Source organism: Bidens hawaiensis, unplaced genomic scaffold (genome assembly GCF_021521415.1).
Source record: "Bidens hawaiensis isolate Kalapana, Puna unplaced genomic scaffold, B.hawaiensis_p1.1 tig00022145_1, whole genome shotgun sequence".
Taxonomy (NCBI): Eukaryota; Viridiplantae; Streptophyta; class Magnoliopsida; order Asterales; family Asteraceae; genus Bidens; species Bidens hawaiensis.
The window spans coordinates 18,579-90,667 of record NW_027493427.1 but is presented as its reverse complement, the minus strand read 5'-3'; the positions used below and the strand labels follow the sequence as shown (position 1 = coordinate 90,667).

At 34.3% G+C, this 72,089-nt stretch overlaps 2 protein-coding genes and 3 pseudogenes across 5 annotated transcripts; 1 reads left to right on the top strand and 4 right to left on the bottom strand.

Annotated features, from left to right (window-relative positions):
• Positions 1 to 487: 487 nt before the first annotated feature.
• Positions 488 to 2,999, bottom strand: LOC143564650 (uncharacterized; annotated as a pseudogene). Its single transcript, XR_013140912.1, has 2 exons — positions 2,683 to 2,999; positions 488 to 1,860 (listed from the first exon to the last, which is right to left on the bottom strand). The product of XR_013140912.1 is annotated as an uncharacterized LOC143564650 (transcript).
• Positions 3,000 to 13,632: 10,633 nt separating this feature from the next.
• Positions 13,633 to 20,821, bottom strand: LOC143564659 (protein CROWDED NUCLEI 1-like; annotated as a pseudogene). Its single transcript, XR_013140913.1, has 8 exons — positions 20,582 to 20,821; positions 18,197 to 18,220; positions 17,867 to 18,120; positions 17,503 to 17,773; positions 17,341 to 17,424; positions 15,391 to 17,260; positions 13,986 to 14,232; positions 13,633 to 13,902 (listed from the first exon to the last, which is right to left on the bottom strand). The product of XR_013140913.1 is annotated as a protein CROWDED NUCLEI 1-like (transcript).
• A 3,347-nt stretch (positions 20,822 to 24,168) lies between these two features.
• LOC143564649 (protein decapping 5-like) lies at positions 24,169 to 28,690 on the top strand (annotated as a pseudogene). Its single transcript, XR_013140911.1, has 7 exons — positions 24,169 to 24,414; positions 25,866 to 25,966; positions 26,044 to 26,124; positions 26,229 to 27,014; positions 27,755 to 27,820; positions 27,927 to 28,277; positions 28,498 to 28,690. The product of XR_013140911.1 is annotated as a protein decapping 5-like (transcript).
• A 4,695-nt stretch (positions 28,691 to 33,385) lies between these two features.
• LOC143564658 (uncharacterized) lies at positions 33,386 to 33,931 on the bottom strand. Its single transcript, XM_077051867.1, has one exon. The coding sequence runs from the start codon at positions 33,929 to 33,931 to the stop codon at positions 33,386 to 33,388; it is 546 nt and encodes a 181-aa protein (XP_076907982.1).
• Positions 33,932 to 47,712: 13,781 nt separating this feature from the next.
• On the bottom strand, positions 47,713 to 51,276 carry LOC143564653 (uncharacterized). The gene is given in 2 exon segments (XM_077051863.1): positions 47,713 to 48,502; positions 50,951 to 51,276. Coding segments are annotated over 2 exon segments (1,101 nt in total). The 5' UTR covers positions 51,262 to 51,276.
• Positions 51,277 to 72,089: the final 20,813 nt, after the last annotated feature.

Below are 72,089 nucleotides of genomic sequence, written 5' to 3'. Positions count from 1 at the left end.
GAGTGGAGTTTGGGGTGAGCCGGGAGGAAAAACCATCCCGTGTTTCTCCCGGGTAGTTTTTCATCAGATTCCAAGGATTACCCTTAAGTTTTATCCTGAATTGCAAAGCAAAACGTGAAGAAAAAAGAGAGCCGGGAGGACTCCGTAAACTCTTATCGGTTTATGATAATTTATAATACTTTTTTTTAACGGAAAATAAAAAATAATTAAATCCATTCATTCAAAATTGGTTATGAAAAATAAACTATCAGAATTAATAAGATTTAGATGTTATACTCTAAAGATTGCAGTAAGTTCTATTATAGTAAATATCAAAAGATTGCAAGCCAGTTGTTCCTACAACAAACAAGCCCTCCAATCCCACAAGGTCCACACCTAACCTAACCGAATGGTCCGTGGTCAGGACTCAGGACCAGACCACTGTCAGCATATTCAACAACCACATGCACCTTGTAGTCCCAAGTATCATTTATCACCCATAAACAAAAAATTAACACTAAAAACAACACTTACTAAAATGCATTTCAAGATTCACCTATTCATTCATTCTAAAGGGTCATTTTGCTTACAAGAGTATTACCTTAGCCTAACCTAAATAATATTTTACCTAAAACAGCCCCGTGATTCCATTCCCGGGTATGAAACTCAGGAATGGAATCACAACTGTTTTTCACGAGTTCACGACATAAGTTTACTCCAGACGGACGAACACCAGCCGATAGTTTAGCAATCCGAAAATAGTATTTTATCCAAAATAACCTGAGTGATTCCGTTCTTGAGTACAGAACAAAGGAATGGAATCACAACTTTTCTTCACGGCATAACTTTACTCCAAATGGACGAACGCTAGCCGGCAGTTTAGCAACCGGAAAACACAAATTCGAGTTATTCCACGCCCCGAACCGCCTTCCCATTTTCTGATAAAATTCTCTAGGAAACTTTAGGTCGCCCGTGAGGTTGTTTCCATTAACATAAAATGCCGTCAAATTTCCCAATTCCGCTAGCTTCGATGAGACACTTCCCGACAACTTATTATCGTTTAAACCCAAAAACCGAAGGTTTTTCAAACCAGTAATCGACTCGGGAATCTCACCCGTCAAACCCGTGTTTGAAAGATCCAAAACCATGAGTTTGTAAACATTTTGCCAATTGAACTTCACAAGATCACCATTTATAGGATTGTTTGACAAAACCAACTCTTCCAAAGAACTCATTTCTTGATTTGTAAAATTCAACCCACCAGATATCTTATTATTACTAAGATCCAAAAGTGTTAAATTCTTCAAACTACTAATCCCACTTGGAATATCACCTTCTAATTGATTCTTACTCAAGTCAAACTTCAAAACAGAAGTCAACCCTCCAAAAGTCAAAGGTAGACTTCCAGTCAAACAGTTTCTACTTAAATCCATAATCAACAGTTGACTCAAACCACCATAATTTTCAGGTATCTTGCCAGTAAACAAATTACCAGACAAAACCAACCTCTTTAACCGAGTCAAACCGCCAATGCTGTCCGGCAACCCACCCGATAACCGGTTATCTATCAACACAAGGGATTGAAGCTTCAAGGTTACCAATAGCGGCCGGGATTTGATCGGTCAAACCCGGGTTTCCACGAAACTCTAAGGACTCTAAAGTGCTCGAAAACGAGTCCCAGTTAGCGGTTTGGATCGAAAATGATGCTTGATTAGGTGAGATGATACAGTTGGAGAATGACAGTGATTTCAAATGTTGTAGTTGAAAAAATTGTGGGCTAAATTCAAGATTTGGAGCACATGGAAGAGAGTTATCATAAACTTGACCAATGTTTAGGTCTGTGACATACCAGAATCCATCAAAAACATCACATGAAACACCCTGTAAAAATTAAATTAGTAAGATTTGTAAAGAAAATGAACTAAACGAACCGAACAAGGACTGGTTCATGTTTGTTCGTTAAGGTTTTGGCGGACAAATGAGCAGTTCACGAACACCTAACCGAACGAAATTTCTTGTTCGTGTTCGTGCATCAAGGAAATGAACTTGTTCGTGAATCGTAAACGGTTTACAAACACAAACGAAGACACAAACAATGTTTTATTTGATTTGGCTAACCGAGACAGACTATCTAGTTTGTGTTTGTTTTTCTTTAACATTCATATACATATTTAAATATTACATATAATTAATCACATAATACTGATATGATTTGTTTAAATCTATCTGATAAGATTAGAAAAGCCATTTAAAAAGTTTGAAAAACATTTATTGAACTAACATAAAAACATTAACGAGCGTAAATAAGCGCATTATGGAACGTTTACGAACACAATTAATCGAACTTCAACTTGATGAACATAAGTTTTAAAAATGTTTAATGAACTAACATAAACAAACAAATATTAACGAACATAATTATTATTTAATACTAACATCATTATCTCTACTAATTAAATCAAACTAAATAACTCCAAACATTCAAAAAAAAGCTAATAAATTAAACTTGCCACTTTTAACCACTTTAACCACTTCAACTTTCTTTAAACTCGTTTCAAGATTAACTTTCAACATGAACACGCAGTGTTCATTCATTTAATAAACAAACTTCTCCCCTAACAGTTCACGAAAAGTTAACCGAGCGTTCGGTTCATTTACAACTGTAAAAAAATCTAATAATATTAACTTGAATTAGCAACTCACCTGAATGGGTGTCCAGCCACAAGGATCAGGATAAAGATCTGACCCATTCCACCACTTGCCCACAAATCCTTGAATAGCATAATACAAAGCTTCTTGTTCTAGTTTCACCATTGGAGCACCAACTACATCTCCATTAATATTATTATTATTAATAACATCATCATCTCCATTAATACAACTTCCAACCAAACCAACCATGACCACAACCACAACAACAAAACACCTACCCATCACAACTTTCATGTAACACTCACAACACAACATGTGACATGTGATGATGAATTAATAATGAGATGAATCTAGTTAGAATTGAACTAGGAAAAAGGAAGAAGAAGAGCATATAAGGAACCAACCCATGCTGTGTTTATAGCAAGGCTAAGGTTGTAGAGTTGCAGAAAGATAGAGCCAATTGTACACAAAATTAAACTGCTAGAAAGATGATAATAAGAGGTGTCTAGGGGTCTAGATGAAGTGGGTCAGTTGGGCTTTAAATAGATGCTAAGGTTTAACTAGGAAATAGAGTGATTATGGGGTTTCAGTGTTTTAGATTATGGTGATGTGAGTGTTTGGAAGAGGTTAAGGTGGGATATATGTTTGGTCATAGGGAGAAAGGAGGGGACCATATATGTTTTAGCCATGTATGTTGTTATATGGTGGATGCATATGTGTATGTGTATTTGGATGCATTATTTATATTCTTTTTTTTTTTTTAAGATATTGGATTTTAATAATTCAAACTTTGGGCAATTTGTCGGTATTAATCTTAACTTAAGAAGTTCCCTATGTTAATCCTAACTTTCTTACTATTGGTCTCCACCGAGCCTTTTCCTAATGGAGACTAACCCGGTTAGTTTTAGGGCGAAAAATGTCGTTTCTCCAATTTGAGACGAACAAATGAAAAGGATAAATAAACTTGAAAACCCACCACCACCGTCAACACCGCCTCAAACCGCCCGCCGCTACCGCAGCCGCCACCGCCACGACCACTGCCACCATCGCCACCTCCACCGCCACTATCGCCACCGTCACCTATGCAGCCAATGCCACCACCATCGCCACCTCCACCGCCACCACCACCACCTTCGCCGCCATCGTCACCTCTGTCGCTGCAGCCCGCCTCTGCTGCCGCCACCACTGTCGTCATCATCACCTTTGCTACCACTAGCAAACAAAAGTTTTTTACCCTATCAACTTGAAGAAATGACATATTTGCCCAAAAACTAACTGGGTTTATCTCCATTAGGAAAAGGCTCAGTGTAGGCCAATATGATGAAAATTAGGATTAACATAATAATTTCTTAAGTTGAATTAATGATGGCCAAAAAGCCAAAGTTTGAATTATTAAAATCCAATATTTCTTTGTTTAAGTTGTGACATTAGTAATTAGTCCATTAAAAGTTTTATGAGTTTTTGTAATGAGTAGCTTAATTATTTTGATATAATAAGTTAAACTAATGATGTTTTAAGGTCATGTTTAATACCTAACTGAATTTAGTTAAAGTGTTATAGAACGTAATAAAAGCTTTTAGGTATTGACAGATATAATGAAAGGGTGGAAGAAAAATAAGGGTTATACTTTACACCGTCTCTACATTTTTAACGAATACTCGATTGAAGCCTTAAAAACTAGCAGGGTTAACTTTTAGTTTAGCTTTCAATTATCAAGGCCTACATTTCTAATGAATACTTGACTTGCAATAAGAGACGCGTTGCCACATAAGCAATCCACATCATCAAGAAAAGTAACTGGGTTAACGTCTGGTTAGTATAGAATCACTAGAGAAAAATGCATTCGAAGTTAGGACTGTCCGTAAAAATTCCTAAGTTCGGATTAATCTTGACACATTAAAAAAAAACAATTTCTCTACTTTAATTAACAACTTTAACTTAAAAGTTGCTCATAGTTTTTGCATTAGCATTCACAAACGTGTGACTCAACTCACACATTATATTTTCATTCATCTTTCATGAATGCTATATCATTCATAAATCTCATTACATTTCCGTCATCCCTCCTTTTTTTTGGATAGGAACCTCACCTCGATCGATTAGGGTTTATATTTATTTTTCATATCTAACTTATTTATGTATAATAAACTATTTTTACATTTTGTATTGTTTAAAATAAGGTAAATTGGCTTCATAAAATCCAAACTATGCCCGATTGGTAAATATAAGTTCCAACTATTGAAATGGCAAAATATAATCCCAACTAGTGGTTGGCAAATAAACCTGTTAACCAAACCGACCCGAAAACTGAACTGAAACCGATTATGTAAAAGTCGGTTTGGAAACGATTGAAACCGTAGGTTTGGAACCGGTTTGTAATTTTCTCCACCAAAACCGGTTCCAAACCGGTTACCCGAACCGAAACCGGTCAAAACCCGAACCGAAACAGATCAAAACCCGAACCAAACCGATCGTAACATTGTAAGAAACCGGTTTCAACCCAAACCGAACCGATCATAAACTGGTTTTGACTTTTGTTGACCAAACCGAACCGGTTTGTGCACCTCTAATCCCAACTACGCATGTGAGTGCAAAATTAACGGAAACTTAACCAACCGTTAGTTTTGTGTGACGTGGCAGCTGAGTTGTCTCTTGACCTGCTGACGGGGACGATGACAGGGCCACTGAGTTGTCTCTTAAGTCTTAACCAAAAGTTTTCTTTCATCTCTTAAGTTTCTGTTAATTTTGCACTCACATGCGTAGTTGGGATTATATAATGTCATTTCAATAGTTGGGACTTATATTTGCTAATCGGGCATAGTTTGAATTATATGAAGCAAATTTACCTTAAATTAATAACATGAATTTAAAAAAAAACTGCAAATTAATATATTCAATGACGCTTGATGATGTATACGGGGGCTGACAAAAATTGTCACTATACGACCCTTATAGACCTATAAAAGTCGTATACGTGGCACATGGTGTTCGAATACATTGCTTGGTGTCCCAATATCGGAAACCTTTGTTTATTTACTTCATAACTCAATATCGGATGCATTGCTTGATGTCCCAATATCAGATACATTGCATGGTGTTTGAATACATTGCTTGGTGCTCCAATATCAGATACATTTGTTTATTTACTTCATAAACCTTGGATACCATTATTATAAACTATTTTTACTTATTGTATTATTTAAATTAATAATGTATTTTTTTTAAATAGACTGCAAATTAATTATTCATTCAATATTCAATGATGCTTGACGATGTATATGAACCGAATCTAAAGATGTCTAATAAAAATTATCACTATACGACCCTTATAGACATATAAAAGTCATATACATGACACATGGGTGTTCGAATACTGATGGTTGGGTAAAAGTTAGTTAGTTTTATATATTAATTAGTTAATTTTAGTTAAATAAATGAATGAGCATTGATACTTCAAACATTGTTATGTGTTTTCAGGGACTTGGAAGCTATGGAGTTTATCGAGGATATTTACGAGATTGGAAGTGCACGCTTTACGAGGAGTCAAAAGATTAAAATAATAATTCTGGTGAAATTGCATCTTCGCGATACGCGAAGATGCAGGAGGAACAACTTCGCGATACGCGAAGTTGCAGGATTCAGGGCCCGACTATTTTGTCATTCGCGATGCGCGAAGAAGCAGGGTGTAACATCTTCGTGATACGCGAAGATGCCTAAAGTCGGCAAAAATTAGGGTTTGCCTTATATAAACCCATTAACCTCCCCATTCGGTAGAGATCGACTTCCAGAGGCAAAAGAGGTGTTCCAGGGCGACTTTCATCCATCCCGAAGCTTCCGGTTCCTTCATTGATCATATGTTCATCAAGATAAGTACTTTAACGATTATATCGATGTTCGGCTAATCGTGTGTGTTCGTTCTAGGCTAAGGTTTTGTTTGAAATACTGTAATGAACAGATTCTTATGCTTAATGAATATAGCTTGATTGATTTTATATGAATTTGTCTTGCTTAATTAGTTATTTGGTTGATTAAAGTTTGTGTTTGTGATTATTGATTAGTGTAACGTTTGTTTGGTTGTTCATCAACATTTAGGGTTTAAGCTCTTGTATCATTGAACTAGAATCATCAAACCTTATCATTGAATTAGTTGTCCTAGACATAAAATTGGTAATTTAGAGTCCGGGTTTATTTGTGTCAACAATTCGGTTGAGTTATCGCTTGTCATCGTAAATCAAACCATAGGACTAGTAATTATTATAAAACCAAAGACGAGAGAATCTGTGATTAACGTATGGAACACCTAACCCAAACCTAGAATGAATACTTTTTAATTAATATTGTTTACAAATCTTTTTAAGTAATCGTTTAGTTTAAGTAATCTTTTCTAAAAACCGTCTGACATCGTCTGTCCACTTTAGTTAATAATTAATTAGTTAAAAATATAAAAATATAAACTTGCACTTTCCTTGAGTCCCTGTGGAGACGACCTTATTTACCCGTACTTGTTATAGGTATTTAAGTCTTTTTAATTGATTGTTTGAGTAGACCGCAAAAACCTACGTCAAATACATTGCTTGGTGTCCCAATATCGGATACCTTTTTTTATTTACTTCATAACTCAATATCGGATACATTGCTTGGTGTCTCAATATCGTTTACATTTGTTTATTTACTGCATAAACCTTGGATACCTTTATTATAAATTATTTTTACTTATTGTATTATTTAAATTAATAATGTACTTATTTTTAAATAGACTACAAATTAGTTATTCATTCAATGATGCTTGACGATGTATATGAACCGAATCTAACGATGTCTAGCAAAAGTTGTCACTGTACGACCCTTGTAGACCAATAACAGTCGTATACATGACGCATGGTCTCCCAATATCGCGTACCTTTGTTTATTTACTTCATAACTCAAAAAATTATATATAGGACAATGGGTGGATTGGAAGTTTTCTGTTCTCATTTAATGGTTCTGCCAAAGAAGAACTTTGCGTAACAAGACCCTTCCATCAAATCATATTTTTCTTTTGTTTTACACTTTTATTGTTTGATTCTATCACAACTTTGTGTCCATTGACTGTTGTACCATGTACTAAGACAGTTGTACCATAGGGTTCTTAGGAATACTTATGAACACAAGTAACTAAACCTGCAATCAAACAGTAGGAATCAATAAATAGGTTGCAAAGGTCACTGACACTTGTGAGGAACCCTAATGTAACCAAAAGTACATTTTTTTTAATGATGTGGTTATTCACACACTCTTGACCGATCCACACCCCCTTTAACATGGGGTTTCATACGATAGTATAGCCCCTATACGATCGTATGTAGGGTGTGTGGATAACCAAATGGTGTACGAAAACATATCCCTTTTTTAATTTTTTTAAACAACGACTTTCTTATGTGTTAGGTCATCACAGTATTTAAATTTAGAGAGTCTCATCGCCCAACTCTGGTCAAACTATGCTGTTTTAACCGAGCCCACACTGGCTTCAGAGTTTGGCTCTGGCGTTCCCTGGGAAGCCATATCGTCGGCTGCCACTTGACAGTCGTTGTGTCACCACAATTGTAGAACTCTCTAGCGTAACACATGGTGAGACGAAAACCGAGTGGGCTCGAAATTCAAACTGGCTGAATCACAAGGCCTAGCTCAAATCCTTCATTGTCATAATCCATCAAAGTAACACAACTGAGGATCCATCTAAAAGTGAGGGTTATAAACAAAAGTACATTCTTTCATCTTAATGGGTCAATTAAATCTTTTTAGAAAACTAACACTTTATGAAAATAATAATATAAATTAAGAAAACAATATGTAAGATTAACATTTTTAAGTTCACAATTGTTTCAATCAAAATATGAATATGTCTATTAAGGACCACATGTAGACTGTAGTACATACATAACTTACCAAGTATAATGGTGCTACAGGACCACATGAATAATACACATTAAACTACAAAACTTATTGTCCCTATTTAAAGCTTTTATTATAATAATTTTGTGAGTTAACGACCATCGTTGCCTGCAACGGGTGACCACCAACTTCGTTCACATCATCATCAACACGTTTGGATATTGATGTACTTGATTAGGGCTTGATTTTGATAGCCACGAAGGCTTTTAAGCGGAGGTAAGTTCGATGGAAGCTTCGACTAGCCATAAATTCCATTGAGTTAAAATATAATAGATACCATTTCTAGGTTTGAGGTTAAACAACTTTTTATACAAAAAATAGGACTAACAATAATCATAGACATCACACAAAATTCAAAACAATAAATCAACATAGGTAACGTTAAAATATATGCATGTGCATTAACCATTGTTTTTAATGTACAAAAGTACAAAAGCTTCTATAGGCTTCCAATATTTATCACTTCACTTACCCTTATAATTAAATATTAATATATGTTAAAAATAAATAAATAAAAATCCTAGGCATGTATGTCGTGTTGCATGCTTGTTTAGGTTTGACAGGTTGTATTGTTTAAATGTTTAATCGAATCTAATCACGACCCATATTTTTATTCAAGTAAAGAACATCAATCATAACTTATATATACTTATCAAATCGTGTAACTAGAATACATTCCGTATAGCCAATTAATTTAATCATTTTAACCAATTGGGTTAAACATGTTAGTTCTGTTTGATAAATAAACGGTTAAACTGAACAACCGAAGCACATAATCATTTAATTAAGGCAAGTTGAATTTTAATAATCCAAACTTTAATGCAGTTGGCCAATAATAATCACAACTTAGAAAATAGTTGTCACTGGTCTCAACTTTCACACTGTTTGTTTTCACTAGACCCCGTTAAAAAAATTTAACAACGTTAAGTTTTTTCCAAATTTCAAATTGATGTTAATAGTCTTTCGTTCGGAATGAGGATACGAGTCAATTGATGTAAATTAAACTTACCTCAAGACGGTGGTCCAAACGACTAAAGGATGCTTCAATTGATCAATTCCGATGTGTAAACTTTTAATGAACAAAAATCAAACTTTTGGAGCACCGTTTCAAGGTAAGTTTTACATCAATCGATTCATGTCATCATTTCGATTGAAAGCCCTAAAACATCAATTTGAAATTTGAAAAAAACTTAACGTCGTTAAGATTTTTTTAACAGAGGTCCAATGAAAATAAATTGTGTGAAAGTTTAAGACCGGTGACAACTATTTTTAAAGTTGTGATTATTATCAGCCAATTGCATTAAGTTGGAATTATTAAAATCCAATTCGTCTTTAATTAAACTAGAAAATTCAAATACAATATGTTTATCAAACATGATATGAAAGCCTAAATCATGGTTGTACATGTTTCTTGCTATCCCTAAAATCCATCTTCCATTTTACCCCACCCCCACACATTGAAAGCTTAGTTTATTTCACACAATCATTTGGGGTCTTGTTGGACCCTTTCAATATTGTCGGTTAGATATTTGGACTTACAAATGAAAAAACACATAAGCATGTCAATATGTTTATCAACACAAAACACAACAATTTGGACGTTGGGGTACCATCTCTCTTTAGTCCTCCAACATCCAACAAATATATTGAATTATATATCATCTTAACCCATTTGAGATTTTAGATTAAGATTTTATAAACTACAAATTAATCACATTCTTGATAACTCATAGTTGTAGCCTGATTATAGAATACTTAATGCTAGTTATATACAAAAGACATTAATTTAGTTTTATGAGACCCTACAATTTACAAAAAAGCAAACATAGATGGATGGACATAAGACTAGGATAGTGAGATATCATACAAGTAGCCCACCCTACTTCATTGCTATCTTCATACCACAATTAATTTCCAATGAAACTCATCAATCATCTTTAAAAGCTTTACATTTTATGTTCAACATGGCAATCTAACTATAGATTTTATTTTGTAGGGGTTTTCTATGGACACCAAACATCCCATATACGCTCTATATAGAGTTATACCGGGGGCTATACCCCGCCCGTATAGGCCCCCGTATAACCTTATACAAAGCGTATAGAAGGATATCACTAGTATGACCCATTTTATATTCATACTATACATATATAAAGTATAACCAGCTCGGTCTTTTATTCTCTCTAGCCCGCATTGCATATAAATTATAAAGTTTGTTATGATTAGAAAATAACCCATATAAAAAATATGAAAAGACCTCTCATATGATGAGTCGTTTTCTTAACATCTTGTATTGTGTTATTTTCTTGTTTTTACTTTATGTCATGTATTAAACTATTAGTTAAAACACACAATAAGTGTATTTTTGTGAAATGCTTAGAGTTTAAATAAAAATTTCAAAATTTTTATATTCGGTAATAATGATAATTTAACTTTCATTCCTTTTATTTTAATTATTAAACCTATTTATTTATCTATTTATGTTTTTTTATAGAACATCCGTTTAATAATTAGTTAAAATTTTGTTTTTTTTTTCCTATCAGACAACATAAAGTTAAGTATTGCAATTTACAAACACATGGTGTAAATTTCTTCTTGCTAAGATTAAGTTGACAATTGAAATAATGTACAAAGGGGCACGTTTATTCCACAGTCATTATGTTTCAACATAAAAACTGTATAAGTGCAAGTACGTCGAGTTTTAATAAAATAGTAAAGTTATATATGTGTGCACATACGTCAATACTTGTGCATTAATCTTCCCTTGATTTTGTTTTAAGTGTATACAATGTGCATATATGCATATACTTGTGCATTTGTACAAAACACGATGAATTTCATTAATTTTAAAATTTATTTCACATATTTGAAATTATACACAAATTTTAGTCAATTTATATGTGTTTGATAAGAGGGAACTATAGGCATCTCTTGTAAGCTTTCAATACAATGAAATAAAATTGCACATTATAAATGGTTAAAAGATAATACGAATTCTAGCTTTTATCACAGCAAAACCAAGGGCGTGCCAACTACATCTATTTTAACAACCAAAGCACGGTCGTGTTAAGAGGTCAACTGGCGCTTATACCTTCGGAATTTGCTATTAAAAAGTGAATTTTTTTTATTAAAACGCGGGTTCGCTTCTCAAGATTCACGGGTTAAGATTTAAGAGGAAAACCGAAAATTTTTGTAATATTTAAACTTTTCATAATGAAAGAATATGATGTTTTAGATGAAACATGAATTTGTGCACTAGGTAAGTAAAACGTAGTTCAACCTTTTGTGTATTGGCTGATAATAATTTCATCTTTAAAAATCTCCGCAAACAGTCCAACCTTTCGACTATTTTTCTCTTAGTGTACCTCCGTTAAAAGACACTTAACGCCATTAACTGTTTTTTCGAATTCAAGCCGATTTTGATCAACAGAAAGATATGAGTCGACTGATATAAAACTTATCTCGAAATGGTGATTCAAATTGCTTGAATTTTGTTAATTGGAAATTCAAAAACTCGAATTGAAACATTGTTTCGTCATTCACCGTTTCGAGATAAGTATTACATCATTCGACTCGTATCCTTCTTCCGATCAAAAGCCCTAAAGCGAGGTAAAACAACGTTAAATGTTTTTTTTAAAAGATGTCTAGTGAAAGATAAATAGTTGAAAGGTTGGACCGTTGTACGAAGATTTTTAAAGATGGAATTATTATTGGCCAATACATAAAGTATGAGATTATTTATTTCTAATTTATGAAAACAAAAGTCTTCTGCATATATAATTGATTGCAACACAATAAACGTGCAGAAAAGTATGCATGATATTGATATTCATAGTATTTATCAATTGTGCAGTATGAATATGATCAATGGAGAACTTAAAAGAGGACCACAAAACAAAGGATGGAACCCAAAATCTTCTATGAATTTATGAATTTATGATTGTCACATATTAGCTTAACTAATGCATGACTTTGTATATGAAATATCAACCAAGCCCGTAATAAATAGTAAGCTATTTTTTAACCTGCCAAAAGATTTATTAGGAAAAGATTTAGCTTAACCCAATGGGTTTGGACCGCTAACTCTTCGGGGGAGTTTTCGGTGGCGTTTATGAAAAAGGTTTTGTTTAATACTTTTGGTTTAAATGCTTCGTTTGTAATGGGTTGGAACAACTAGGTCTCAAAAAAAAATAAATATTTTTATGTGGAAAGCTGAGATAGACCGGATACTAACTCAGGAAGTTCTTGCTTTTCAAAGCATTCCGGTCAATACGACCATCTGTTCATTCTGTGAGGAAGGCCCGGAAAACGCAAATCACTTGCTTCTCTTGTGTCAAAGGCCAAATTGGCAGTGTATTAGCTCTTGGTGCAAGATCCCTCCCATTTTCGCATTCCTGGTTCATGATCTTCTTATAATTCGTAAAACAGTTCCACTTTGCAACAAAAAGAAAAAGGTTCTATAAGGTATTATTATGAATACATGTTGGTGCATATGGAAAGCAAGGAACCAAACTATCTTTGAAAATAAGGAGAGCTCGGTTGATAAGGTGATTGATGACGTTAAATCTTTGGCGTTTCTTTGGATAAAGAGAATATCGTCGTTTAAAAACTTATCTTGGAAAGAATTGTGTAGTTTTTCTTTCTAAATGTAATTTAGCCATAGATAATAGCGAAGTTAAACCGAAAATTTTTTTAAAAAATAATTAAAAAAATTACACAAGCTCCATGTTTAACCTCGTAACATGCTTGAAAACTAACCACCAGTCTCATGTTTGAATCAAGCTTTCCATTAATTTCTTACTTTAACTCGAAGGCTACACATCGAACACAATATGTTTTACCTCGCAATATTGTTAAGAGCCCATAAGTTTTCATCAATGGTAAAAAAAATATATATTCTTGATGTAAATCTTATACAATACACCAGAATAATAGACAACACAGACCTTAATAAAGTGTGACACAACATACTAACATACTTGATATGAATTGAACATTTGAACATGTTTTCTGCCTAAAAAGCATTGATATCACACTACACAAAGACTTGGTAAACAAAATGATATTTGATCATGTTGTAAAAAATTTCCATATTTTCCTAGTAACCGACACTTCACCAGCAAGTTGCTCGGAACCGTCATCATCGTCATCGTCATTTTCTTCATCATCATCATCATCTTCATTGTCGTCATCATGATCATCGTCATCTTTGACATCATCTTCATTACCATCCAAGTTTTGGAACTCGTGTGCAACGTTAACTTCCTCAACAATTTCCGTATTTTTAACGATTTTGATAACACCGCTGCTGCCTGCAACATCTCCTCCTGGTGTTTTAAACTGCAGCATACCATATGTTCATACCAAGTTACCATAAAAGGATCATTTTTACATGGTGATTAATAATAACTGCATATACTTACAGTGGCGTCTAATAGCTCTGTGTCAGTTCTTTTGCTGACTGTGACATGCACCAACGGCACACTGGCATCACTAGCAACTTCCCTATCCACAGCAGCCAAAGTTTCATGCTTTTTTGTTTCAGAAACGTCCAAAGTTTCGTGCTTTTTCGTTTCAGAAACATCCACAGTTTCGTGCTTTTTTGTTCCAGAAACTTCCTTCTTTTTTCTATTATTGGTAGAATCTTTAGCTTGAGGGGCAGTATCTTCACTGATCATATCATCAATTGAAGAACAAAAACACAAATTTAAACATGTAAAATGCGACTGTATATTCATTAACTTCCTAATATTGTAGAACTGGACCACACTCCAAATTTGGAAATCCAAACTCAATACTTAAAAATTCAAAATCAAAATTGCTTCTATTGAGAAACCAAAATTACTGCTATTGAAACTGCAAGTTTGAAATGTCCAATAAAAAATGCAGCATTGTTCTCAAAATTAATATAATTATATTGTCATTGTCATCGGTACGCCCTGCTTGCGGTGCGCACATATAATGTATATATGTGTGAACCCTTGGGTGGGCAAAAGTAAAATTGCACTAATTTTGACGTTATTTTACTAATCACGTGAAAATAACGTTAAAAGTGGCGGAAGGTTAATCAGGCATCATGTGGTGGCGTTGATAGCCGAAAGACAAGGGCACATGCACCAATCAGCCGGTGTCCCGATGATTAAGTGTTATGTGTCTTATGTCCAAGGCTTGATTCAAAACTACTATCGAGCCGGGGGTCTCACCGGAAGCAGCCTCTCTATCCCTATGGGATAGAGGTAAGGCTGTCTACATCTTACCCTCCTCAGACCCTACCATAGCATTGCTATTGGTGGGATATACTGAGTACGATGATGATGATGATGATGATGATGATGATGATGATGATGTCATTGTCATCGGTATAACATTAATAGAATTATTGGCATTGTCACAATAATTTCCTTGCTTTTGATGTATCACTAAAGGTTGCAAACTGTTTTAAAATATTGTTTTGTTACTAGAAAACTTGTTTTGTTAAAAACCGTCCAATGTGTCGCATTTAAAGCAAAGCAATAGTTATGAGCGTTTATACGGATCTCGCAGTTCTCTACTTAAATTTGGTTATGTATAGAAGAATGTGACAATCAGATAATCGTTTGTAGGATAAACGCATTCTCGTGTATGAAACTTATAATTAACTTGAAAACATCTCACTCTGATTTGTAACTTATTAAGTTCAAAACAAAGTAAAAACATTGGTTTGTAACTTATTAACTTCGAAACAAAGAAAAAGCATCGGTTTGTAACTTATTAACTTCAAAAGTCAAAACAAAGAAAAAACAAATAACAACCGGCTTTAACGCTTTCAAAATGTTTAGATCAACTTACGTCTTGTGTCGCCTGAGATTATATCGACCTTCTCCGGGAGTCGTTGGTGGTTGAGCTGCCACCGTTTGCCGCCTCTTCCTCCGCCCACGGCCGCCACCACCAGTGGTTACACTTTCAGAATGAACTTCACTCTCACCACCATCCATTTCACTTCCACTCACAAAACTCGTTTCAGCATAAGCCCGTTTTCTTGTAGAGGGCCCCACGGTTTTCTCAGAACTTTCTTCAGCCACAGGCTCGACAGTCGGTGTTTTACGGGGCCTACCTTTTGGTTTCCTCACAGGTTTTTTCCTCCCGCTTTTCATCTCGGATTGCTCAGAAGCTTCTGGAACTTCAAGATTCTTGCTTCCCATGTAACTCTGATCGTCATCGTGTGAATCGTTTGGAATATTATCAGCGTCAACGCCAGCTGGCGTGTTCGAGTGGTCAACTTTAGCATCTAGATCAGTCAACGTCTCTGGTAGGGCGATTTGGAGATTTCATCATTTTGGTTTTTGATTTCCCTGTGAGGGGACATTTTAAACACAGTTGACTGTACCCAAGACTTTAACTTGTTTGCAGCATTACCCTCGAACTTTTCACTATTCTCATTTATAGTCCTTGGAGTTTGAAGATTATCTTTAACTTCAGGAACTTGAATATCAGAAAACTCATAACTTTTAATAATATCGCCACAATTCTCGCAGTTCTTTAGCTTCTCAACAAATTCTATAAACCGATTCTTTCCTTTACAAAATCCTCCCTTTGATCTTTTACCTTCTTGTTAAGAACGCCAAGGTCACTAATGTCATTCTGCAGTTCGAGCTGGTCTTCTTTAAGCTTTTGACTGTTAGATGCGATCTCGTTTCTTTCTTTATCAATTCTCTCTCTTTCAGACTTCAGTTCTTCAAAATCTTTTCTTACAACTTCCTTCAAGTAATTAATATTATCTAATTCTTTTTCCCGTAGCTCTTCAAAAGCTTTCTCCTTTTCCTGCATATTTCTCTCCATTTCTATTATTTGACTCTGCAAGTTCGCCTCAAATTCTTGCTTTCTTTTCTCAAAATCATGAAGAAACTGTCGGTGCTCGTTTTCATACTTTTTAACTAAAAGGGATTCTTCATGCTTCATTGTCGCCTCAAATGTTTCCTTCTCGAGCCTCACAGCTTCCATTTGCTGCTTTATATACTCTCTTGTCGAAATTTTCTCTTGTTCCAACCTCTCTTCTTCCGATTTCACTTTCGTTTCAAAATTCGCTTTTTTCTTCATTAAACTCCAATATTTCTTTGCTTACAACTGATTTTTTCTCATCCAATGCTTCCCATTCCTGTTCAAATTTCAACTTGTCTTTCTTTAAATCATCATATTCCTTCATAATCAACTCCTTTTGAAGCCTGCATTTTTCTATCTCTTCTTTTAGCTCTGACTGTAAACGAGTAAAGTTTGTTCTTTCATCTTCTGTGATTCTAAGTTTTTCAAGTTCTTCTTGAACACGTATCTCCTGTTGAGTGATCTCATCCTTAATTTTGTCAGTATTAGCTTTCAAAACTTCTAGTCTTTCCACCTCAACAAGTAACTGTTTCTTGTCAACTTCAAACTTCTTTTCTTCTGCTTTGATAGATTTCTCCGTTTCTTTCATTAACTTTGACTTTAAGTCAATCTCCTTCTCTTTCTCGTTTAATCTTGTTGACTTCTTTTCAAGATTTTGCTCTAGCTTTCTTAACTTTTCCTCCTTATGATTCAACTCATCTATTTTCTGCTCAACGGCTTCCAGTTTGCTTCTCATATCAGCCTCGACTGATCTCCTCTTTTCATCCATTTCTAAATCGAATTTCCGCCTTTCAGAATCGAGAGCGTCTTTATGAGCATCTAGAAGCTTCTGGAGCTCCACCTGCAGCAAAACAAACATCATTATCGATGCAACTTTCAACCCAAATTACTTGCATATGTGTCAATTAAGTATAAACTCACCTTTTCTTTTGCAGTAAGTTTCTCTGTCAAATCGAGCAGTTCCTTTTCCTTAATCTCAAGGTTCTTTCTAATCAACTCGGCTTGCTGCAACCAAATAAAAAAAATAAAATTTGATCATCAACTTGTAAATAATATGGCCAACAGAAAAGATCAGAAACATACTTCCTCTTTAGCAACTAAATTCAATAACAGGTTGTTAATATTGTCTTCTTTCTTCTTTGACTCCAAAAGGCTGGAAGCAATCTTATTATGTGCATCCTCGAGTTCCTTTTCTTTTAGTTTGATCGTACTCTCGAATTCATTGACTTTTTCCTCCCTTGAATTAATAATTCTCCTACCTTCACATAACCTCTCTTCACCCTCTTGCAATTTCATTTCCCATTCCCGTAAATCCTCTTTCTGTTTTGAATATGTATTTTCCCATGCTTCCCGCCTGTTAAAATAATATCATTACCGTATATTCATATCAAACACATCAAAAACATATAATCATTCCAAATGTCATAATAACTTTAGAAAAATATACGCTGTGATAAACGATTGGCGCTCACTCCCGCAACACACTTTCCTTGGTCTCCAGCTCTTGCAATCTTCTGTCTAAATCCGAATTTTTCCTGTTGACATCATCAAGCTTTGCATCAGCTTGCTGCATCTTTTCTTCCACAGTCTAGCTTTATCTCCAATTTCAGCTACTATATTGCTTGCGTCAGCCAAACTAGTCTGAGATTTAAGTTTAATATGCCTATTCTCTTCACCAATTTCACGTAACGCCTTCTCAAGCTGCAAAAAAGCACATATGTTAAAATACACAATAACTATAAAAAAAGGTACATTATAAAGAGAGAAATGTTCTTACATCAGCACGACATCGTTTCTCAAACTCAACAATGCGTTAGACATAGCATTCTAATATTTTCAACAGATAAGTATCGATAAAGTTCTGGTAAAAGGGAAAAAAAAAGCCGCTAGAATTTGTCGATTAACTATGTGAGAAATTGTTAACAAGAAACTCCAAAGTCCAAACTATGATAAATTTTCAACTATGCGGAAATGTTTACAACAAAGGGGCATTATACTTCCACATAAGAAATATAAACAAAATCAACATGCAATAAACGTACACGCATATGCCTCAAATGTCACAGAGAAAACACTTACAAAAGTTCTAACTAAAATCACGATTAACAACTTTACAGGCTACTAAACATGCTAACATATAAAAAAATCCACCTTAGGGCTTAGAAACATTTAAAGACCGTTGTTAGAACATTGGTCAAAACCTATACATGTAGCTTTTTATCAAAGCAGCTCAAAATCTAGCAGCTTTGTAACTGGCATCTTTCGGACGATAGTCGGTTAATGTTGATACACAATCAATAGAAAAAGTAATCAACTTCAAGGTATATCATGAAGGTATATCATAGTAACTTTCATGCTAACACAATACAAAACTCGTCATTTGGAGAAAACATGCATGTTTTAACTGAAAGGTATATCATAGTAACTTTCATAACTGTTGTTGATTCTAAAGCTTCTCATCCATAGATCAGAAATAACATTACTGCATTGTATACACTACACCAAAAAAGAATCCATCTTACAACTCAAAATCACTTTAAAGTTGTTTGGGATTCCTTATTTTTACCTCCTTATAACTTTTGGGAATAAGCAAGTCACAATATTGTGACTTATCAACTTATCCCCTCACACAATAAGCAATCCCAAACACCTTTTAACCTTTTCAAAAGTTTAATAAGAAATCCCAAACACCCCCTAAAAACCCTTGTTGGAACACTTATCACATATATATGCAGCTTCTTTTCATAAAAGTTCAGGATTTGGCCATTTTAAAACTCAATAGTTGGCTAACAATAATACCTACAGGGCTGTAAACGAACCGAACCTTCAACAAACAGTTCATAAACAGTTTCGCAGGAACTTCTTTATGTTCTTTCGTTTAATAAATGATCGAACATGAACAATGAAATTCGTTCGTTAACGCTCGTTTGTTTATGTTTGTTCATTAAAGATTTTTAATACTTTTAAACAGCTTCTCTAATCTTACCACATACATTTAACCAAAACTATTAACCATCAAACAAAAGTATATATACGAGTATTAAGCGATCAATTTATACATAAAATTAACATAACAAATACAAACGCTTAGAAAACACCAACACGAACTTGGTAGCCAGAGTAAACCCTTAGCACCAATTATAACTCGATTAATCAAATAAAACATTAAAACATTGTTCGTGTTCGTTCGTTTGCATTCTTGAACCGTTCACTAACAAGTTCATTTCCTTCATAAACAAACACGACCAAGAAACTTCATTCGCTTAGCCATTCATTTATCTGATAAAAACTTATCAAACAAGCCCTTTTTTTGGTTCAGTTCCGACCACAACCCTCGATACATAACACCAAGAAACCCATAAAAAATACCTCTTTTTCAAGTCTTTTAGTCTTCGCAATAGTTGGTTAACAATGATACATATAGGGCTGTAAGCGAACATGATGTCCATTATTGTTTGTTCATTAAAGGTTTTTAACACTTTTAAACGACTTCTCTAATCTTATCATATAGATTTAAGAAAATACTAATAACCATGAACTATGTAATTAATCTAACTTAAGTCAAATCAAATAAAGCATTGTTTGTATTCGTGAACCGATCCGTATTCATTTCCTTAATAAACGAACACGAACAAGAAATCTCATTCCGTTAGCCATTCATAAACCATTCATTTATCCAATAAAAACTATTAGGCGGTGTTTAGATGAGCTTCTAAAACGTGCTTATTTGCTTTTTGAAAAGCAAAAGCACTTTTGAAAACCTTCAATTTGATTGAAGCTTTTCAAGGAGCTTTTCCAAATACGCAAATAAGCACGTTTTAGAAGCTCACCCAAACATCCCCTAATAGTTTTTATCGGATAAACGAATGGTTTATGAATAGCTAACGGAACGAGATTTCTTCTTCGTGTTCGTTTATTAAGGAAATGAACACGGACCGGTTCACGAATTCAAACAATGTTTTATTTGATTTGACTTAAATTAAATTAATTACGTAATTCATAGCTAACGGAAAGAGATTTCTTGTTCGTGTACGAACAAACACAAACAACAAACAAAGCCTTGTACGGTTCGGTTTCGATTAAACGATAAAAAAAAGCACCTCTTTTTCAAGCCTTTCGGCTTTCTCAACCAACGCCTCACGATCTTTCATCTCCATAACACCTTCATCCAGCAACCCAGCTTCTTTAAACTAATCCAATCCTCCAAACCCTCACGTTCACCTGATACATTCACATTCTCATTCAACAACCCTACCGGCGGCGGCGGCGGTGTGGCGTCGACGAACGCCACCGCCTTGCCCTTGCCGGACACGTGTCGGCTAGGGTTTCCGAACGAGTTGCCGTCCGGCCGTGGGGTTATGTATAGCGGGGAGCGTGTTACTCTCTGCTGTGTGGTGTACATTTGTTGAATTGAAGATTGGTGGGGTTGGATTTGAGAATTTGGTGTGATTTGGTGGCTAGGGTTTTGAAACCCTAGGATTTGGGGATTTTGAGTTTGAGGTGAATTGAATGGTGATGAAGAAGAGAGGCTCCCGTTGTTGCTTATGATTTACTAACTGAATGCTATGAAGAAGAAAAGGAATATGGAAAAGAATATATATTTAAAACTGGGTTAAAAATAAAAAATTATTATATGTAATAATTAAATTCAGTTATTTCATATATTAATTTTTATTTATGATTTTCTTAATAAGTTTTGATATATTATGTAGTATACTTTTAAGTTGAAAATAAAACGTTGGTGTTAGATTTATTTTAAAAATAAAATGTTATTTAAATATTGTGTGTATAAAGTTGTTATTTATAACAAAATGTTATCATGTATTTAAAAACTAAATTTACAAGGACCAAGGTTTGGTTGTAAAAGAAAATAAATAAAAATATATTACATTTTAAAATGAAAAGAGAAATGATGAACAATCTTAAATGGTTTTGCCAAAAAGATATGAGAAGACAATGTGATATTGTGAATTGTGGAAATGTTAACAATTAAGTATAATTTTGGTTTTATACCTGAAGGGAAATTGCGTTTATATATGTTAACTCAAAAATTATAACACAATTACTACTTTAGTAGGGTTGATAAACACATTTTGTTTGAAATATGAGGTCTTGGGTTCGAAACCCGTATCACACAATAATTTATTTTTCAAAAATTTATAAAACCTTTGGGGTTATGTGCCATGATATAATAGGAAGGGGTGACATGGCATCCTATGTAGAGTGCTTAGTTAAATGACATGTGGACAACTTGTTTTGCTTTAATGGTATAGTTAGATTAGATCATATTAGATTTTTTGAGTTTTGGGTTTGGGTAGAGGTGCACAAATCGAGTTTGTCTAATACTTTATTTTGAGTACGAAATGTGGTTCAAGTAAGATCGAGAATTGTAAAATCGGGGTCAAGTTTGGGTCGGAGGATTGTCTTTAAAAACCATACCCTATGTGCCCCGGGGTTAGGTGGGTATAAACTGGGTATTTGAATACACTATTTTCGAGTATTGAAAAAAAAATCATATTTCGGGTTTTCTTTTGGGTCTTTATCTGGATATAGATTGGGTTTTTTAAAAGGTTGTACCTTTTTTGAAGTATTTTTTAGGTAATTTCGGGTATTTGAACAACCAGATTTCGGGTATTGGAAAAACTCGGAATGGGTATGGAACCTATTCCGGTTTTCGGGTATTACAATGTACAAATCGGGACAAGTTTCGGTGGGTTTTGGCACTGAAATACGTATTGTATCTGTACCTTACGGGTAGGGTCGGGTACGGGTTAGGGTTGTAAAAGCCCGGTTCCGGTTTGGGTCTTTTGTGTGCCTCTAAGTTTGGGTTTTTCGGATTTCAAAATATTAAATGTATACCCAAAATCCAACCCAGATCTCTCACGTAGGGCTATGCAACGGGTAAGAATTGGAATCGGACCCTATTATAGTAAACAGGTTCGGTTCCAAAACCATGTCCTATATTTCCAACAATGGAAGTAAGTACGCATAAGCTATGTTTCTTTATGCTTAGATCGTCTTCGACAAATATTTGACATCAAACCAACCCACGATGGACCAATGTCCGAGGATGTACATCTCAGTTGTACCCCTTATCTTTTGTAAAACCAACAACAAAATAACAAACCGAATTATGATCTGGCCAAAGTAACAGACCAAATCACGAAGATAAAGATTGGCAACCGGGTTAAAAAACGAGTTTGAAAACATTGTGAAAACAACATTACGCCAGCCTTCAACACTTTATGGGTTATGGGCATCCACACTATCCTCCCGTAACTCTTGCCTAATATATGATGTAAAGAAAGCTTCAATATCTACAAGATTAATATAGGCTAAGGCGCATTCTATTGCAAATAAGTCAACCAAACGAATGACACACTTCTTGTATGCCCAATTCTTAGCTGGGCCTTAAGCAAACAAACATTGGAGAATATGATTTTTGACTTTTTGTGTAATCATGTCTTTGTGGTTTCCTACAATCCCCGTGAAAAGTGGAATAAAACACATTCCGATTATATGAAGATCACTCTTTAAAAACTAAATAGAGTCCACCATCAAATCTCAAATGGGAACTTGATAACAATGGTCATGCGAAAATGGATCTCAACTTATTGCTAAAAATGTCACCTATCAAAATAATTTGTTTTATGTGGCATTTACAAATTGTGTATCTTGAAAACCATTGCGGCAAAACATCTAAACATATTATGGTTAGTTGTGAAGTGGTAAAAATGATCTACGCCTTGGTGTGGCAATGGGTCAAAATTCTAGGCCCATTAGACAACTCCTCAGTGACGAAACTGCTAAATATATTCCAATGAAGCGGGGATTCACAAAAAGAAAAGGGGGAGTTGATACAAGCAGTTTTATCGGTCACTTTAACAAGAAACCGTATTCAATTGACAAATTGATATCAGAAATAAAGACAACTTCATTCATTTGTGGATCATCCATAGAGACAAAACGTTTGAAGATTGACTAGGAGAGTTGGTTGGGTTTTGATGCTGCGAAAGCATTATCGTAATAAGTCGGGGAAATTGTTTAAAGCCCCGACTATACTTTTATTTTTCTTGATGTACTGTGGGGGCCCTTGTTACTTACTTTGTTTCCCGATTACCCATCTTTTTTATATAAATTGGCTTTTAAAATAATAATAATAAAATAAAATAAAAAAACTTCGGGTGTAAACTTAGTTACTTGTGAGCTATATGCACTGACTTGCTAAAACCTTAAATCGAACCTAATTAGATGAACTCAAGTTCCCTAAAACAAAGCTATCAAACTCCGTCTGCAATCACGGACGTATAAGGTTGAATAACCGGACTTTATTCATTGTTCGTTTTTTTAAAAAAAAGGAAGAAAAACAAAAAAAACCCAACAATTCTTGTGACTATGTTTTTTCCTAATTTACACCAATATCAGTTTTATAAAAAAAAGAAAAAAACCTGGGGTGTAAACTTAGTTACTCGTAAGCTAATATGCACTGACTTGCTAAAGCCTTAAATCGAACCTAGTTAGATGAACTTAAGTTCCCTAAAACCGGAGATAACGGGTTTAACCTATCAACCTCTGTATGCAATCACAAACGTATAAGGTTGAGTAACCAGACTTTATTCATTGTTCGTTAAAAAAAAAAAAAAAATCCTGTGATTATGTTTTTTCCTAATTTACACCAAAAGCAGTTTTATAAAAAGACCACAACCCTAAAATAAAACCAACCGATCATTATCTCTCGAACACAAACACAAACACAAAACACACAAGTCAACATCTTCTGGTTCTTGTTCCTTGTACTTCCCTGCTCGCAGGTACACAGTACCTTAATATCCACAAACATGTCCGCCGCCGATGTCTCAAGATCTTCTTCATCATCATCAGCCGCCGATTCATACATCGGAAGCCTTATTAGTTTAACATCCAAAAGTGAGATACGATATGAAGGCATATTGCATAACATCAATACCGAAGAATCATCCATTGGCTTGCGTAACGGTAGTTAATATTGTTATGTTATTATTGTTTTTTTTATTATTATTATATGATTTAATTTGTGGGTTTTTGTTGGTTGGTTAAATTATATATAGGGGTGTGCATAGCGTGTAATGAACCGAACCGAACCGATAGTTTAGTGAACTGTTTGTGTGGAAGTTTGTTTATGTAACAAAAAGTTTGTGTCTGTTTAATTAAATATATGAATATGAACACGTATTTGTGTTCGTTTATGCTAGTTTTGGTGAGTCATCTGCTTAATGTTTTTTTTATTTTTGTTTATTTAGTTGTTGTGAACCGTTTGGCTGGAAGTTTGTTTGCGTAACTAAAAGTTTGTGTCCGTTTAATTAAACTAAGGAACATGAACATGTGTTATGTTCGTTCATTTATGTTTGTGAACACTCGTTTATGTTTGTTCATTTTTGTTCGCTTATTTATGTTTGTTTATGTTCACTTTTGGATGAATCATCTACTTAATGTTTTATGTATGTTCATTTTTGTTCATTTAAGTGTGTTTGTTTATTTTTTGTTCATATATGTTTATTAATGTTAGTTTGTCTTTGCTTCACATGTGTTAATTTATGTTTGTTTATGTCCGTGAACTGTTCGTTTGGATTTTAAATGAACGAACATAAATGAACACGGACATGCTAGTTTTTAAACGAACGAGCATGAAGACGAATACTTGTTCGATTAAGTGTTCATGTTCGTGTTTGTTTAAGGTTAAATGAACGCAAATGGACATGCCATTGTTCGAGTTCGTTCGGTTTGTTTATAGGTCTATGTGTATAGTTCAGTTTTTGGCTAAAACCGAATTAATAACCGAAACTTTAGCTTTTGAAAAAGTTTAATTTTATACTAATTTAATGTAATTTTAATTTTTAAAATCATTGCGTTTTGCTAATTTTTAAATATTATTTTTTTTAAAAATCGTTCAGTAAATGAAATGATTTTAAAAAACGTAATGCTTTTAAAAGCTAAAATTAAATTAAGTTAGATTAGTAAGCATTATGTTTCTTATAAAAGAAATTAAATTTAGGTTAGGGTAGTATACCGTTGGATCCGCCCGTATTGGTAAAATATGGACACGTGACGGTTTTTAAGTGGTTTTAAATGCCGGTGTCTCCCCTTTATTATACATTTTTCCGACTGTAAATAAGGGGACATTTTTTGAAAAGAAAAGATTACACGGACAAAATTTTGAACTCGTTTTCTAAAATGGACATTTTGGGGATTTTCCCTTATTACATTCTTATGAATTACTTAATAAGTTAATATTAAAAATAAAAATATACAATTTCGGTTTTGTTGCATTCGAAACCTAAACCAAACCCTAAGTTCGGGTTTTCTAGATCTTCTGCACTTGTTATGGAAAATTGAAAGTATGTTAAGATATTGTGGTTACTGGTTAGATAATAAGATGTTAACTTTATTGCTTGTGTGACTATTTACAGTAAGATCATTTGGAAGCGAAGGACGGAAAAAGGATGGCACGCAAGTCTTGTCTAGTGACAAGGTTTATGAATACATTTTATTCCGCGGAAGCGACATCAAGGTACATTATTATTATTATTATATTCAAATAATTTAGTTTAACTTATTAATGGAGGCTATTTTGTTATACTATTGCAGGATCTTCAGGTGAAAACTTCTACAACCGCTCCGCCTGTTCAACCTGCACAACCTATAAATAACGATCCTGCAATTATACAAGTAAGAAACAAGTACACTTTAATTTATTTGCAATGGTGTTATGCTATTATTATTATTATTATTATTATTATGTGATGGATTTAAAAACTTTATATTATATGCAGTCTAATTATCCTCGGCCCGGTCCAACATCATCAAACTTACAAGTGGGACCCACGAGGCCCGGTTTTCAAGGTGGAATGCCTTTGTATCAATCGGATGTGAACACTAGCGGTCTTGCAATGCCGCCAATGTACTGGCCAGGATATTATGCCCCGCCAAACGGGCTGCCACATCAGCAACCTTTGTATCGACCGACACCTATGCAGTATCCTGGTTTTGCTTCTTCGTTGCCAGGGGGACCGCCCAGCTTGTCTGATTATCCTACAAGCACGTCCTCGTCCTTACTGGGGTCCACCTTGCCTTCCGGTCTTCCTCCTGTACCGGCTTTGTTGTCGTCTTCTGAACCACTGCCGAGTTTTATGCAGACTAAGGTTTCTAATTCTGTGGGTCCCACAGCTCTGCCACCTGTATCTTTGACTACTAGTATTGCTACTGCTAGTCTTGATCCAAGTGCCACCGTACCTCTCGTTTCTAACAAATCCAACGGGCTTTCTGGTGCACCGTCGCTAGTAACCCCTGACCAGCTGCTGCAGGCTGGGGCTCAAGCGGTCCATAAGGAGGTTGAACCGGCTGCACCAGCACCACCACAAGCACCAAAACCAGCACCATCATACGAACCGTCTGCACCAGCACCGGCACCAAAACCAGCACTATCATCTGAACCATCTGCACCAGCACCAGCACCGAAACCAGCATTGTCATCTGAACCGTCTGCACTTGTTGTGGGTCCTACAGAAACTAAGCCTCCAGTATTACCATTACCAACTCAAACCAGTGATCCTCCAAAGGTACGACACTTCACTCTTTTTGACGTTTTGTAGTGGTGTCAATGAGCCAAACTCAGCCTGACTAGGCTCGAGCTTGGCTTGTTTAAGTTATGACAGCTTAAGCTTGAGCTCGTCTTGTTTCGAGCTTTATTTCTAAAGCTCAAGCTCTGCTCGTAAGTAGTTTTTAAAGCTTGAGCTCGGCATGGTGCGCTTGTTTTCTATTAAGTAATTCATATACATTTTTAATTATAATATGTATATGTAACTTAATCTATATATTGTTTAGTTATTTTTGTTATTATTTTACTTAAAATAATAATAATTATATTAATATTTAATATATTAAATAAAAATTATTAATAAATCATAGGCTCGTTCGAGGCTCGACCTTATTAAACAAGATTATATTTAGGTTTGAGGTTGGGCCTGAACTCGCTTAAACTCGGTTGATTCGATCTTTTAGTGCTCGTTTACACCCCAATTACGCCAAAACTAGCCCATTATTGAGAAACATGGTTAACTTCAGAAAGTCAAATGTGTAGAAAGTGGAAACTTAATAGTTGAACAAGCTTATTTTTAGGCTCAAGCTCGACTTGATTCAAGTTTTTAGCGAGTCAATCTATAGTAGGCTAGTTCTCACGAGTGGCTTGGCTCGTTTACACCTCTAATGTTTTTTGGCTCTAAAGTTTTGGTCTTTAGTAATATTTATAATATGCGTGTCTTATCATATTATTTGTATTATCATTATTATTGATTGTTAGACAAATGGAGGTCAGTACCAGAATCGCAACAGTTACCGAGGGCGCGAAAGAGGCAGAGGATCAGGGGTACTTTTTATTTTTGGAACTCTTAATAATCTTTTTTATGTTTTCAAACTGTCGTAAGCTCGGAAGGGTATATTTGTCAACTAAGTTTTTACGGGTATTTTGGCAGGGGCCACGGTCAGTGATAAAATTCACCGAAGAATTTGATTTCACCGCAATGAACGAGAAGTTTAACAAGGATGACGTGTGGGGCACTTTAGGAAAAAGCAATAAGTTAACTTCAAATGGAAGTGATGAATATGATTTTGAAGATGAAAATGATGTCAAGGTAATGTTTCAACATGTTTTATAAGTTCTTGAACTTTTTTTTTAATTAAATAATTATAATTAATGCAAAATGTTTGATTTACAGGCTGTTTATAGCAAGGATGATTTTTTCGATACTTTATCGTGCACCAATGATACTCGATCGAATAACGGGAGGGCGAGATTCTCCGAGCAGATGAAACTGGATACAGAGGTAATGCTCATGTTAAACACTAGGGGTGTGCAGAAAACCAAAATAAATGATGCCCGTAAACAAATTGACCGATGAAACCGAACCGTACCAAAAGCCGTTGGGTCGGTTATGGTTATCTATTAACCAACATCTCGGTTATGGTTATTATTTTGGGCCAAAACCAACCCATGCACTTTAACAATGATTTATTGTTGTTGACCATGTTTCGTTGATGGTGCAGACATTTGGTGAATTCTCTAGATACAGAGGGGGTGGTAGGGGCGGACGTGGGCCCTACCAGGGAGGTCGATCTCGAGGAGGCGGTTATCATGGAAGGGGATACGGTTATGTTAATCGGGCCCGTGGTGGGAGAAACCCGGCCCGTGATTACTAAGGTTTTCATTGTGTGCTTGGGAAATCATTTTGAAAGTTTTATTTTTAATATTTTTGTTACTTTGCAAAGGATTTAGTGGTTTATGTGATTTATCAATGACAATGCATATGCTCATGAAAATAAAAATTGAAGTTAGCAGTGGTTAAAGGTTATGTGATTAAAATATGGTGGTGTTTGATTTGGCTAATTGCCAACAAATGTCAACATCTTAATATTGATTTTTGGTTCAAACAATATCAAACACAACAATGGAAGGTAATGACTAGAATTTGTCAACATGAATCAGGTTAGATTTGGTTTGGTATTTAGGATTTGTTAATATATGTAGGATTTGTTTTTGGTTATCAATAAGAAGGGGTATGAACAAGTTTTAATGATTTGTGAACCTCTTAAATGTTCGTACTATTTGCTTTTATATGTATATTGGATTTATGGATGGCAAAAAAGCCCAAGCCTGACAGATATACTCGAAACCTGATACAAATGAGACGGGTATACCCGATGGGTATGAGTCGGGTATGGGATTAAGATTTAAAATTTTTTCGGGTACGGGCCGGGTATGTGATTAGATGATACCCGGTCCGGTTACACGAAAACACATACCCGAATCATGTATCCGAAAAATTCTTTGTATGTCATAGGTTGTGAGCATATATATAAAAAATATTATTATTTATTTACTAGTTTTAGAGCCCGTGTCACACACGGGATAATTCAAATTATCGAATTATAAGTAAAACAAATAATTACATAGCGTATATGAAAAAAAATGTATTACATCTATGTTTGTATCTATACAACGTGTACATAAATTGATTTTTTTTATATCACAAAATGATTTTTTAAATGAACTTAATAAAAAAATACCCGTGCAAAAACGTATCCGAGAATGCTTCTTTCTATTGAAAAATTCATTCTCGGTGTCATATATGTATGAAAGAATTTTGGTTATGAACTAATTACGGAAATAAGACTTCTTATACGATAGTAGTTTTAACCATTCAGCCTAAATATAAAAGGAACGTTACCTTTATTGATATATTTATCAATTTACCACCCATAAAAGGAAAGTAAAACGTTAAATTGTAACAATGGATGTTCTTCAAGAACTATGTTTTTCTGAGCTTCTCGACTTTGTTATAATGACAACATAAAAAACAATATGTTAACCCATTCAGTTTTGTGAATATTTTGTTTCATTTGAGCATAGTTTAGCATGTCATGCTTCCCATACGATGTTCTAATCACCATTGAAAGAAAAATTAATGTTGATATAAATATTTCAAATTTGATAAAAGTTAAGCATTGATAGGCATGGGGGTGGCATGTCGAAAGTGTTCGCAATGTTTCTTAAATTTTAATAGTTGAGGGGAAAATTGTCAGTTTGCCAAATCCCGAATCATGTTTAAAATTTTAATTTTCATACTTTTGACATTTTAAAGTCAACACTTTGAACTCATAACAAATTTGACGATAAATCTATTTTGCATTCTCAAACTTTTAAAAATACTCAAAATTTTTCATTTTTGACCATAATAAATTTTTGATCAAAATGTAGTTAACTTGCGCCAAACAATATACTTACCAACTTTTGACCCATAAAATCAAATTTAAGTTCCACAAAAAAACCCGAAACAATTTTCATTTGAGAAACATGATTTGTTGTTGAGTTTTGGAATTCACCAAGTATTTTGAATACATAGTAAAATAATATGTTAATAATTATATTTATAAAAATATATAGATATTATATAAATATAGTGTAAAGGGAAAGTGAATAATTATTGATTTATTACATATATAAGGGTATATTAGTTTTGGAGGGAAAAAATTATGAGAATTAACCAAAACATGACAAGTATCCACATTTATTTTACTTTATTAGAATAGGTAGATATATTGGTTGCTGTCGGTCTCAACTAACGAATTGGTTGCTGAGGGTCTCGTTTTTAACGTATTTGTTCTCAACAATCCGCAACTAACAGAACTCTAACGTCGTTACTTGGAAAAATTGCTTCTGGCAAAAAAATAAGTCATATTTTTTGCAGGAAAACTCAACCTAAACACTGTCACCACAACCACAACCACCACCATTTGAGCATTACCAGGCACCAGCCGATTTCGACGATGGTTCTAGGGTTCTGGTGGCCTCAATAAGCCTTTAGCCCTATACTAGAAAAATGTTCCTAAATGTCCGATTAAAGGTTACAAAGACTTTGGGACGGAAAGGTTGAGTTTTCCGGGCAAAAACGTTTTTCCGGCGACCTACAACTACTGGCGTTAAAATTTTGTTAATCGTGAACCGTTGGGAACCAATATGATAAAATGTGTGATCGTTAACAGCCAATTTGTTTGTTGAGACCGACAATAAACAAAAGATATAATTGAGATTAATAAAAACCAATACACCCACATAAAACAATGGTATTTGTCAAGCTAAGTGTTAGTGTATTATGCATTTGTTTTTTTTTCTTTCTTTTTTTTCCTTTTTAATTTAGTTTTCTAATCACCTGTCCCTTAACTAGCTTTTGCTATTTATTATTGTAGGTATATTTTCTTATTTTGCATCAAATTTTTTACCACACTTTTTTATGTTTATTTTAGGCGTATCAATATCTCGCTCAGTTTTTCTTATGATAGTTATATTTTTTTATTAGGTCATCTCAGGAAATGATTTTAAAAGATCGTATGATGTTAGATGTTTTGACATCAGTTGAAGGTTCTTACCTTGACAGGACAACTATAAAAACGCCAACATGGATTCCTTTGTGTCCATGATGTTCTTACAACGGCTTGCTTGCCACACCCACAAAACATCGTCATCGATCAAATACCTCATTTAAAAGGAGATGGTTTGCAATATATCAATGATTAATTGAAGGCCCAGTTTTAACCGGGGGGGGGAGGTTTCGAGGGTTTCAAAAAGCTTAGATTAGAAAGACGAAGTCATGTATATTGAAATTATAATTTTACCCATCACACGTGTCACACATGATATAACTTAACTGGAGTTTTGGATGGAAGTTAAAGATAATAACTAATTAAACCGTGGAAAAATGTCACAAAGGATAACAATTGAAAGTCATTTCCTTAAAGGATATTGTTCACAAATAAAAATAGTTTAAACAACAAATTAAAATTTAGTATTACTTTTTCTTAAAACACATAAATGGTCAGGTTGTAGTCTGAACCGACTTTCTGTTTAGACAATGGAAACTAACGTCGTTGTCTTGAATAATTAATATTAGAAAGTAATGGCCAACATTGATATAAATGAGAAGTTGCCCACAAGATACGTTAAAAAGAGAAAATGAGTAAAGGGAAAACATGACTATACACTCATGTTTATTAATGTGTAAAGTGTAGTTGATATTGTGAAATAATCCATTTTACATGCACGTCTAGTACAAGTTAATAAGTTTGATACGTTATTTTAAACAGAACAAGTTTGATTTTTCTTCACAGCTATTGATACTTTATTTAGGCTAATTTTCTTGAAACCCTTATTTTAAAATCTCATACACGTTTCGAAATAAATTTAACGACAAGATTATAGCCATTTAGGTATCATTCTAACAAAATTAATATAGAACAATTTTCATTAATAAACATTCAAACGATTTATAAAGAAGTGACAGGTAAGCGAGCAACAAGTTGCACCGCAACCACCTTTTAAATCTCATCCTATTAAAAACAAAGTTTTGGTTCTTAAGGGCCGATAAATTACCATGCACGACTCGTTGAACTCTGTTAAGAAAGTCCATAGCATCCGGAGCAAGGAAACCAAATGCGTAGAAGGCAAAATTAATATGATAAGTAAAAATAATTAATCATCTAAACTTTGTTCCCGGAAAACTCACCTGATCTGTCAACACTCTATTAACCAGCAAAATTCAGATAAGTTATAATTTGTATTAGACGTTTAGGATTCAAGAGGTTATGATAAAAGATAAATGGAAACTATTTTATCACTACCAATTCTTAAAATGGTTCAAGTAAAAACAACTTTCACTACTTAGAATTGATATAAAAGTAAAGTATATTGGTTTTTATTGATCTCAACTATTAACTTTTGGTCATTGCTGGTCTTAACTAACGAATTGGTTGCTGACGGTTCCACCTTTTAACGTATTTATTCTCAACGGTCCGTGACTAACAGAATCCCAACGCTGTTACTTGTAGGTCGCGGAAAAACAATTTTTCCGGAAAAGTCACATTTTTTTTCCGAAAAACACAACTTGAACACCGCCACCACTACCAACTGGCTCACCACCAACCAACTATCATCACTTGAGCACCACCAATCGATTCCGATTATTGTTCTAGGTTCCGGCAACCTCAATAATTGGAGATTTTACTAGGAAAAAGTTCCTAAATTAGGTCCGACCCAAGGTTACAACTTACAAAGATGTATGAGACGAAAATGTTGAGTTTTTCAGGAAAAATGTGCGTTTTGCCGGCCAAAAATGTTTTTCGGCAAATTGCAACTAACTGCGTTAGGGTTCTTTTAGTCGAGAACCGTTGGGAACAAAAAAACGTTTAAAGATAGGACCGTCAACAACCAATTCGTTAGTTGGAACCGTCAGCGACCAAAAGTTGATAGTTGGTATTAATAAAAATCAATACTGAGTAAACTAATTAAGGGTAGCATAAACTTTGTTCCAATCAAGTTGCATATACAATACACAAAAAACACATAGACAACACTTAATACAAACATAAGTGTAACTTAAACTTAACTTCTAACCACAGGAAAACTAAACTGCGGCGATGGAGCGATCCTCGGTGACCTCGGAGACCTTGGAGTGAACTCAGAAACTCGACGACCGTCACAATCATAATATATAACCCCCGAAAACTCGGGTGGTTGACACTTCACACCCATCAATATTTCTCTCTGCCATAAACCACCTTCACCAAACCCTTCATCCACCACCCTATCATCACCACCACCACCTTTTTTATGGTTGATGACTAAAGAACTCATAGCCTTATTACTTATGGTGGTAATAAGTTGTTTAGGATACCTTAATGGAGATCTTGGTGGCAACTTTGATTCATAATAATCATCTTTCTCCTCTAAATCAAATGTCTTGTTAATATTAATATTAACATGATTAACATGACTACCATCTTTACTTTCTTCCTTTTTTGAGGCTTTTCTTCCATGTTTGGCACATAGAGCCACTACCATCGACACCATGACAAACAAGCCGATTCCGAGGGGTATATACGCGACATGATCGTTGCCCGCATGATTGATGAAGCTTGGACGAACCATTTTGTTTGATATTATTTGGTGATGATAGGGGAAACAAGAAAGAAATATGAATACTTAGTCTTGTTGGTTTGGTGTGTATGTGTGTGTATATATAGGGACTTGTTGGTTAATATGCATTTAATATTATGGGAAGGTAGAGGGAAAAAAGATCGATGTTCAACTTCTAGTAGTAGGATTAATTAATGTTTTTGGATAATATTATCATATTGTGAAAATATAAATAAAAAGAAAGTGTTGATTTGTAAGTTAATTTATAATATATATTGCTGCATGACCAATGTTGTTAATTTAATATTGCCAATTTTGTGGTGATGTATTGTAAGTTTGTAACATGAATAATTAATAATCCAAATACGGTAATCAACATATAAGAAATAAATAAGTAATCCCAACATTTTTAAAGTAAAAATTGACAATTTCATGAAGTATCTCAAAGGGTAACATGTAAGAAAATTATATTATGTTTGGTATAAGAATATAAGGTTTGCGTGAGATTCTGAGTATGAAACCTGGTAAGAGTTTAATTTAAATTACTTTTACAAGTTTAAGTTTGAAGATGATTTTAGATCTCAGACATGTTTCTCTGAAATAAATACAAAACTCGTTTATTCATAAAAAATGAATATAATTCAAACTTTTTAAAGTTGTTAAAATATTAAAATTAGTAAAATGTTGTAACCAGTAGAATTGTACCTGGTTTTTCAGGTGTTTAAAATTTGAGTTTGAAATTAGCTTTTAGATGAAATTTAAACGAGTAGAAATAAATACTCTTGATCCTTGTGTAAAAACCGCAAATCCAAAAGTTAATTAGGAATTGGATATCTAAAAGAGATGTGTCCGAATTTAAAATATCATGTTACAAACATATATAAAACTAAGAATACTAAAACTTGCTCAATTTTCGTTTATTAATAAAAAAGACATTGGATTTAAAATTAATCTTAAAAAATATATTTTTGCGAGATGAATATAAAATAAAGATATTCTTTTTCTGCCATAAAAGATAAAGAAAAAGATTATATTTTCTTTTGAACAAATAAGAAAAGTATTAATGAAGAGAATACATCATTAACCCTACAAAGGCCAATAAGACATGTTCAAGTCAACCGTTCTTTTGCTGTGTTATTCACTTTTGTTCCACGCTTTCTATAGTTTGACCGAGTCTTATGAAGTTGTAATGCGTTGATAAAAGTCAAAACTTGTTGAAGTCGACCTCTCTCTTGACCTATTCCACAACCTCCTCTTGTGAGAATTTATATAAAAGATCATTTATAGATGTTTTATTATTAGTTATGTGAAATAAATGTACAAAAATGTATTGGATTACATCGAAACAGAAGGCAAGCGGGCAACAAGCTGCGCTGCTACCCCTTTTTGAATCGCAAAACCCAATCTTTTAAAAACTATATTTGCTGATCTTGGAGTCATAACATTACTATGCATGACCCGCTGAACACGGGTAAGTAGCTCCACAGCTTCAGGCGCGAGGAAATCAAAAGTGTCAAAAGCAAAAGGAATAAATACATGCTGGTTGTCAAGACACACCTTTTCATGTTTTGCCACCTTACCTAAAGCAGCTTTTAATGTGGCTTGACCGACCTCATAGATAAACCTTTACAACCAAATATGCAAAAGTAGGAGTAGGTTTAGACGACATTTAAATTAGTTTGTTTAAAAAGTATAAGCCTTTACAACCGGTGGCGTGCCAAATTAGTGAGTATGTGGTATAATCTCGAGTGATCATCGAGAAATTTTAATACCAACGTTGGACCAATACGTTGAACCAAAACATCATAATGGTATAATCCGACAAGATGTTTGATGGAAGTTAATCCCAAATGTATTATTGGTTAATAAATGTGTCGGTTTGGTTTTGACGGGTTTAGAACTATCTTTAACCAAACCGTCTTATGTTTGGCGGTTTTTGAAAATTCATTCCCAACTCATTCTCTAAATTTTTGTGAGAGGTTTTTGTAAATTATAAGATATGGTTAAGAGTGATTGTAAGTGAATGACGGAGAAACGTTAGTGATTTTTCTGTAAATTTGAGGAAAACTTGTTTGCCCTCATTTAATTTTTAATATTTGTTGAAATTGGTTGTATGATAAATATTTAAAAAATATTATTTAATTAAACAAGAGAGAGAAATATAGTGCTTTTTAGTGTAATTATAAAAATAGAGATTAAGGACGGACTTAAAATGGTAAGTGGTTAATGAAATTTACCATATTTTAATATTAAATAAAGCATGGCTGTTTTATATACTTTTTTAGATTAGTTGATTTCTTTACAATTAACCATAAAGAAAAGTATGACTTTAAGAGAGTTTATTATAATTCATAAAACCATAAAGAAAAACATGAAAAGCCATCTAGGTGCTACATAAATAACTTCACTTGGACCTTCAAAACTTGCATTTTTTTACTAGTTATTTGAAGGAAGATTTGAGACAAAACACTCAACTTTATGAAAGTTTTCAACCAAATCTACCAACTATCTTACTATTTAAAAACGACATTTTAACTTGCACAAAGTTGGATAAATGATATCATTCAAGTTGGATTCTTCGATTCACACTCTCAAAATAATAATCGAATGCCCATTTTGATGATTAGTCTAATAAATAAATGAGATTTAATTTCTTAACTACTTTTAGTTATAACACCATTCCTATTCGACAAAGAAAAGTTACTTGTGATTAAGAAAATAATTTACTTTCATCATTTTGGAAAGCATCTGTTGTGGTCCATAACAAATTTCATCTACAGTAAGTTTATTAGACTATAAGAGTACTAAATATTGCTAAATTTTACGTAAGTTATCTATGGAGTACACACTTATAAAACAAATTTGTTGTCAGCTCTACTCCGCTTTTATTATTTGTTTTAAAGAAGTTAAAACCAATGGTGGGTTCGTCTCAGTCTGAGTTCTTTTTTCTTTTTTTGAAACATCTACGTATAATAAACACATCCCAAAGCCCCGGCCCAAATTGAAAACCAAGGCAATCGAGCACAAGCAAACAGTTACAACTTCACATAAAGGCAAAAGATTACAATGTAACGCAGGAGTTAGATCTAGTAAAAAGCCACACTTTCGCTTCTTCTTTAACCTATCTCCAAGGCGAGTTCCTCCCATGTCGGTTTAGAGTTGAAAATTCTCTCGTTTCTACATCTCCAAATAATCCAAACGGTAATCATGAGAATCGCTTGCAAGGTTTTTCTTTTAGCAGTGTCATCTATATTCGCCCTCCCCGTTCCAACAAGCCTCTTAAGGAGTCAACACCCACACATGCAGGTAAGGTGAGCCAAAGACAGCTGTTTCCATATGAGATCAGCCCACAAACATTTGAACATGAGATGATCAACTGACTCCGTTTCAACCAATCATTCATAAACATCGCATACCCATGCACCCAGCACTTGGTCTGAGAACCATTGCTTCAACTAGACTTGGTATGCTACTTGCTAGTAGGGGTGTTCAAAAGTACCTGAATCCGAATTATCCGACTATCCGTATCCGAACTATCCGAATTTTCGGATATCCAAAAATTCGGATTCGGATATCAATTTTTAGATTTTTCGGATAGTTCGGATATCCGAACTATCCAATATATTGATTTTAATATTTTATAATTTTATTTAATATAACAAATAAAAGAAAATAAACCCCTAGATCTAATCTAAGACTGCCATTTTCCCTGTCACCACTTCAAACTCTCCACTCTCCACCTCAGTCATCGCCTCCACTCTTCTCTTCTCCGCTCGGCGTCTACGCTACCTCCGTCGGCGTCCACACTACCTCCGGTCCTTCAGCCGTTGATCAATTACTCCTCCAGTACTCCAGCCCTCCACTCGTCTCCACTATAAGACTTGTTTATTACTGGTTTGTTAAAGTATTAGTTACTTATTTATTGTTAGATTGAACAGTGAATTGTGTATATGTTATTTGGTTGTTGTGTTTGGTTTCTTGGATTGAAAACTTGAATTCTGATGTATTTTTTTTATTATTAAAACAGCTTTTTTTTGGGATATCCGGTTAACTATCCGTTCGGAATTTCGGATATCCGAAATTTCGGAAAGATTCGGATATCCGGTTTTTTAACAGCCCTACTTACTAGGAACAAAATTATTTAATTCAAAATGACTTTTAAAAATTATACTATTAAAACAAGATTTATTTGGTTTAAATAAATTTATTTAAGACCTTGCACACAATTAAATTGTTATGGCAGCTTTCCAAGTGTTTTTGGGGTGGGGGGGGGGGTAAGGTACCCTAAGAGCAATCTCATCCAACCCTCTATCTCTAAGTTAAAAATTACATTAATATTCATTATATTTTTTCTCTTCATTTCAATTAAATAATATTTATATTTTTTCTCTCAATTTCAATTAAATAATATTTTTTATACCTTTATCATTAACTTTTCTCTTTCTCTCACTCATAATCACTTTCAAAAAATATTAAAAAATTATAGGAGATTAACAGTAACTTTTCAAACATACAGAAAAATTACTGTTTTTTCTAAAATACAAAAACTCTTCACTCACAACACCCAAAATCACTCTTTAAATTATAAAAACACCCCTCACATAAAATAAGAGGTTAGATGAGAATGCTCTAACACCCACCAATCCCACATTACCCTCTCATTTACTCTTTATATTACTAAACTTAAACCAAGTGCAATACTCCAATAAACTACCCCCATCTCTCTCCTATCCACTTGGTCACTCACACTCATGACTCTCTATCTTTCTCCTCCCTTCAATCTAGTTACACTCCATGATTCATGGTACCCTAATTGGGTTTAGGTTAACAGCGACAGTGTTACCTATAGGGTACAAGTACCCCCCCCCCCCCCCCAACCACAATACACACACACTCACTTTATCGATGGCACCCCTCTCTGCTCCTAAATTTTAGTAAGCTATTCAAATATTCAAACTTAACCCATTTGAACCAAATTGAGTATTATACCACCCAGAACACAATACTTTCACAAACCAATACATCGATTTCACATAAAATTCTGAACTTTTTCAAAGACGTTTATTTCTTCTAAAGCAGAGGGCCACACTAACCTCGTCCGTAATTCCAAACCCTCTCAAGACGGACTTCCTCCACAACTTGGCTCGTTTGGCTGTCAACGTCTGCTTCTTGAGGACCTCCCCCACAAACCTCCCCCGTTGGATGTGCTCTTAAGCCTCTTATAGTTTATATCGCCTATGGTTTTAAAATTTTCTGTGGCATAAGTAATATTTCTTTGATTATACTTTCATTCAAAGTTTTGCAACAATTTAGCTTAAAAGTTACTTTTTTTATTTTATTTGAAATATATATCAAATAAAAGAATCCAATTACAATAGAAATGCTGGTAAATGGACAAATAAAAGTTACATTCATACAAATTAATTTTCTCAAAAAAAAAAATAATAAAAATAAAAAAAATCAATAACATAATATAAATTTGGTAATAGTAAGGTATAAGTTGCTCAAATGCCTAACATATAAAAATATACACAACTCAAACAACAAAATTTAAAAGCAATTCATTAATATATATTATTCATCACATATGAATCAATTCAATTCACTTCACTTCAACCCAAGACTACAAATCAACCAACAATACATACAAGAAACTATATAGACATAAATTTGGATACACAAAACAAACAAATAATCACACCATCTCTGATACTTTGGATTTAGAACATGATGAAGGAGATGAAGAAGGTTTCTCAACAGGATATGCATGAGGTGGTGCAACTGGAACACCAAATGTTTGAGCATGAGTTCTAATATCTTGTCGTCCTCTTGCTCTTCCCAACAAATAACATCCGACACCGAGCATCACTGAGAATAATATTAATGGAAGTGATATCACGAACACCATAGCCATCTTTTGTTCTTTTGATTATGAAAGTTTAGTTTAGGAACAGAAGTGGAAGATTATCATGTGAAACAACTCAAAACATGTTTGGTTTTATAGTTAAGGAGAGAGATGGTTTGCAACGGGTGGATTGTATTTTTATTTTAGTCCTTATATTATGAGCCAAGTGATATATATCTATATATTTCCTTCTTTGTATGAGATGATTATAATACATTTAATAAAAAGTCATAAAATTGATTGTGGGTTGTTCAAAAAGCTCGCCGCTCGAAGCTCGGGCACGGGGATCGCTCGAATAAAACTAGCAGAAAAAACTTGATTTGAGACAACCTGAGCCGAGCTGGCTCATTTTTATAACCAAGCCAAAATCGACCTAAGCTCGGCTTGGGTCATGGCTCGATCTTAAGATCATTTAACTTCAAAATCAAGCTCAAGCCTAGCTGAGCTGCATCGTTTAATTTCGAGCTTGAGCTCGAAACCACACTGACTCGACTCGTGAACAACCCTTATTGGTGATATTATCTTCTCAACGATTTCATTAAAGGGTACTCGGGGGCATACTTCGGCCTCATTGGCTACACCAGCTTTGTTTCAAAGGGTAGTGCAATCGTCTTTCAAAATCAGGTTCTCCTACCCGATTGTGATTGTGTAAGAGTATCCTAATCGAATTTACCGACTTCCACCCTGTATGTACTCAGGTAGTATTGAAAGTGAATATGAATGATTAGGTTGCATGCAAAGAAGCTCCAGTGTTGAAACATGTGCTCCGAGTAACGTTATTTTGTTATCGTAGAAGTTGATTTTGTAGCAGTTAAAAATTCACATGGTTGATTGAAAATGCAGGACAACTAACATCACTAATCACTTTTTCATAGAAGTGTTCTCAAAATATTTAGAATTGCTCAAGGGCTAGAAACGGTGTTTTATTTGTTTTAATTGTGTTAGATATTTTATCTGTTTACTTCTTTTATACTTTATTGTATTCAAATATGATACGTATTTAGTTTCAATTTATCTGTCAGGTCGAATTATCCCAGTAAGGTTGGTTGTATGAGATTTGGTTTTTTGGATGTTTAATAAAAAGCAACTCGATTATGAGTTGGTTAATCATTCTTGATTATACATTTGTCTACTGTTTGTGGGCATTACAAAAGTATAAGGGCTATAAGTACAGTTGTTTAGAACACTATGCTAATAAGAGTAAAGACTGCCCAGCTGTCAGCTACGCCCAACGGCACACGTAGTAACGTTGTACTTCCTAACGGATACTTTAGGACTGGGACCGGATGTTGGTGGGGCCTGCCTGCATTTTTTTTTGGAACGGCCAACTAAGTAACGCTAGGTATTGCGTACGCGGCCCATATTGGCTAAAGGTAGCCCGAGCCGGCCACGAGTCCAGACGGACGGAGCCCCTAGCAGTCCACCTATTGAGGGATTCCCCGGATAAAACCCGACCCCCACGCCTGACAAACGGCACGACAGCGAGGAGCCGATAAAACCGGGTGAGATCAGGACTCGAACCCTGACAAGCCAGGGTCATCCCTAATATCTCCCATATAAATTGGTGATAGTGAGGTGTTAAATTGGTGTTAAATTGTTAAATAAATAAAAAAATTTTAAATTATAAATACATATTACATTTTAGAAATTACATTTAAGGTAAAGATTACGAATGAGTTACTGGTTGAGTGGTAAAAGAGATCTTTAGTGTTCTATATGGCTTGTCTTAGGCCATGAATGACAATCATCTCGTCAATCCTCATTTAAAGCCCAAACGATCTTTTTTAGAACCAGATCGGGTTGGGCTCAGAAATAGTACAATAAGTTGTATCAAACGGCTTGACTGGGTTAACTACCTAACACTATAAATCAATCGTCAATTAAAAAAAATAATCCAAAAGTTTATGATTCAATTTTTTGAAAGACCGTTATGTTCAAACCGATCGATTCAATGGCATAAGAAAGACCGCTAAGTTAAAACTTTTAATCGGGGACGAATATGATCCACTAAAAGTATTTGGTCTAAAGTCTAAACAATAAAATGTACACTAGACTTAAACTGGTACAACGATATAAACCAGTATTAACGGCACAACCGACGATTCAAATTACAAACCGTTTGCCCATTTTACTGGGCTAAAACTTACCGACCACTTCTCCAACATCCGGTGTAACTGGTATTACCAGGCGGTAACTATAAACCAGTTTTTAAAACATTGAATCTAATTGTTGTCTTGTTGAACCAATAAATTAAAACAATTTGATTGCTAGTGAAATTTAATCAATGTTACTTGTGGGCTGAGAAGTAAACGTGCAAGTCGCCAAGGCCTGCAATAATAAATTCAGGGCTGAATTATCTATTGGACTGGGCCCATCATATGTGATTCGTTGATTATAAACCAGTTGATAAATTGAGGGCTGATAGTTCTTACTCTCTTGTGTTACCATGTGTTTCTTATTTCTTAATTTTAGTTTGATTGAACATACCTTCAATCAACTTTTCCATTATATTTTGCAACCAAATAAGACGTGTAACACCAACCACATGCTCCTCGTAAATACAAATGCACAATACGCTATTTACCTTAGTTGGTTTTTAAATGACCTAACGTCGGCCATCAACCGCACATAGCTATTCCTCAATATGCAAGACATGTTAACTAGCTTCTATAATTTTTGAGTCACATATCACTAGACAGATCAAAAGAGTCCTTTTAAGTTGAGTCATTTTCTATTTATGTCAAAAAAGTTACGAATATTTGACTTAACACGATAAATAACCTCTCAAGTTATTGATTTACCTCTAAACCATTCCCATTAACGGATTTTCCTCCAAGCATATAGCGGAATTGAAGTATTTATAAGGAAACGAACGGGCATGAATCTTAGGACTAAATCAAATCAAACCCGATTAAACCAGGAGAACACAAAGAGTTTAAAATGATTACAAAAATTGACCCGCATTAGATGAAATGGCATGTTACGTGCATTGCACACAAACAAAGCTTTTACACTAACCATAATAATAATAATAATAATAATAATAATAATGACATATCTTAAACAACTATAAGGTTCTATAGCAAGTTAGCAACATTTGACCTTTGTGCCTTGCCGTTGCTACTCATGTTTTTAACCACTTAATTAAACCATAATAATAATGACATGTCTTAAACAATCATTAACATATTTTTCCACAAACACATATATATAATGTCTTAAAAATCTAGAGTAAATCAATACATTATACATTTCATGATTTCATGCAAATACAAAACAAAAAAAAGTATGAACAAAAGAAAGCAATCATGCATACATACATACAAAGTATATGTGTAGAGGTAAGTAAGTAGCTACATGAGCCACCACTAGTTGTGCAAGGGGTTTGGACCGGTTGGCACGAGTCGCTTTTCGACACCATATCGAGGATCAATATGGCTTCGATCTTGATCAGGTAAGTTGTCATGGTGGTGGTGAATTAGAAATGGGGTGAAGTCGAAGTTAGAGGCTTGAGTTTTGCGGTTTGTTAACGGGCGGTGGGGCGAGGCGGCGGCATTGATATCGGATTTGGACTTGACATGGAAGATGATGAGGAGAATGAGAGATAACCAGAATATGAGGTGGAGGAGAAGAGATATTTTTATGGCCATGATGGTGGTGGTGGAAGGTTTGAAGATTAAACATGGAGCAAAGTGAGAGAGAGACAAAGTGGAGGAAATATAGAGAGGTTTTAGTTGTTTTGAGAGTTTTTGAAGGTTGACAGCTTGAATTTTCTGGATCAAATACATGGGATATAGAAAATATTTTTCTCTTACTTTACACACACACAAAAAATATATATATATATATATAAGTATAGTTTGAAAACCCGTGAAAACCCTATATAACATCATTTTTTTGTTACATGTAATGTAATATATGTTGTTACATTTAATACAAAACATTTCGAAAACATAAAAAAAATGTTTTGTTATTTTTTTAGTAATTTTTATATATGTTTTCAGAAGAGAGAAAATGTAAATAAACTTTTACATTTTTTATTAACTTTAATTGTGGACCACAAGATTTAATTTTTAATTAAAAACATGTTGTTGAGAATGGATTTCTAGAGTTTTCACAACTCAAGTGTGTTTTTATTCTAACCTAACCCTATATATATAGGGGAAGTATAATAACATCATTTTTTTTGTTACACACGTAATATATGTTGTTACATTTAATACAAAATATCGAAAAATCATAAAAAACATTTTTTTGCTATTTTTTTACTAATTTTTATATATGTTTTCAAGAGAGTGAAAATGTTATATATATGTTTACATTTTTTATTAACTTTAATTGTGAACCACAAGATTTAAACTTTAATTAAAAACATATGATTGAGAATAGGTTTTTAGAGTTTGCTCAACTCAAGTAGGTTTTTATTTTAAGCTAACCCTATATATATATATATATATATATATATATATATATATATATATATTCTATTGTTTGATTTATATTTTAAAGACATACATTTTATTTCTATTAAATATGCACACAGCCTAAAAAACAATTAATAGGGAATCCTAGAACTCACCTGATCATTTGAGTTATCATTTATCAGTACTAGGGATGGCAAAAAAACCCAAACCCGATGGGGAAAACCGAAACCCGCCCCGAACGGGGCGGGTTCGGGGACACTTAATCGGGGACGGGTCCGGGTTCGGGTTTTCCCCGTTTAAGTTAATCGGGTTCGGGGCGGGTATGGTATAGCCTGTACCCGCCCCGTATACCTGCCCCGTATACCCGTTTAAAACCCGTTTAATTAAATATAATTTTTATATTTATATATAATATATTATTTATTATTTATTTTCCCAATATACCCGCAATAAAAGAACATTTTATTTTTTATTTTTAACTTAGCTACTATATAAACTTTTGACTTTTGTGATATGAATATAGCAACTTGTTCAGAAGAATCCGAGGCATATTGCCAAACTATTGAATATGATTGTGACGATGGTATTGAGGTAATACATATATATATGGTTTATCGTTTACATTTTAATATGGTTTAACATTGATTCTTATATAGTTTCCAATTAATATGTTAATGTTTGATTATCATAGCAATCCGGCGTGACAAGTGTTTGAATGGTTGAATGGGTGCGGTATGGACGTGTAAGAAGGATCAATCATGAAGTTAATTTCCGTTGTGATGGGAGAAATAAACATTTTTATGTATTAATAATGTCTTTTGTATGTGTAATGTGTTTGGATATTGAACTTTTTGTGTATTAATATTGTATTGTAATTTTGTATCATTTTCTTAAAATCGGGTTTTAAACGGTGAACCCGACGGTTAAATGGGGATCCCCACGGGGAATTTAGCCCGTTTAAAAACCATTTATGCTAGACGGGTTCCCCGAATACCCGCGGTTTTCCCCGAATCCCCGATGGGGATTCCCCGTTTAGTCCCCGCGGGTTTTTAGACGGTTTTGGTAATGAGTTTTATAAACCGGGGCGGGTATGGGATTGGCATTCCCCGCCCCGAAACCGCCCCGTTGCCATCCCTAATCAGTACTAACAATATGGATGACCTCTTTCCTTTTAGAACGCTTATATAACCATACAAAGTTACATGTGAAATGGGTTAAGTTTCGCTTAACATGAAGACCATAAACTATCATACTTTTGTTTACTGACCAAGCGATACTTTCGCGCTATTCTTTAATTAATTTCGCGTAACTTATAATTTTACTTGTGGAGTACTCAAGTGAAAGGTTTTTAATTAGGAGAAAGTTGTAAGCTTTTTCCTAGCCATTCTTTCGCATAAATTGATGCGGCGAAAGTTTGACACCTACGTCTAGAAATGTCTTTCGTTTAAGGCGAAGTTTCACTTAAGCCTACTTTTTCTTTGATTACACTTTTGCGTAACTGTTGTTTCGTTTGAACGAACTTTCCAGTGATTTAAAGTTTCGCTTGACGTACTTGAAGCACCGTAACAGGCTTGACAATGGCTGCTTTAACTGAAATCAATCTAAACGCCTCAAGATCCTAAAAACTTCATTGTACGAAATCGATCAGAACCTTCATATAACATCTTTTTGAGCATAACCCACCATTAACATGCGATTTTTAATCTAAAAACTTGACAAAATCTAAAAATTCATTTTCTAATGAATTTTTGACCGTTGTTGAACCATGCTACCAAGGGCGCTGCCTCTTAGGAACCCCCATTAGTTAGGGTCTTCATCCATAACATTATAATAATTAACTCAAGCAAGTGTGCACCCATGCCTCCTGACTTGTTTAATGTATATCATGATTATATTGGTCGACAAGTTAATCAAGCGACAATAAAACATAATTTCCTTTCAAACATTAATCATCACGCGCGTTTTTATATTTTCAGAAGTCTTTAAATAACTTTACAGAACAATTTTTTTTTTATTACAGTCAACAAACTTTATAGAACATATTAAAAGTGTAAGTCCGGTCACATAAAAACTTTTGTACATGATTTGTATCAGTACTATTAGGTTACAATTGATCATGATGGATTATATAGTAGTAGAGTATATTAAGAATGAAACGAGCAAAAAGGATCGAGTATGGTAGCAAGAACTGAAAGCTTAGAGCGAGCGGTATACACGCATCTTTCATTAACACCAATAGTGAATCAAACAATTTCCATCTTGCAGCTAGTAAAGTCATTAAATATTTTGTTATTGGAAGGCCATGGTAATTTTTTTTGGACATGTTATTATGTTTAGGTATATGCTATCAATTTTTTTTGTTTTTAATTTGTTGTACCTACCTCATTTTGAATATGCCTGACTTGTAACTCATTTATTTAATACATTAATAACTAGAAATGAACCGGTATAGTTAAAATCTGAATTTTTCGCAAGGAATTACTTAGGCGATATGGATATAAGGTTAATTAACTGAATGATGGTTTTCTGAAACTCTGACTCAAATTTCTTTACATGAAACATAGATTTTGAATTCAAAGATCTTTCCGTATTTTCTTATAACGCGTAAAATTAGTTGTCTAATTAGTTTATTGTTGTTAATCTTTTTTTAAATTTCAAAATTTGTATTATGTATCAAATTTAGACCCATCAGGTGAAAAAAAAATGACTTAACGTACTTTATTTTTAATATACACCAACTTCATGCTCTTAACTCTACACCTTCTTCCACTATAAAACTATAACCTGGCCTCAACCACTTAACAACCACCACTATGTATACACAATAAATTAAATAGTACCACTAAACATTTTGCTATTTTACTTACCTGTAAAACTAAAGGTGTTAAACACATAATGCTTCTTATTATATCTTAAAAGTTGTTTATGCTTGTACTTCCCTTCAGTTTTGCATCAACACATCATAATATACAAACAACCTACTGTATTCTATCAATTAAGAACATTAAACCTCCATAATGATTGTGCCAACAAATACCAGTCAACCTGAGTCTTTGTAATATAGGTGTAGCTAGTTGGTTTAATATATATTAATGCTAATTATTGAGTTAGATAATTATTCTGTCTTTTCTATTCACATTCATGTTCTATGCACTGATATAGTAAATTAAACATTCAAACCTAACTATAATATAATGCCTTCTGAACAAGAGAAGCTACATTCAACCAATAACTTTAAAGGAACTTTATCACATTTCCCACATAACTTAAGATCACACCAAGAAATGCATGCAGTATATAGAAATTAAAAGATACATTTTTTTCACCTTTAAGATTGAAATATATCAAAATTGCATTTTTTTTTTCATAATTGTAATACATGATGTCCCATTTATTCTTATGATCACTCGTAATCGAATGTTCAAACTGAATTATAAATTGATAATTCGAAAACAATACATTGATCACGCAATTGTTCCAGCAGATCTCATCTTGCTAATCTCTTTGGTTTGAGTTTGGAATTGCACAAGATTATATGAAGGAATGTTATAACCACTAAAGCTTTGCTCATGAATATTATTGTCACCAATGGATGGTGCAAGAATATTAGGAAGAAGTCCATAGTTTTCTGTGAAATTTTCGGAATCCCAACCTCCAAGGAAACCTAAGAATGTATTGCTTGAATTTAACCATCCTACTGGTGGATCTTCAAACTCTTTGTTATAACCGTACCCGGAATCATGTGTTGAGCTTGCAACATTATTCAACTGTGTATGATCAAACAAATGATGCATACTAGAATATTCCAAAGGAGAACTTGTTGAACCTTGATCAGTGTAATGATTATTAGGGTTTGTTGAAAACCCTAATTTATGTTGATCAAAATCATCATTAGGGTTTGCTCTAAACACCTGCTTTGATTTTGTTCTCTCTCTTGCTCTTGCTCTTGCCTTGTCCCTCAATTCCCTAGTGATTAATTCGCTTTCCGTGTGCTTTTTCGATTGTTTACCTTTGTTCGAAGTAGCATCGAATTCGATACCTGAATCAACTTCACAATCTGAAAGCGATTCGCAGCTTTCGATATTCTCTCTGGCCACACTTTGTTTAGTCTTTTGTAACTTCACATGACTTTCAGTGACTTCATCTATTGCATTCTTGGACTTGCAAAAGAGCCACTCAATGGTTCTACTTGCTTTATCAAACCCTAAGATATCTTGAAGGCCAAAAAACTTATGAGCAATATTGAGAGACAATCTCTGTAACACCTCAACCCGGAGCAGGCTGACGTGTCACTATTACAGATATCATAGACCAAACAAAAACCATTTAAATGAAATGAAAAGAATCCCATGGCAACCAAAAGAGTTAAAAACACTGAAAGAGATTCTAAGTAAAATTTATTAAATGCTTAAAAAAAAAATTAAATCAAGTCCTTATTCTTGAGCTTCATTTTACTCTCATCACTGATCTCCCCGATTTCCCGAATTACCTGTTAGCAAATAAGACAGACACAAACAAGAAAATACGGCTGAGCCAAAAATTGCCCAGTAACGGAGAGAACAATAGTACAGGTAAAGGCATACATAAGACAAAACACATACTGAAATAAAACTGAAACTATTGCGGATATAAAACCACGTTTTAGACCCAACTATAATTAGATGCGAAACATAATCCGATACACGATCGGGACGTAATCTGAATATACTCAAATTTAACCAAATGCGTACACACATATCAAAACGGACCAGAAATATAGCGAAACAAAATATAATTACTAAAATACACGACGATGATGTTAAAATAAATAGGTCGTGTAATACGGAAGCACCCAGAGCCTAAACAGAGGGGTACACAGCTAGCTAGTCCATGCACCAAGGAGACGGTGTGGGTGGCGTGCACACATTGTTCCATCTCAAACAGAAGTCAGGAGTCAGGAGTCAGGAGTCGGAGCTAAGATCAATCTATACGCCTCTAAGTGGCCAAGGTACTACATGAGTACTTTCAGAGACGCCGTGAACTTTGATTATGCACTGTCACGATAAGTGCCATGTCGTTGACGCCCCAACGACAAGTCAGAAATGCTCGGGTAACAGAGTACTGAACTAAAGTCGTATAACTAAAAGATATTTAAACAGGAACATGCAATAATGAATTCAAAATATATATAACCTATTGCATGCTATAAAATTAATATAACCATATCATACGAATAAACCGAACTAGATAACAAAAATCCGCACTACGAAGTGACGGACATCGAATATAAAATGGACTAGAACCAATACTATGAGTGAAGAAAAACAGAATCCGTACCTTAATCAAAAGAGAAAGCAAAATTAAACTCAGTGTCGTCCGCAAATTTGTACGAGAACCTATGGTTCAGTTACATTAGGATTAAGTGTATATAAAAAATTAATGTTGGTTCATTCGTTAACTTAGTGACATTTCCGACGACTACTTGATTAGGATTGGTAAATAATTATTTATTTAATGTAGTTCTATTATTTGCATAGTATATATAATAGTAAGCTTTAGTGTTACTATCTAGTTACTACATGCGTGTGTTTGTGTATATATATATATATACATACATATATATATATATATATATATATATATATATGCATACACATGTTTGTATTTCCAAGAAAAAGTATATTCATTAGTGTGTTAATACATATAAAGACCAAAATAGATTTAGTTTCTTGAGATATGACCACTAAGTTTGCTTTTAATAAAATCATAATATTTCTTTTATATAAACAATACGAATGTGTAATAGATCTATCATTTTAGTGACCTTATTATTAGTATGAAAAGTTCGAATAAACTAAAACATAATACCAACCATTAATAAAAATCATTTATTTATAAAATTGAAAAGTTTGTTCATTTATTCATTAAAGATCTTATCTCCAATGCATGCACGCATACACACTGTGACGAAAAGGACAACAAACTAACATGTTAAATTGGCCTATAATGGTTTCAGTTTTTCTCCAAAATAACCGCTATAATTCATCGCCGGAAAAATCAACTATCACGTATTCAATACGTGTTCATAAATAGGCTAATAGAACTTACTTCAATGTCGGACTGAGCGAACAGAAAACGGAGACAACGGAGGTGATGCGTGTGCGTTAGACGATGACTGTATTAATTCGTTTCTCTAAACAGAATCGACCGAAAGCGAGAACTCAAACGGTGGTGGTTTGCACCAGCAACTAGGCTTATTTGTATCGAAAAGACACCAGAGATTTAGACACAGTAGTGGTACACGATGCGTAACGGGTCATCTACGACGGCGTAACTCAAGAAAGTGTGCGGCTGGTTTCCGGCAGCAACCGTTAGCGATGGCGGCGGTTTAACTCGGATCCGTTTTCGAGTGACTATTCTCAGGGCGGTGGTGGTGTGAACTGGTGGTTAAACAAAATCAGAGACTGGTGGTGGGTTTCGTGAGAAGTTTCTTGGAATTTATAACGGGGAGTCGAGGATGAAGGTGCGAGACTTCGGGGGTTTCTTCCAAAAATCCGGCAGAAGGTTGAGGAACTAGATGACGATCGAGATTTAAAATTTAAACAAATAAAACATGTGTTTTTTATCAATCATGTTTCATGCTATTCATTTCTTTATTTATTCATTTTATTATTATTATTATTATTATTATTATTATTATTATTATTATTTGTTTTATGATACAATAAAAATTTGGGTTATTATAATCTCATTCTTCGGTCTCTAAGGCCTTGCGCGGTATGAATCTTGCTATGCCTGTCCGTCTTACCGGCACTTCGTTTCTTCCTTACGTGTTTAGGTTTTGTAGTTTTCGAAGGTGAATGCGATGGCTCGTTCGCAGCGCTGCTTGTCGTGTGCTGATGGTCATTATGCGGTATGTCAACAAAGAAAGGAGACGGGAACTGCCCGAACACAGGTGCATCTTCTTCATAATTTGATTCAAGGTTTTCATGATTATTGGATTCATTGTTGCTTGAAGAAATTATGTATTCCATATTCAAATGTAGAGTAAGTGAGTGAGAGGGAGAGTGACTTTGTGAGATAGGCTATTGCTACATTTGCATGTACTATATTTTTCCAAATTTATAATCATAATAAAAAATAGATGGATTTAGCAAAGGTGTGTAGTAAGAGTTCATGTGGTTGATATTATTGATGCATAGTGGGAGAGATTAAAGAGGCATTAATTTGATAGGTGTAGAGATGTGGCCAAGTCTAGGAATGGTTATAATGTCAAGAGTACAGTTATTTATAGGCTATTCAGAGACAATCAATTAGCCTTAACTAGCTAGTGTGATGAGAATGACAACTTATCACAATCTTTGACTGGTTGAGTGACTCAAAAGGAATCTATCTCGCTTCATATGTGAAATTCACTTGTATTTGATATGTGTACTCAAACATATACACAAGTGTGCTAATGTCAACTGGTTAGTTAAAGCAAGCAATTCATGTGTTTCAAATATAGCATAGGTTCTCTAACTAGTAAACATAATAGTATTAACGCCGAAGAACAAAATATAAATGAGAAGATTCTATGATGGAGAATAAAACTAAAACATAAGATCAATTTGCTGCAGCAGATTGCAAGCAAAATGGAGATTGGCACCGTTACCCTGGTGGCGCTCAAAGGGGCAGTTGCCCTCGGCGCCCTGTGCTGGCGGATGAGATTGGCTGAGGTAAGCTGGCCGTGGGTTGCGCCCCCTTCGAGCCCACAACACATAGTCAGTCTAGGAGTCTAACCTGTGAGTGGAATATTATATTCTTTTAGAAAACTGGTAAACGTATGCATGGAGATTTGGATGTCTTAATTATGGAAAGGATAATTAGTATTAAGATAGCTTGGATTTTGGAAGGGTCACTTAGTATTCATTGTTTCACGTTTGGAAGCCCTAAACACCCATGAACATTTTGGGGCTGACCCTAGTTAAAAGGGATCATAAAATTTTGGTCATGAATACCCTATATTTATCAACAATTTTTCACTTCGAAAATGGGATAAAAAGCACATGTCAAGTCCCAGATCGATAATCAAACACGAACTAATGAATAACTCTTGTTTATATTAATAAGAAAATCTCACTCCAAAAACTGATTACAAACTCTCAAACCCTAACTCGATTTGACTCTTGATGAACCCTAACTCGGTTGCATCTAGATGAACCCTAACTCGGTTACATCTCATGTGTCTTTAGATGAACCCTAACTCCGTTGCATCGATCACACACCTTCTATAATGTCTAATATATCTTGGTTTATATAGACTAACCTAACTTGCTAGTTAAGACATTACTTATTATAATTACATAACAATTAAGAGACATAACCATCTATGACCATCTTGTCAACATAGGTCCCTCAAGTTCACCGATTTGTGACTTGGAGTCCGAAATTACTTCCAACAATCATTCCCTAATTTCTGACTCGAAATAGGTGAATCTTTGTCTCCAAACTTGTCTTTTTCACATGTCTGTTTCGAACCATAATCTTGACCTTTTTGGCTTTCACAACCATCCTGGCCTTAATCTCTTTGGAACTTCTCTTGATCCATAGATGTGTTCTTCGGCTCACTCAAACTCGACTACTTTCGTGACCTCGTCCCCGATCATTCACTCTGTCGTATGAACTCGCATATCCACTCCTCTGGCTACGATTCCGGTCATCCAATCGAACGAGCAGCAATCTTCCTTGATCTTCTTTTGTTCTCGAATCAAAACATGAACACATCATTCAAATCAAAATCTTGGCCAAAACATAACAAGTTCAACCCGTATAAAACAAACTCTGAATTGAACCCACTTGTCCAACCCTTTTTTCCGATCACAACTTGATCGATAACAAAACACGAGTCTCGAACAAACTTCACCAAAAGCCCGTACGCAAAATCCTACTCTACCTCAACTCGGAACCTGGTCCGCGAAACCTCCTCGACCGCAAGCTGTCACATTTTGTCTATGATGAAATCGCCTAGAAAAAACATAACGGTGGTTGAACCAAACTTCTCAACCAAAAAATAAAATATAAATAAATCAACTTCTGATATAGTTTTCCTTGAATTCTTCGTCGATCACAAAAAAAAAAAAAGAAAAGAAAAAAAAAAACAAAGAAAGCCAAATCTCAACTTTTGAGTTTTTTTCCAAACAACCAATCAAGTTAAGGATTCCTTTTCTCAAAGACAAAAACATAAAACCATGAAGGGCCTTTTCGCAACCGCCAAATCATCGGAACAAAACTTCTTTCACAAGTCTTGATATGAAGTAATTGGGAAACCCAGCTGTCACAATAGCTCCGTTTAGACCAGAAACGAGATTATCGCTGCTCAGTCTTGTTTCCTGGTTGCCGAATCAGCAACATCGATTGCAAGTATAACTCACCTGCAAATCACCGAGCAGAAACCTGCTGTTTCCGCCGCTTGTAGATATCGATTTCAGAATTCCGATCATCACCGTAACAGCCTACTCGCTGCCATCGTAACAATACCCATGCCGCTGCTCTAAAGTAGCGGTACCGTCGATGCTGGAACAAACTCTTGATCGCCGATCTCCTTCTCGATCACGACTTTGATCGATGTCTTCGGTCTCCTTATCGATCACAACTTTGATCAATAACCACCAACAGCATAACCGCTCTAATACCAATTCAAGTCCCAGATCGATAATCAAACACGAACTAACGAATAGCTCTCGTTTATATTAATCAGAAAATCTCATTCCAAAAACTGATTACAATCTCTCAAACCCTAACTCGGTTTGACTCTTGATGAACCCTAACTCGGTTGCATTTCACACCTTCTATAATGGCATATCTTGGTTATATAGAGTAACCTAATTTGCTAGTTAAGACATTACCTATTATAATTACATAACAATTAAGAAACATAACCATTTATGACCAACTTGTCAACATTGGTTCCTCAAGTTCACCGATTTGTGACTTGGAGTCCGAAATTACTTCCAACACATGCCCTAATGGTTTGTAGGACAAGGAATAAGATGAGTAGTTCTTTTGGTATCCAGGCGATCCATAATTCAAATTGGCGGGACTTAACCTAGCTTTGGACAGTTCTTCTATGTTCAGCCATTTATCAAAAAGGAAACATGTGATAATATAAAAGCATACTAAATGAACTATGTTAGAATCAAATGTATTTTATGACTTTTCAATTTCACAATAGTAACCATAGCATCACCCCAATTTTTATTTGGAAAAAGTAAACAAATGATAGGATATCGGAAATACTCTAACCAAAATTCGTGTTCACTGTCGTATATGTTTAAATCAAACCTCTATTTTGGAATGAGAAGGAGTTACTATGGTCAGTGCAGTAATTTTGCGTGTGCCAGAAAAGATATGGCGCGTGGAGGGAGAAGGCCAATGGATCGTGAATTTCGTTCCCGGATAAAAACAATGGCGGTATCTGGGAAATAAGCATTGGCCTAATATCTGCCAACAATCACGGTAATAAAGAGGATGCAAGTGTTATGCAGAATGATTGGTCGTAAAGCGTTTATATGTGACTTTTTAAGTCCGCTGTAAAATCTCAAGGCGGACTCATTAATATTCTTGGTATAGTATCCTAGGGTTGTTCGCGGTTCGGTTCAAAACCATGAAACCGCCTAAACCGGTGATCGGTTTGTTTTCATGGTTGGTTTTTTTTTTCATAACTATTGGCTGATCGGTTTTAAAAGATTCAAACCGTAGTGAACGGTTTGGTGAACGGTTTTCAACAAAAATCAATTGTGTAAACCGGACCTAACTGTGTAACTTATTTATATTTTTTATGTTTATATGTATTCAAATATAATACGGGATATAATTAGCTTAAAATTGCTTTAATGTATATAAGAGAGATATATTACTCAGCAGTATTTGACACTTGTGTGTGTACTTGTTAAACTTTACAAATTCTTGATAACTTTACTATAATATATCATATGTTAATTTGGACATCTTGTATAAAAACCGAACAAGCCCAAACCGTTACTATCCGTTTGGTTCGATTCGGTCCGGCTTAAGAGTTCTACAGCTCGATTTTAGTTTACAAAAATAAAATCGTTCGAACGGTTTGGTTCACGGTTTAACTCAAAAATCGCGAACACCGAACCGTGAACACCCCTAACGATTCCTCCATTTGAAATTGCAAGATATAGGTGGATCGTACAACTCACCAGACATTTTAAGGTTTTGGCATTTCATGATATCAGATGATGGATTGCCTAGAAACCCAAAGACCTTCGTGTCTCTCTTATAAGCTATTATTGTCTCTACAACGCTCTTAGGTGGAGCTGTTCGAGAAACCAAACTCCTAGGAGTCAGATGATTAATATTGTACGTAGAAGGAGTTTGGAATGGAAGTTTGTGGGTGAGGTCTATAACAGCCTTCAAAAGCTGGCCCCGACTCTCTTTTTCATTCTTGCATTATACAATTATGTGTGTGTGGAAGGGTTAACATGAAACTCTTAAAACCCATTTTGTAACCATAGATCCCAAAAATAAAGGGTTGAGATCAAACCTTGAATTAGTCCCACAATGTTTAATTAGCTTTTGAATTATTTTTTATTGCAAAAGGGCAAAAGAGGAAATTTATATCCGATGAAAGAAGACAAAATGTTGCAAAAGCAGCATTGGAATGCGTGTATGATTTTCTCTCTCCATCTTTATATAATCAAATGTATTTACATCTACTACATTATTTTACATCGTTTACATACTTTACATTCAGACGTGTTTTGCATGTTTTACGCATGTTTACATAATTTACATCCTTTACAACAACCAATAAATGTAAGAAATGTAATATGTCTGGGTAAAATTACATAACAAGACGTGTTTTACATATGTTACATCGTTTACATCTTTTACGCGCTTTGTATTCACGTGTGTTTTACATGTTTTACACATGTTTACATAATTTACATCCTTTACAACAACCAATAAATGTAAGAAATGTAACTGGCCTGGTTATAATTATAGAATTAGACTTGTTTTGCAATTGTTACATCGTTTACATCTTGTACCTGGGCGTGTTTTACATGCCTTACACATGTTTACATAGTTAGCATCCTTTTACTTATCGATGTGTTCCAATGATATTTAAAGTAAAAAAGAATTATGGAAGAAGAAGTATAAGATTTTGATTTTGGAATTTATTGTTTTAAGTAAAAGGAAGTAGTGTATGAATGAGGGAGAAGATGAAGTATAATGTAATGGGTTGGTGAAATGGTGTGTTGGGTAAGGGTACAACATCGACATCAATCCCCTCTCTCATCTTAACGTGAATTGTTGGTTTTGTCCTTCTACCAATCTTAATAATAAAAAAGGTCTTGAATACGTGGACACACCCTACACAACATAGTTGAGCTACACAGTTCCCTAATATCTAATCGTTGAGATTAATAGTTTTCAAAATACCAAATAATTCCCTAAGATCTAAGATTTAGGCTACATAGTTCCCTAAATATGCTCATATAATTTCCTAACTCCAAATTTTGTGTCCTTCCCACCTTTCATATATATATATATATATATATATATATATATATATAGGATGAGTATCATTACAAAACTCTTAAATTATTTTTAATAACTAACGTTTTTTATAAAAAAAAAATTGTATTTAACCGTCATTTGAGTGTAGTTTTATCCCTTTTTATATCTACATTTACGATTACAATTATAAAAATTAGTTATTACACATATCTAAATTTTTATATACATATATGTAAATTTGTTATTAAATAAATTTTATACATATGTAAACTATATGAAATAAAACTTTTTTATATAAAATATGGTAAAACTAGTCTCAAACAATGTTAAGATATGAAAAAATTAAAAAAATGTTTGGTTATTATAAGTTCCTAGAAGTTCTTAACTTTTTTATAATTTTGAAATGATGCTAACCATATATATATATGTGTGTGTGTGTGCGTGTGTTTATTATATAATATTATTTATTTTAATAATTTTTTAATGAAGTTTGATGTTGTATTTTGCTATAAGAGAACTGTATATTTTTGAAAAAAATTTGTAAATATTTAATACGGTAGTTTATAGAGGTCATGCGTAATAGAGGCTCTTAGAGATGTGTTTTTATCCCCTTTTTATAAAAAATAAAAATAATTCTTGATATACCACATAGGTATGACCAAATTTAAGAGTGTTGGCTAGTTTAGAATTTAACTTCATTTAATTTGCAAGTTGATAATAATAATAAAAAAGAATCAATGTACTTAGAAAGATTTTCCTTTTACTAAATTACACTTCAACTCTAATATGTATGATTGTTGGCATATTACCAATTGTAAAAAAATATGTGTCATCATATTTTTATATTTTAATTCATTGGAAAAAGGCCGTTGGAAAAGTCCGTCAGAATATTAATGAAGGAAACTGTCAAAATCCCTTTTAACCATTTTTTTAAAAATGTTTTAAAGAGCAGTCGATGATCCGTCACTGCAACGATCTGGAAGTTTGTGGCAACTGATGTGTGGGTGAATTACCGTGTGTTAAATGAGTCATATCACATGTTTTTGTTATTATATGCCGGAAACACGATTACTTTGTGTGAGTTTATGATTACAGGTGTGCAGAGCTTAAAGGAGATAAATGAAGGAATATGAGATGGAAAGGAAATAAAGGTTTTATTGCATGAAATGATAGAGAATTTGAAGACGAAGACATGGTCGAAAACGTGGCATAAATCGGATTTCAAACGAAGAAGTTACAGACGAAACACCATGGTGGGTGGCAGGCCCACCATAGCCTACAGCGACCCACCATAGCCTATGGTGGGTGTAAGGTTAAGTTGTTTGTTATATAATTGGTACTATAAACCTTAACTTTTGGATTTCATTGTGTGCTTGAAAGTGTTTTTGGTTATTGATTGATTTACAGTTTATCAATTAAACGATTTGTGGTCATCAACAATTAGGATTAAGTTTTTAGTGTCATTGACCTAACTATCTCTAATCATAGAACTAATACCTCATCAATACCTAAAACTAACAATCAATTAGATTATTGTTTAGTCGTGTCAATCATTCGAATTGAGTTCTGATAATCAACATAGTCAAACATTTAGTCTTTTGGTTTATTGATTCAAAGAAAGATTATAATCCAATAGGTATAGTTTTCTATCCAACTTGCTTCAAAACCTGAAACCTAGAGATTGGCTACCTTTTCTTTATTATTTACAAGTCCACTTAATAGTGTTTTCATTAAACAAACCTTTTAAATCACTTGACATCGTTTGTCCACCTTAGTAAAAGTAATTAAAAATCATCAAACTTGATTAGCACTTTCCACTGATTCTCTGTGGATTTGACACCTTACTCGCCCTAGCTAGTGAAGGTATTTTATAAATATTTTTGATTGGCCTTTCGACATCGATCAGCAACCAATAATTGTCTTGGTCAGCCTTGCATAGTTTTGATTCCGGATATAGGCAAATAATTGTCTTAGTCAGCCTTTTATAGGTTTAATTCCGGATAGATTGTTGGGTAACGGTTTTTGATGACTTATCAGTTAGAAATCAAGCCAAGATCAATCAAAGTAGAGGTAGTGGTTAGTGTTAGTTCATTTACGTTATCATTTCCGTCCCACCCAAGCCTCTATTTTACCCTCGTTGTTCGTTTGGTGGTGATTAAAATGTTGGAATTAGTGGTTTCTTAATATAAAATGCCGCTTCTTTATATTTGATACTCCCATTTATGCATGATAAGTCACCTTGGGAATCGATGTTGAAGAATCGAGGCACTTTTGGAATCATTGCATTTGTCATTTTACCTTGGAATACGTAGATGAGTATTCCAGGTGTTTTCGATGGACATGGTGATCATGAGGAACCCACACCAATAAGGATCCGTTAACAGGTGAGCGGGTATGACCGTATCCAAAGTTATGTGAAACTTATTTAAGTTTTCTTTATTAAAATATATTTTTATATGATTATGTGGTTTTTTACTCACACCTTTTATTTTGTTTCGTTAAACCACTAGAAAATTTTCAAAGAAGAAAGGCTAACATCGAGTCATCTTCAAGCACGATACAGGTTGATCAAGTCAGCATGTTGGTGTAGACTTCCAAATACTGGAAGAAGGGCATATCTTTGGGGTCGAGAGCACTATTGTTCATCATACCTTTACAACTAAGCATGGGATGTCGTCCAATACCACGAGACCGTTTGCAAGCAGCGGGTTGCCAAAATCGAGAAGCTCACACGTTACGACACTAACACAAAGGCATGTGATCACATGATATGTCTCGTTAAGATACTCTTGTTTAACTATTGTGATCTTTTTATATTTGCAGAAAAAGGAAAAACGAATATTGTATTACATGTTTTAAAATAAATAATTTTGAATTTGTGGTTTGTTTATTTAATTTAAATTCCATGCCTAGATAATATAAATATTTTACAAATTTTAGAATATTAAAAACATTTGAATCTGATTTTTTCTAAAGCTTTTTTCCTTTTTTAAGAAACTAGTTGCTAACGAATCGTCGTTGGTGTATCCGTTAATAGTCAATCAATCAAGAGTCAAACTTTGGAGAAGCACCGCTGATAAAAGTTTCAATCATAGCTAATATGCAAAAGAGAATCACCGGCAAATTTTTTATAGTGATTACTATAACCAATGGGCGTGTCTGTCAGTAATAGCCCTATTTTCTAGGAGTGAGATCTAGGATTAATGTTCAATAACGATGCATTGCATCACAAATTTGTTTTACCTTAATTACATGCATAGCAATGTTAGTGTTTTAACAAGGTGATTAGGTTACCTTAAACATGAAGTCGATTGAGTTGTTAAGTTCTTAGATCTTAGAATAAAGACAATCTTCCAACACTATTTCCTTTGACAAGTAGAAAGACTAATTCAAAGTATACAAAGGCATGATCTCCATTTATGGAAATAGTTATGGTGACATCGACCATGAGATGATGTAAAACCAATCACATTTAAGGATGGAGGTGATTCTTTACCATACTAATGTATAAGGTGTCGGCTTTGAAAAGGATGATTGTTGGAAGTAAATCAATGTCTTATGAACATAGCTTTATCAATTTTTCCTTCTTAAAATTGCATGTTTATGATTTTTTGTGAACATTGGTAAGTGGCTTTTAGCGTATGATCCTTCTTACGGCTGATTCTTTTCCCCTTCTATCTATAGCTTATCTGGTATTTGGATTAAATACTAATAGAAATTATCATGTGAAACATGCAAATCGAATAATTATTACGCTATAATTTTACAAGTAGCATAACAATTATTGCATTGGTTGTGAAACTATACATACGTTAGTTATAAAATTTAGTGTAACTTATGTACGTTAGAAACTTAGATTGAAATATGTACATCATATATATTTTATAAATTTATTCATGATACAATTGTACCATTAAATTATAAGCCTTTTTATTAGTTTCTTTAAAACCAATTATATTGTCATCAATAGGGTTGTAAATGAATTGAACGTTCACCTAACAGTTCGTGAACCATTCGGCTAGAAGCTCAGTTATGTTTGTTTGTTTGTTTGGTAAATGAATGAACACGAACAACAAATTTTGTTTGCCAAAATAAATGAACGAAGATGAAAAAGGGTTGCATTCGATCTTTGTTGTTCATGAACGTTCGGTAATGTGTTCATTTATGTTTATTTACGTTCGTTTGTTTTTGTTCTTTAGTTAAATGTTTGTTTTAATTTTATAATATTTTATTTTTAATAACCAATCTAACATTTAAATTTTATAAAATTATTTTTTATGTTTAGTTCTTTTAGTTTTTGCTTTGTTTTATAAAGTCTTGTTTTAACTAACGGATTTAACTTAAGCTTTGTTGAAATCATCAGATAAAACTGCCGATTGGGAGATGGCTATGTTTATGATTATATCAAGTGCTTAACTTTATATTTATTATGGCGATTATGTCTAATGTTTAGGATTAAGAATGTTGTTTTTTTCCCTTAAATAATATATATTGTTTGCGTTTGTGAGCAAGTTCAATTCCTTAATGAATGAACAAGAAAAAGATTTCCGTTATGTTATCGTTCATGAACCGTTTGTGAACAAGTTTAATGCTAAACAAACGATTATGAACAACGCTTTTCCCCGTCCGTTTCGTCTATCCTAATCATTAGAGTTTATTTTAGTAAGTTTACGTTTTGATTAAAATTATACCTTTAAGTTCTTTTCTTATACATGATAAATCGCGATAACGTTTTATAGTATGTAACAATGAATTAAGTTGAAGTCTCCTTAGCCCTTTTCAGTCTTTAACAAAAAATATTAACTTCATTAGCTAGACCAGTTGTTGCGGGCTTCAAAATGGGACTTCAAAATGATGTGTAGGGGCTTTAACGCACCCAACACCACACCGGGACTTCATTGGATAGGCATTATGGAGATGGGCTTCAAAATTTTACCGGAGCTTTAACAAAGGTAGTGGTGGGGCCATGACTTTTCACTCTCTCACACACATATATATAATGTGGGGGCTTTAAAGTTTAAACTACAACTGGGATTTAAGGTTAAAGCCCCTAATGCCTACGTGACAATTTAGTAATGGTTTTAAATCCCATCCACAACCCATAATCTATGTTGGTTATACACTTAGTTCCATACATAACTTTTAATTCACAATGTAAAGGTCAAATTTTGAAAGAGAAAAAAAGAAAATGAACTTTTTTAACAGTGTTCGGAACAACCCTACACCCTAATGAGTCTTACTAAGACGATATGTCTATTGTCCATATATAATGATTTTGCTCTCTAGGCCAAACTCACTGTCACACCCCGACCAAAGGCGGCGGAACATGCCGAGGTGTAACGATTGTCCATAAGCACATGACACTAATTAAAGTGACAGTATTTAATAAACTCATTTCATTTCACAACATCAAAAATGTCACATAACAATTATCCATAAAATAACCATAAACAAGATATCACAAAATATGACAAATTTGATATTGTTCATTTTTACTAATATCATAAGGTCTTTGATATCGTTTTCTTTACAATCATAAATCAACCAAGACGCAAACCTGCAACATTTCATAAAATAAAGTTTGTCAACACAAAGGTTGGTGAACAATTCATAAGTTTAATCATATTAGTATATAATAAAGATAGCCACAAAACTTGCATACGAAACGATAAATAAAAGTGGTAATTTGGATAAATAGATATCGCTAAACACATTAGCGACACCTAGCTATAAGGGGATGCCAAATAGTCTAGGATTTTATAGTTATCGTTAATTGCATTACGTTAACGACAACTTGCTATAAGGGGATGCCAAATAGTCTAGGATTTTATAGTTCCACCAACCAAAAGCGATAAACACATAGGCATATAAGCATAGAACACCAAATCGAGCAATTATTTAGGTAAAGTATACAACTACGTTTGTGGTTTAAGATTCAAATATAAAGCATTCTGTTGAATAAGTATGAAATGTCACCCCCAAAATAAAAGATGGAAAATGGGGTATGAAGTACTCACCTTCAAGTAGTAAACTTGAAAGATGATAATTTGGAGATTTGTCAAAACGACGAGTTTAACGCACAATGCCTAAAAAGAAAAGAAGTCTTGAATTTAGAAAGGTTGTCTTGAAGATATTTAAACAAAATAAATGTTGAGAAATGTAAATAATTAAAGTTTAAGGTTTAAAATGTAACTATTTAAGAATTTATAATAATAACCCTTTAAAAATGTAAGTTTGCTCGAAACCGGGTTAAAGTATCTAACCTTAATATTTACTCAACCTATGTTAAGTAATAAGGTGGGTAAAATGCAAGAATGCAAATCCCTTTGGAATAAAGATACTAAAACGGTTTTTTTTATCGAGTGTTCGGGTTGTCGGTTCGGGTCTTGATAATTGGCCAAACCCAAAGTCAACTTTCCAAAATATTGAATGTTATGAGATAACTCAATAAAATTTAATAAGACTTAACCAAGTATGTAGTTCCATTGTTTTAGAACTAAAAACACACGTTAAGCGAGTGTTCGGTTTTGTCGGTCCAAACTTTGTTATGAGATCAAGTTGGATCCAACATTTCCAAGTACTTAAGAAAATATTTAAAAATCAATTTGTAACTATTTTTAAAGAAATATACAAGTCTTGATGGCTAAAAAAAACACACTTGTGTGTCTTAAGCGAGTAAGAATCGGTTTGGTTTCCACATGTCCAACCACTAAAGAACTTGTATAATAATGTACAAATAAAAAAAATACTTTAAGTTTTACAACCAAAAGTTAACAATAAAGTCTTTAAACAAAAGTTCGGTTTTCGGTTCGGATCGTGTTTCGGGTTAAGACCGAGTAAGATTCTACAAACCCATAACCATAGAATTTGTAAAAATGATTTTAGAAACTTAGATCTAACAATAAGCATGTTTAAACAATTATTAAACAAAACTAGTAACAAAGTTCGGTTTACGGTTTAGAGCTATTTACGGTTAAACTGAAGCATAGACTCTTAAAAACCCATAACCATGGAACTTGTAAACATGACCAACAAACTAAAATAAGCAAGATTAATATGTATGAACAAGTTATATAGATGTATAGATATCAAGGACATGAAGCCTTGCCTTATGAGGTCCGAAACATCACCGACCGGAATCGGAGAAGTAACTACCAAAGGTAAACAAGGGGTGTATATTATATATATGTTTCACAACCATAAACAAGTATTAATAAGGCTACATAAACTAATTAATATGAAAGACTAAAAACATTCAAGAACACTTAAGAAGATAACCTTGAATCTTTGATGTTTGAGAGAGTTTTTTTTTTGGAGTTGTAGCAAGGGAAAATGAAGAGGAAAGGTGTTGTATATATAGGGTAATGTTGGTGGTCAAATATGGGTGCGAGACACAAGAATTTTCATGCAAAATGGATCAAGACAAAAACACAAAACAAAAAAAAATAATAATAATAAAATAAATAAATAAATAAAAATAAAAATAAAGGTAGGATGTTTTCAAGACCCAACAAGTGTGAAACAATGTTGTAATATAAATCCATCATTTTGATTATAACATAAGCTTCGGTTTACAAATCGGGTCGGTTTACGTAATAAACAAATACAAAAACGAATACAAACAAGACCCGAAATTGACAAATGTCACACTCACCCAAAAACACGATCAAGCAAGAAACCCACTACTGTGAAAAAACTCTTAATTCGGGTTTTAAACATGATATTTCGAAGATCTCAAGTCTTAACTATCACTTCCATACCGTTAGACAACAAGCAATTTCAAAAGGAAAGAGACCTAAATGTCACAGAGTTATCCCTCAGACTCCGTGTGGCGCCCGAATGCCAGCCAATCGGTCCGCTCATGACCAGGGTGTAACACCCACAAAATTTTGGTTTAAATTTGACAAGTTTATAAAGTTAAAGGACTAAAAGTATTTATGAAATAAGTAATGGAAAAATAAGATAAAGAAATAATGGCATTTTTATGGTAAGGAAAATAAGTATGGAAACTCCATCCCACATAGAAAGTAGGAAAGAAATGAAAGCACTTTATAAGGAAGGAGTTTTGCTTGATAATGTTCTTGTGTAACTAACCACTCTTACTAGTTCTAGCGGAGGGTGTGAAGCACCCGACGTGCACGGACTCGGACTCGGGCGATGGCCGTAATGTGGCGTTTTGATGGCGCACTTTGCACTTCGCACGCTCGCATCGCCGCGAGCCACATAAGGGCTGCTTTAGTATTTTTGAGCTATGATCAAGATGTGACAAGCTACCAAAGACCAGGGACTGAAAATGAACTTTAGCATCTTTGCGATACGCGAAGATGACAAGAAAGGCAACTTTGCAATACGCGAAGATGCAGGACACGTCACGGGACACGTGGTAGACCGGAGTGACACGTGGCAAGCCTACGCGATGACTCACCTAAGCTAGTGCACCTTCGCGACACGCGAATATGCACATATTCAGGCTATAAATAGGCAGCTATGGGGATGAAGTCTCCGTCACATCACACACACTTCACCTCGGTTTTCGTGCCAAAATCTCGTCATTCCCGATACGCTTGTTGTCTAGAATTACGTGCAAGTAGGAGTGTTGCCCACGTGAAGTTTAAGCATTTCATAGATAAGCCATACAAGGTAGGGGTTCTGCCCGATTATTTTATTATATATGGCTTAGACCCTAGTCAAGGGTATAGTCAATACCTTGATCAGATAATAAGTGAAATGTAACTTTCATAAGATAAGGTTATAAATAAAATATTATTCTTTATTATAAAGATATTTCTTATGTATGAAGAAATGGGATATATATATATATATACACGTTTCTTCATTATGAAGAAACGTAGTATATAAATGTTTTATAAATGAAATGAATATCAAGGTAAAAGTTATACAAATATACTTAAGGTCTATAACTAGATTGTAGATCTAGTTATTTATAAAATATTATTCTCGTACTATAGGTATGAGATAAAGAGCAAGCATTTATCAGTGAGATACATTGATATCACAAAAGGTGAATACGTCCAAACCTTTTTATAGTGTGAAATGTTTTATGAAGTGAATACGTCTACGTACTGTATATTTTGAAAAGATATTTACTCTTTAAAACTATGGAATGTTATCCATATGTAAAAGAGTTATGGAAATATTTGTATGAGGGTTGGTTCAAATCCTCTAAAACGTTTTGATACAAGGTAGTACTAAACACTCAGGCTAAATATACATGTGTCTGGATCCATACATAAATGTTTTGTAATGGGCACACTACAAACATACTGACCATGAGGCAAGTGACTGTCTATAGGGCGAGTAAAGTCCGATTATGTGGTCTATTGGTATTTTTAGTTTCGATGAGATGGGATGAAGCCCACTGAGTCGTTGAATGCTATTGGTGTTGTGTCATAACGAAGAAGATTTTATATATGATTATGTATGATGAATTATGAAAACCTTTTTGTTGAGTCAGCGTTATTCACCAGCTCATAGCTGACGTATTTTCCCCACATTTCAGGAAAATAGTATGTTAGAACAGACAAGCAAGACAGATAAGAAGATTGAGGACATAGTCGTTAGAGGTGATCTGATGGCTCAGATATTTAAAATACTGTGAAGAATCATATTTTAAAATGACAGGTATTTTAAAACGGGTATTAAATTCCCGAGATTTCAATATAATGATATTTTATTCAAAAGACTTCCGCTAAAAGAACATAACTCTGATATATTTACAAAACATGTACCAACTATTGGTCATACGCCTAGGCCCTAGGGCGGGGTGTGACACAGGGTCTGCTGGTTTCGTCCTGCCTTGGACTCATTAGGCGAGCGGCAACAGCTCGCAACCAGCAATGCGTTCGTCATGCAAGCATGACTAGGCATGTACGCCTTCCTTCCCGCTGAGGCCGTGCCCAATGAAGTCCGGGACGAGCCAACAAACCCAAGCGTTTCAACACAAATAAAGCATCTCGATCTTCAAATATTTGGTCCGTGACACTCTCCCACCACCATAACCATGCACGTCCTCGTGCATGCACATGTCGTCCCATACCGACGTGCAAGACTTAGACGTAGTGGTCTTCCCCTATGCCATGCATGTCTGAAGGGCAAGCTCGCTGTCCCATACCAGCTCACAAGCCGAAGCCATGTGTTTTGAGAATGATTCACTCTGATAAATGGGATACCCAATAGTTCAGCCAAAATGTGAGTTAGCCGTGTCGGTTAATTATGCCGCCGGAGTGTATGACGTTGACGTTCGCCAAGTTAGCAGACTTCAAAACGGGTTACGGCTCTGCTACACTGTAAAACTTTTAACACGAACACGGTGGTCTTCACTTCACTGTACTAGGGTGGCGCTCACGATCCCATACTCAAGTCGTACAAAGACAATTCGATTTTCTCTCACCACCATTGCTTAACTCATTCTCGACATTTTTAAGCTCTTTTTGGTTGAGTGTGCACGTTCCAACGTATCCGAGGTTCAACCTAGCTTTGATACCACTTGTCACGGAGTTATCCCTCAGACTCTGTGTGGTGCCCGAAGACCAGCCAATCGGTCCGCTCATGACTAGGGTCTGCTGGTTTCGTCCTGCCTTGGACTCATCAGGCGAGCGGTAACAGCTCGCAACCAGCGATGCGTTCGTCATGCAAGCATGACTAGGCATGTACGCCTTCCTTCCCGCTGAGGCCGTGCCCAATGAAGTCCGGAACGAGCCAACAAACCCAAACGTTTCAACACAAATAAAGCATCTCGATTTTTAAATATTTGGTATGTGAAATAAAGCTTCCACCTAATGTTTATATATCTCAATTAATTACCTAGTGACCCATGAATTAATGGTCAATTACAAGCACATGCTGCATTAAAGATTTTTTTGACACATTGCAGAATAAGCTTTTAAATTTGGTATCCAATTCGATTCGTATTAATTTATTAAATATAAATGTAGAGTAAAAGAGTAATTCACGGGTCTAACTCATCAATCTAAAATCTAAAATCTAAAGGTGTTTGTTTTTTAAGACAAAAACTGTCTGCAATAAAATTTCATCTGATTTCATGTCTATAACTGAAGATGTGATCTGAAAGTTTGCAATATGAAAATATAATACTGTTAATTTATAAACTAGATATCGTCCGCACAAGCTGAAAATTAGTTACCTATCATACGTATCACAGTAGATAAAGTCACTTAACATCTATAGACTGCTAAAATAATTGGTGGTGGTGTACGAATTATGCAAGTGGATGGTGGCAGACGATTGTGGTAAGCGGTGAACGGTGGGTGGTGGTGATGAATGGTTGTGGTGGGTGGTGGTGGTGGTGATGGCGGATGGTGGGTGGTGGTAGTGGACGATGGTTGTGGCCGACGGTGGGTGGTGGTGGTGGTGATGGACGGTGGTGGTGGTGTCTGGTGGACGGTGGTGGTGGTGGACGGTGGGTGGTGGTGGTGGGGGTGGACGATGGCGGACGGTAGGTGGTGCTGGTGGACATTTGGTGTTGGTAGGATGTTAAGAAATGTGAAAAAGTTGAACAATAGCTTATTTTTTAAAACCATAAAAGTTTTTATAGATTTTTTTTAAATAAACTGTTTTCAAAAACTTATGTTTGCATACTTGCAGACGCAAGCCCCTTGCAGATTTTTTACGCAAAATAAACAGCACCTAAAATTATGAATAATAAGATATTCAATGTTTGATACTTTCACATGACTAAAAGGATTATACTTCTCAACTTTTGATTCTATATATTTATGTATTTTAATGTTTTTATATTTATTATATAATTTAATAGATTTCTTTTTTTATATAAAAAAAACTTACTTCAGAAACCCATAGTTGTCTTTCAGTTTTCTTCATATGTTAGCATCAATATAATACTCCATTCATCCACTCATTCCACTTGTCATTTTTTCTTTGATAATGGGGAGGTGATTGTTTTCTAGTTTCTACCTAAAATATTTATTTCCAACTAACATGAATTACATATATTTGTAAACGTATAAATAACATATATTATATTAGAAATCATATTCCTTTCGATATTAACAAAAACCACACAAAATATAATGTTCCTATACCTTTATTTATACTAAGTTACTAACCTAAACTTGTTTCGTACTCCAACACTAAATCTTAATAATCATCAAACACCGTTGATGATTTGTCTCTCACCACCAGCCCACTACCCACCTTAGACCCTGTTGGCATGCATAAAACACCTACCAGTCTCCATCATCGTCACCTCCAAGTTACTACCGGTCGGTCCACAAAGAATATTCTTATGTCATTTATAAGAACAAAAGTTGTTATGAATCAAGTAAAACTAATGTGCAAATTGGAGTTAAAATGATTTCGACAAATGTAGTGACAATATTGCTGCTGGGAACAGAATTGCAATGATTTGGGCTTAACAAGTTGGGCCTGAATGTTGGACTTACGTAGGCGTAGCCGCGGAGGCTTGCGTGGGTTTTGTTTAATAAATAAATAAATAAAACTTAAAATAAACTATTATTGTATATCATGAAATTAAAAAACAGCGTCTAGAATAATGTGTTGTATTAAAATACAAAAGGGTAAAATATGAGAACGGAGAGAAGAATTTGTGATCACACAAAAAAACTTTTAAAAAAATTCAAAAAATGGTATTAAAAAAATCATAACTTAAAATATAAATGGAAACCGAAAAAATATAAAAAATTAAAATTTTTTCTTCCGTCATTCCCGTTCCAAAAAAAAAAAACACTGCCGAAATGGCACCATGCTGGAAAAAATACACAATAACGAAAATGGGCAAAAGACACAATTATAACAAAAAAAAGGTACAATAGATCGTAAAATATAATACAATGTTGAATAATATAACACAATATCAAGAAAAAAGACACAATCAATGATGAAAATAAACAAAAAGACATAATGGATTTTTCCCCTCAACATCGTGTCTTTTTTAAGAACGAAGAAGACGATGGAAACATTTTTGTGTTTTTACTTTTTTTTTATTTAATTTTGAGTTATGATTTTCTTACTAATTTTTATTTTTACTCTTTTGAGGCGTTTTTTTTTTTTGGCTAAAAATCATTCTTATCATTCTCATTTTTATTCCCGTTTATAGAATAACTTGAACCATGTTTTGTATTCTTTCCTATATATGGGCCATATTGTTATTAATCAAGTAATTGATTATTCATATTATTTCATGGCAATCTCTGTCAAATACTTGTCAGGTAATCCAGCTTAGCATCAAGATACGAAGCATGTAGACCCTGATATACATTTTGTCCAGTAAAATTTCCGTCCTTGCCAAGTTCGTGTGCTTCACATCCCGTTCGCTTTTTACATCCAATTTTCAAACGTTAGTTGGAGAGTTCATAAGTCAGTCGTCCATTTTAATATTTCCTTTTTGTTGTTTTCCACTTTGTTCCAAACAATGGGAAGCATTAGACTTCAGAATTTGTCTCCAGTGTGTTTTGGTTGTCTTCATCAGTCATTAGAGGATGTTTGATTTGGATTCCACTTAAATAATCAAAACAAAAACATATGACCACTTCATAAATTGAAGTCAACAAACACAATCGGTAAATAGAGATTTACAACCTCGACCGAACATATACCAAGTGTTGTGGATTAATTAAGGCCCCATGTCACACACTTGGTTGGGGCCTTTAACACCATTAGGAGTTTGGGATGGAAAGCGCCAAAGAGCGGAGGTGGTACGGGACTAGCGTGCGTGGGGGCTTAGGGTGTGGGGCTAGACTCATTTTTATAAATCAAATTCCATTTTTTCACAATTTTAATTAAAAACCAAAGAATAAATAATAATTTTGATTTTAGTTAAATCATTACTTATTTTTAACGAAAAAGTCAGTGAAAGCCCAACGCTTATGTGATATTAACATAGTGAGATGTTTTTCACCTTTTAGTTAAACCATTACACATAGTCTTATTATTTGTGAAACTTATAGCGAATTAAATATTAGTAAAATGTTGGTTAGGATCATGAACAAGATATAGTTAAATTATCAACAGTTTTTTTTTTCTAATAAAATTAGTTCATTTGATGTATTTGTTGAAGCAAATATTAGACAACTTTCATCCTTTTTTTTGTTACGCATATATAACATGTTAGACTGGTCATAGTGACATGGTGTCTCTGCCATCTCACCTACATTAATTCTTCAGCCAAATTGTTTCTCCAACATTAAACATGGGTGCCAAACAAGGAGAAGCCCCTTTGGGCGCTAATCGGTTGACGGGCTGAGGGGCATGGAGTGATCAGGGGCCAGCTACTTTTCAGCCACTCACATAATCTTACTCACATTTTTATTACAAATATATTAAATAAAAATTATGTTTTCTGTTAAACCATTACGCATTTATAAGTGAAAAATTAGTGAAAGTCCCCATGCTCATGGTAGTGACCCGGGAGACGTTTATCTTTTAATTAAGTCACTATACATAATTAAAGCTGTAACCTAAATACACATGTTTTTCAGTAAAATAGGTCAAAGTTGGTCAACTTGGTCTTATGGGTAAAGGTGCACAAATAATCCGGAACCGGACCCGAAAAAAATACCTAGAACCGGTTTTTTTAATACCTGGGTTTTTAATACCCGAACCGTACCTGTAGGGTATGGATAGGCTATGCATTTCAGTACCAAAACCCATACCCGGAACCAAACCCGATTTATACCCGGAACTGAGTTTGTCCAATGCCTGAAACCGGGTTTTTCAAATACCTGATTTATACCCGAAATTACCTGAAAAATACCCCTAAAAAACTGCAACCACTTAAAAAATCCAATCTATACCCGAAAAAACCCCGAAAATAGGTTTTTTCAATACCCGGAAATATAGTATTCAAATACCCGGTTTCATACCAAACCCGAACCTGGATGCATAAGGTATGGTTTTTAGAGACAATACACGGACCCGAACCCGACCCACGTATTGTTAATACTCGATTTTCCAATATCCGGTTATACCCAAACCCGGTTCCATACCCGAAACCAGTATTTAAAAAACCCGATCCATACACCTCAGCTTATGGGTGACTCAAAACTAAAAGAGGCTTTTAAAAATCACACCAGACACCTTATATATAGAAGGCCCAAACCATGAAACAATGATTAAATTAAATTTGATTACTCTATGAATGACATTTTGTTCCCTACTTATATTAAGTTTTTGGACGCATATAGCGGTCACACGTATGGCTACTTTGGTCCCGTGATAAAAAAAACTAGTTAACTTTTTTAGAATTTCTTTTTGCTAAATTTATTTATGAAAATAATGTTATTTTCTGCATAATTCACTAAGGATATGATGATAG

Excerpts from the sequence above, each read along its gene's own strand:
- LOC143564658 (XM_077051867.1), bottom strand. The coding sequence starts at position 33,931 with ATGGTTCGTCCAAGCTTCATCAATCATGCGGGCAACGATCATGTCGCG.